Raw genomic sequence first — 68,419 nt, 5'->3', positions numbered from 1 at the left:
ATCAGCCTGACAGGCAGCCTCAGTGAGGCCCCAGAGGGTCCCCAGCTCTGGAGCACCAAGCCGAGGCTGGGCTGGGCTGGCCGGGCCCCTGGCCCTTTCTTAAGTGCCTTGCCCATGAGCCGGCCTCCCTCACTCCCTCTCTGCTGCTCCATGCTCCTGACACCTCTTTTCTGGAAGGGAGAGACTGGCCAAGTAGGGCCATCTTCCTGGGTGTGTGGCTTGTGCAGTCACACAGGGCCTCGTACTTTGAAGGACCTTGTGTTTGGTTTAATGCCCTGTTGTCAGTGTCTTTAAATTACTAATAATTTTACAAGGAGTCCCACATTTTCATTTTGCACGAGGCCCCATAAATTATGTAGCTGGTGTTGCTGTCAAGGGACAGACCCGCTTTAGGAAATGGCCAGAGGGTGGGTCCCCAGAGCAGAGCCCCTGCTTTTAGCCATCACCCGTCCCATCCAGAGGACTGGCCTTATCCCACATCTTCCCCTCCTCACTTTCTCCAGATCCCCCAGCTCCGAAGCCCTGTGGCTCCCATCTCCTCCCTGCGGGGGCTCTGAGCGGGGAATGACTTCTCCAGGCGTCTCTGGGAGGGGATTCTAGGGAGGGTGTCTTTTCTACGGGGAAAGCAAAGGGGTTCTCAAATCCATATGTTTCCCCCCAGACTGGTACACTTTCGTCAAGTGGAAGCATGGAAGCCACAGAACAGATGAGACATGAATTCATTTAAACGATCTGTAGAATTCGTAACAGTCCTCAGTCACCATATTTTGTTTTTATTTTCTCCAGGCAACAGATATTAAAGGTACAACGGCTTTGACCTTATAGGTGTTGGAACATTTTCCTCCATCAATGTGCATCCTTAGATGGTAAAAGGGTAGAAATCCCTGCAGAGCAAATTGGCAAAATGCAGGTAAAACAAAGACGGGTCACTTTTAGAAACCTGTCCTAAGAAAGGCTGTAAGCCTGCGTAATATAGAAGCGTGGGTACAAGTATTTAGCCACACAGCGCTCATTGTGGCATTGTTTACAAAAGCAAAAATAGAGACAGCTAAACAGCCGGTGGTCAGGGGCTGGTGAAATACATGACAGTACATTTCTCCAGGGGGATGCCGGACAGTCAGCAAGATGAAGCTTGTTAAAGACAAGAGAGTGAGTAAAAAATCAGATTTGAATATAGCATACAATGCCAGCTTGGTTTTCTCTCCGTTTGTGTGGAAGAATCGACACCACAATGTTAGTGTTGGAGTCGTTATTTTTCTTCTTTTTTATCCCTGACTCTCCTGGCTCCTGGTGGCCAATCGCCAAGGAGTCAGGGACACTTGACTTTCTGAGGATCTCTTATATCTGTCCCTTGCCGTCACCCCTTCTCACTACCTAAGTCAGACCACCTCTCTCCTGTAAGACTTGCCTTCGCTTCCTGTCTTGCTCCCCACAATTCCATTGAGACCCCTCCATGTATTCTCTAAGGGCAGCCAGAAGGATTTTTCCAAAATGTAAATTGGATCCTATCCCCTTCCCCGTTTAAAACCCTTGACTAGCTCGCTATTACTCTTAAGATGGAGACCAAACCCTTGAACTGGCCGTCAAGACTCTGCATAGCCGGCCTCACTGAGCACCATGCATCCCCATCTCCCTCTGCATTCCAGCCACTTGGGCCTCCTCCCACGCTCTTATACAGAGCAGGCTCTCTTCTGCCACAGGACCTTTGCACATGGCAGTTCCCCCAACTCAGAACCCTCTGCCACCCCTCTCCACCACATTAACACACCCTTTTGCTTTCACCTTAAGAATCACTTCCTCAGTAAAAGCCTTCCCAGGCAGGTCAGGTGCTCCCCATACCTCTTCTAGCACCCTGTAGCTCCTTTCCCTCTCTGCCCTCATGAGTTGCACCTGCAACTGTGGAGTTCTTAGATCCATGCCTATCGCTTTTACTAGACTAAGAACTCCTCAGAGGCAGGCTGTTCTCGTCGACCACCGTGTCCCCAGTGCCCAGCACCTGGCACAGAGTTAAGTGCTCAGATGTTTGTTGAATGAATCAGCGAATCAGTGAGGGAGGGAAGGCTGGCCTGACCACGCGGCCTCCCTTTACTGCTGGCTGGCATGCCTGTCCAGGGAACAGCTTGTCAGTCCTGCTAGTAGCATATGACACATGTGCTCAGGACAGCAGCCCAGAGGGAACTGCCTAGAGGGAGCCATGTGCTGGGAGATGGGGCTGGAATGTCACCTCCTTCCTGAGAGCTGCTCTCTGCATCCATCGGAAATTGCCCCTTGCCCAGCCTCCTTGGAAGGAAGCAGAGGGAGCAAGGGGGCCCCATCTCCTTCTCCACCCCCCTCCTGGTTAGTCCCCTTTGATGTGAAGTTTCCTGGGGAGGCTGGTTTGTGTCACTGTCCAGCTGGGGGAGGGAGACAGATCAGGGCCTCATCTTGACTGGCAAACTGGCCCAGATCTCAGTGCTCCTGTACAGCAAGTGGAGGGGCGCCAGCCTGTCACCAACAACATTTGAAAAGAACTCACCAATCTGCTGGCTACGGTAAGGTTGCCTGGGATTCTGGGGATTCCTCCCAGCTCCAGATTTCATCTCTTCTGGCTCTGGCTCTGGCTCTGTCAGACCTGCCCTTTTCCCAAGAGCAGACCTGGGGGTCTGGGAGGAGTGAGAACTTTGCTGGAGGCACCCCTGGGAGACCAGCATGGGCAAGGATCCCCATCCTTCTAGGTTATGTCAAGGCCCCAAAAAACAGAGACTTCATGGTCTCCAGTTCAAGTCCGGGCATGGCTACATCATCCTGGACAAATTCTTCTACTTACTGGGCCTCAGTTTTTCTGCCTGTGCAATGGGGATTGTGACATCTACTCGAGATTGCTGCAATGAGGTTCAGTAAGCTTGGATGGCGTTTCCCCAGGTGTGGACTCACACCACCATGGCAAGTAGAATGATGGGAGTCACACTCCACAAAATGGCCCTAACCACCACAGGATCGTGCTACACATAAGGGATTCTGTGTTCATTTTTCTTTTCATCCTCTGACAGTTTCAAGAAGGTCTCAGACAGGTGGAAGTGTAGGTTCAGCGTTTCTCTAGCACTTGCTAAACTCCTTCTTAACAAAAGCCTTGGAGCTAGCTTTCTAGGCAGGCAATGTTAGCCAGCACACATTTAATGCATTTGTTTTAGTTTTCAAGGTATTTTATTTATGTAGTTTGCTCTTGAAGCAAATAGGAAAATATGAGGTGATTTAAAGAAAGGCATTGAGCAAATAAGAGCACAGCAGACACTTGAATCTGGGAAAAATCGCAAAGTGGCTGGAGTGGCTAAGGGCTTGGAAAATATTGTTCCAGCACAGGCGAAAGTACTTTGGGTGAAAATACTTTGAAAACTGTCAAGATGTACAAACAGGAGTGTGGGCGAGGGACCAGAAGGGTCAACACCAGAGAAGGGCTTTGGGTTTCCTGGGGGTAAATCTTGGGCCTGAGTATATTATAAATGATTCAAAACCCAGTAACGTGTGATAATAGCTCTCCCTCCATTCTATACACCAGGCACTGGGGAGATGCTTCCACCGATGCTATTTTATCTAACTCTCATTGTTCCCATTTTGGGGGGAGGCAATTGAGGCTCCAAATGGTGAAGGGCCTTGCCGCACAGCTGGGATCGACCCCCACGTGCTTCCCTGCCTCTGTCTTGAGTGAGGATTTTCAAGTACCCCCTTCCAGCGGGACGCCTGGGACAGGCACTGAGGCCTGGGCTGCGCTCAGCACGGGAGAGGTAATATATCAGGGTGTAACCCCTCACAGAGCACTGTCCCCACACCCTCCCCCCCAAAAGAGTCCCATTGGAGGGTGGAGGTTATGGGAGGAGTAATCACTTCCTTTAACTTAAAGTAACAGATGTACTTTAACAGATTGTTTTAATTGAAAAATTTACACGTGGCCATTGTAGAAAATTTAGGGAACAGGCAGAAAGAAGGAAATACTGTGTGGATAACTAACCCATTTTGAGTACACCCTACATGCAGGGTCCTGTTCCAGGGGGTCTGAATGTATTTCCTCACAACTCATCACGCCCACTTTACAGATGACAAAACTGAGGCACAGGGAGGCTAGATAAATTGCCCAACTGGTGGAACCAGGGCTTGAACTAGGTGGTTTGATTCCAGAGCCTACGTGCTTAAGCCACTGCCCTTGTCTGCCTGAAGCCCCCCTCTCCTTAGGAGAACAGCCTCTCAGGTGGGCCAGAGGGAAATAGAGGCTCAGAGCTGAATTCACACAGCCGACTCCTCGTCCCTTATTCATTGCCTCAGTTTCCCCAGGCAGCACATCCTGACTAGAGGTACCGACCACCAGGGCTTCATTGTTCCCTCTCAGCTGAGGAGGGCCAGGGGAACCAGAGCAGGAGGGAAGGCAACAGGAATGCTGCACGTGCAGTGCTGGTGCCTGTCCTTGGGTCCTGCGCTGCACAGGTGTTGCCATCAGAAGTCCTAGGCTTAACCATTTGTTGCCCAGAGAATGCCCAGCGTCTACTCCATCACTGTCCATTGCGGCTGCTCAGTCATGCCCCTTACACCTGACAAATCAGCCATGAGCCAAGGCCCAGAGCACCCAAAAGCCCGGAGTGTGCTCAGGTGAGAAGCAAAGCCAGTCTCCCGACCTAGAATGTGTGTTGGCTACCGAATGAAAATGTAAGGAAATGAAATCAGCCTGCCTAGTGGTGCTGAGCGGCCCCACTGCTCAGCAGACTTGAGCCTCAAGGACCTGATAAAGCAAATGCAGCCACAGACCAGGAAACTACCCCAACCTCGTCCCGAGCCTCAGGCCCAGCATCAATGCTGGACTAAAACTGGGGCTGGGAACCCCATCCGTGAGCTGGAGAGCCAAGCCCGGTTGGCACCATCCTCATTTAACCTCCCCTAATCCGTGCTGGAAGATGGATGGGCCATTCACCTGTAAATCTGGGGACATCCCTCATCCCACCCATGATTTTAAAAGGAGGGCGTTGAGGTTCTGGGAGGGGAAATGATTTGCCAATGGCCTCACAGCCAGAGGTCGCCAGTCTCCACTGAAGGCTTTCCTGGTAACCCACAGCACCCCAACCTTCCCTACCCCCACCTACACCCAGGTGTTGAATGAGTACCTACTGTGTGCAACTTCTGAGTTCAGATTTGGAAACTGGATCTTAGGAAGACTTTTCAGAGTATTTTGCACATACTTGATTTTAGGTAGCACATGAATGAAACAGTTCCATACTTCAAGATGTGACATATATGTACGTATAAAATATGTTATATTGTGGGTGTGTGTGTGTGTATGTGTATGGAATCACACAATATGTCAATGTGTACTCTTTTTTTTTCTGGTTTCATTCACTGTCAGTATAATTATTTTGAGATTCATCCACGTTGTTGCATATATAATATTTCTTTGCTTTAATTGCTGTTGTATTTTACTGTAGGTACATATCTGTACAATTAGTAAAAATGCAAACTAATAGTATATAGTGAGAGAAATCAAAGCAACAATGGCCTGGGGACTGATGAGGGTGGGGGAGGGGTAGAGGAGGAATAAGAGGGAGGGAAGAAACTGGAATGATGGATATATTTACTATCTGAGTTGTGCTGATAGGTGTACCTATGTCAAAACTCATCACACATTTTAAATATGTGCAGTTTATTGTATGTCAATCACACTTCAATAAAGCTTTACTATATACATTTTATATATATGTCAACTACACTTCCATAAAGCTTTTATATATAATGTATTATATATAGTACACATAGTAATATACATAATACATTATATGTATTATAATATATATATAATGGCACAATCCAGCCTGTGATTTGAACAATACTATTGTTTAGTTCAAGGGCAGAGCAGGGAAGGTGTTTATGTTTATTTTAATTGAGTTGGCTCTTCTGCTTCTGGAAAGATGAGTAGTCCTACTTTTCTCTATACCTCCCACTAAGTGCAACTGAAAACTCTGGAATTTATATGTAAAACAAATACAAGAACACTCTGAAACACTAGACCCCCTCTGACAGCACCCTGGACGGGAGGGAGAGGGGCACCTTATTACTCCCAGGTCAAGTGCAAGTCCAGGTTCCCCATGACACTGCAGCGGGAGAGCCTCCCTACTGGCTGGGGAGGTGGGTGTCATTATAACCTAGGCTCCCCATTCAGTCTTTGCTGGTGTCAGGGAGGGTGGGATCACAGTTTTCTTCTGTGGTTTTTGGCTGGAGTAGATAGTTATTGTCTAAAAGTTTTCTGTCTTGCCAGGATACCACTTTCCTGGTCCTGTGGCTAGAGAGAGTGGACTTTTTTGGGGGCTTTTCTCTCTGGGCCCATTGGTATTTCCAGGTTGCTGGTGTTCTTCAGCTCCAGGTGCGCAATATATGAGGCAAAATGAAAACCCAGGGAACTCATCACTGTGTTTATGCACCAAACAACAGAACTACAAAATATGTGAAACAAAAACTGATAGAACTAAAAAGAGAAAAGGAAAAATCCACAATAATTGTTGAAGACATCAACACCCCTCTCTCCATGATTGATAGAACAACTAGATAAGAAATCAGGAAAGATATAGAACTCAACAACACCATCAGTCAACAGGATCTGATATTTCTAGAATACCCCACTGAAGAAATTGAATGCTTTCCTCCTAAGATCAAGAACAAGGCAAGGATGTCAGCTTTCACTACTCTTATTCAACATAGTACTGAAGGTTCTAGCCAGTGCAATACGGCAAGAAAAGCAAATAAAAGACATACAGATGGGAAAGGGAGAAATAAAATTGTCTCTATATGCAAATGACATGATCATTTATGTAGGAAATTTCAAGGAATTGACCCCAAAAGCCGCAAACTCCTAGAATTAATAATTGAATGCAGCAAGATTACAAAATACAAGATAAACATACAAAAATTTTATTTCTATATACTAGCAATGAACACATGGGTAGAAAAATTTTAAATGCGATACCATTTAAAATCACCAAAAATAAATAAAATGCTTAGGTGTAAATCTAACAAAATGTGTATAGGACTTGTATACTGAAAACAAAATAATGCTGATGAAATAAATCAAAGACCTAAATAAATGGAGAGACATACTGTGTTCTTGGATTGGAAGACTTGACATATTAAAAATGTCAGTTCTCCCCAAACTGATAAACAGGTTGAATGCCATTTCTATCAGAATCCTAGCAAGATTTTCTGTAACTATAGATAAGATTAGTCTAAAATTTATACATCAAGGCAAAGGAGATAAAATAGATAAAACAATTTTGGAAAAGAATAAAGTGAGAGGACTCAGTTTACCTGATTTCAAGACTTATTACATAGCTACAGTAATCAAGCCTATGTGCTATTAGCCGAGGAATAGACATATAGATCAATGGAACAGAACAGAAAACCCACAATGGATCCAGCTAATTTTTGATAAAGTTGCAAAAGCAATTCAATGGAAGAAAGAGAAGAAGCCTTTTCAAAACACGGTGCTGGAACAATTGGACATCCATAGGCCAAAGCAGGGGGGAAAACACCACATCAACCTGAGTCTCATACATTCTACAAAATTTAACTCAAAATGGTCCTCAGACTTAAATGTAAAACATAAAATGATCTAACTTTTAGAGTAAAACATAAGAAAGAGTCTTCATGATCAAGGTCTAAGCAAAGAGTTCTTAGACTTGGCACTGAAAGCGCAATCCATAAAAGGAAAAATAATAATTTGGACTTCATTGAAATTAAATTTTACTTTGTGAAAGACCCTGTTAAGTGGATGAAAAGACAAGCTACAGACTGGGAGAAAATATTTGTAAACCACATATCCACAAAAGGACTAGTATCCAGAATATATAAAGAACTCTCAAAACTGAACAATAAAAAGGCAAATTATCAATTATCAAATTAGAGCATGGGTAAAAGACAGGAGCAAACATTTCACTGAAGAAGATACACAGATGGCAAATAAGCACATGAAAAGATGTTCAACATTAGCCAGCAGGGAAATGTGAATTAAAGCCACAATGAGATATCCCTACACACTTATCAGAATGGCTTGAAAAGAAAAAAAGAAAAGTGATAACAACAACAAATGCTGGCAAGGATGTGAAGAAATGAGGTCATCATACATTGCTGGTGGGAATGTAAAATGATACAGCCACTCTGGAAAACAGAGTGGCAGTTTTTAAACTAAACATACAATTACCATATGACCCAGTAGTTGCACTCCTAGGCATTTATCCCAGAGCAATAAAGATTTATGTTCACACAAAAACCTGTACGTGAATGATTATAGCAGCTTTATTCATCACAGTCAAAAACTGGAAACAACCCAGACATCCTTCAGTGTGTGTGCAAAATAAACAAACTGTGGCACATACATTCCATGGAATACTATTTGGCAGTGAAAAGAACAAAGTATTGATACATGCAACAGCTTGGATGGATCTCCAAAGAATTATGCTGAGTAACAAAAAAGCCAGTCCCTGAAGATTATGTACTTATGATTCTAATTTTAAAACGTTCTGGATATGACCAAACTATAGAAATAGAGAACAGATTAGTGGTTGCCAGGCGTTAAGGAGGGGTGAGAGGGGGAGGGAAGTGAGTTTGGCTATAAAAGGGCAACAGGAGGGATCTTGTGTGATGGAAATGCTCTGTATCTTGACTGTTTCAATGTCAAGTGCTCGTTGTGATATTGTACTCAGTTTTGCAAGATGTCACCATTGGGGAAACTGGGTAAAGGCTCATGGATTCTCTCCGTATTATAACTTACAACTGCATGTGAATCTTCAAATATCTCAAAATAAAAAGTTTAATTTGAAAAAATTTGGGTGACAATACTGCAGAGAGTGGATTGGGCAAAAGTTAGGAGAATGAGAGAATGAAGAAGTTTCAGAAACCCCACTCTAGACAAGATGCTTTTTTATTATGAACACTCTTTTGGTGCTTGCTGTTGGCCAAAACTCCTCCAAAGGTTACTGGTGGTGAAAAGACTTTGCTGTGATGGATCAAGTGCTGGGGGCTTTACGAGCTGTGGTTTGAAGCAAAGCAGGTGGGCTCAAATTTGAAAGATGCATGGGGGAGGTCAGAAGGTCAAGACCCAGGCCAGCTTGGCTGGCAGGGACAGGTCAAGCACGGCCACCTCCTCCCCTGGCCGCGTAAGACTGGTTAGCTCAGGCCCACGGCAGAGGCTGCTGGGAGTCCCTGGGACTCCCTTGGTGGCCACCGGCATGACAGTGACCTCTCTGGGAAATATTCAGGGGAAGAGAAACAGCCCCCTAAGAAGTTCCGTGGGCAAGACTAGGCCAGGCTGAGGCCCAGTGTCTAGGAGGCAGGGGCATGGACTCCATGGGTGAGTGCTGTGGTCCTTGGGCCCTAGATAGCTTGGAGGAAGCTTCTCTAGAGTGGGGTTTCCTTTGAGGAAACCTGGACAAGGGTTGGACTGGGAGGCATTTTCATTTTTTAGGATTTCAGCTGTTTAGGTGTGGCCTTTTGTTTAGTTTTGTATATTTGGTGTAAAGCAGCGGTTAGGGTGCATTAGAATCACCTAGGGGCTTGTTAAAACGCAGATTTCTGGGCACTGCTAGAGATTCTTATTTTGCAGGTCTGGGCTGGGGCGGGGAATTTGCATTTCTAACAAGTTTCAAAGTGATGCTGAGGCTGACCCTTCACTTTGCAAACCACTGGTGTAGAAGGGTGCAGACAAGTAGGGTGACACAGTCCCTCCTGTGGGGATGCCCTAGGCAAAGTCCTCATCCCTGCCTGGCACAGCTGGGGCCTGTGGTTTGTGATTCCAGCAGGGCCGTGACAAGACACCTGCGCAGGACTGAGGGGCAGTGAGGAGAGTGTGTGTGCTGGGAGGTGATGGAGGGCAACGGGGATGGCACTTGAGGGCAAAGTCTCAGGGGGAGGTAGGATGGGAGTACGGGTGTTTTGAGGGCGGTGAGGAGGCCAGGGGAGGAAGGAGAGGCTGGCAGACTGCTAGGGGAGCTGACAGGCTAGGAGAGAGGCGCGCACGAAGCTACTGGATTGTGCGGGGGTGGGTGGGTGGGGCGATAAGGAGGTCACTGGGGGTCCTGGCTAGGCTGTGGACGGCCCCGGACGTCCTGCAGGGGATAGGGGAGCAGTGGATGTGTGTATGATTCCTGTAGAAGTTGTCGGGGTGGTGGTTGAGATCTGGGGGCTGGGAGCTGATGTGGTGTTCAGCTTTCAGGGGCTGAGAGGCGAAGTGACATTGGAATCTGGGGCCCAGGGAGGGGCGGTGAGGCTGAGCCGGGGTACCGAGGGCTACCTGAAGGGGCCGCAGAGGCGAGCTGGGGATGGGGACGGGCGTTGGTTGGGGGACGGGGAGGGAAAGGAAGCCGGGACGGAAGTGTGTGTCCCTCGGCTCGGAGGAATACGGCGGGGGCGGGCCGCCGGGGGTTGGGGCGCCGCGCCGGAGGGGCGGGGCGGGGCGGAGTGGCTGGAGCCGGGCTGCTGGGCAGTGCCGCCGAGCCCCAGCCCGAACCGAGCTGGGCGGCTGCACCTTCCTCGCAGTCCCCACCCGGCGCCGGGCGCCGCCGCCGCCGCCCCGCCGCCCCCGCCGGCCGCGCCGTGACGCGGGCATGAGTCTGGCCCGCCGCCCGCCGAGCCAGCGCCCCCAGCAGGGGCCGCGGCGCCCAGGTAACTAGGGGGGCGCGAGGCGGGGAGGGGGCCTTAGGCCGCGCTGGAACTCTCGAGACCCTCGGCGACTCCAGCCTGAGAACTCTCCAAGCCCGTGGGACCTTCCTACCCTGTGGGGGGCCTCAGGGGTCCACCTCCAAAAGCCAGCCCCGGCCCCTGAAAACTACCCCCCGAGCTCCACCTACCCCCAGCTCTCCTCTCCAGGGGAGCCCAGGTCGGGGCCTGACCTCACGCCTACCCAACACTCACTCATCGGAGGAGCCCAGGCCCCTGTACTCCCTGGCCCTGGGCCTGCCATCCCGAAGGGGCATAACCCAGCGCATCACAGCCCCCATCCTCCTCCCACCCTTCCTGCTCCCATGGCCTCTTGCTCTCTCAAACCCCACCCCCAAATTCCAACAGTTTCTCCATCTGCCCCCCTGCTGCCCACCCTACCTGCAAATGGTTCCTACCCTACAACTTAAAGGAGGAGCCAGCTGCCTCCTTTCCTTGATTCTTCTTACCTGGTTCTGGGGTCCTGTCCACTTCCTCTCCCAGAACGCCCAAAGCCCTGCTTCCAGTTAAATGCTTTCTGTCACTGCAGAGGGGCACGAGCGGAGCCTGGGCACCTGGGTAAGGTGGGCAGAGCAGGGCCTCTGTGCAGTCTCCCTGTCCCCAGCAGTGGGTGCGTGACAGTTGCCAGGAGACTTGGATGGAGCGTTTCGGGTGTAGGGGGCTGAGAGTCAAGGGCAGAGACAAGCCTGGCAGGATTCACAGCAGCAGTTCGAGGCCGGGCTTATTTATTTAGTGCAGATTCCTTTCTTGCCCCTTTCAGGGGATGTGGCTCCAGTGCAGGCCATTCCTGTCCCCCACCTGGGATGGGTCTCAGGAGCTGTGCCCCCTCCCGCCCAGTTGCCTGCCCCTCTGAGCCTGGGCACTGGCTACTTCTAGCTCTTCCCTCTCAGTCAGGGCAGCAGAGCTGGGCATGACCTCATCCAACAACCGGGGCCAAGGTGGGGCCACCTGGCCAGGCCTGGACACAGTGTCAGCAGTGCTGTCTCCTCCCCGGATCAGCTTTGAACCAAACTGTGGGTCTGGGGCCCAGGGAGATGGGAACCCACTGCTGCTCACACATCTCTGGAAGTTGAGCTGGGTCTGACCAGGTGGTGGGAGAAGGGATGAGGAGAACAAGTCCTGGAAATAATTATGTTTTCAGTCCCCAAATACCGAGCACCTATGCCACACTAGGCACCGTTCTAGGTGCTGGGATGGAGCCATTAACTAGACAGACACGACCTAGCCATCAGGAAGCTGACATTCTAGGGCGCTGTAGGAGACAGGGAGTGGCCGAGTAGCAAATCAGCAGATGAAGAGGCAAACCCTATAGTGATATGTGGGGACAGTGAAACTGGGTGTTGCGATAGAGGCTGACTGGGGAGCTCCTTTGGCCAGCGTGGTCTGGGAAGACCTCTCTGAAGTGACGGTCTTGGAGCTGAAACCTGAATGATGCAGTAGAATGAACCTTGGACCATCTGAGGGAACGGAGTTTTAGGCAGGGAAGAGCAAGTGCAGTGATCCTGCGTGGGTAGGAGTTAGGCATGTTGAAGAACAGAAAGAAGACCAACCCCGGGGTAGATGAGGCTGGACGGGTGGGCAGGCATCCTGGAGAGAGCGGAGTGGCATTGGTGTGGAGACAGTACCACTTTCCTAACTGGAGGGCTGTTCAGATGTCCTCTCCTCCCGCCAGTCTTCTCTGCCCAGTTGGTTTTTTTTTTTAAATAATTAATTTACTTATTATTTATTTTTGGGTGCATTGGGTCTTCGTTGCTGTGTGCGGCTTTCTCTAGTTGCGTTGAGCGGGGGCTACTCTTCGTTGCGGTGCACGGGCTTCTCATTGCGGTGGCTTCTCATTGTGGAGCTCGGGCTCTAGAGCACAGGCTCAGTAATTATGGCTCATGGGCTTATTTGCTCCACAGCATGTAGGATCTTCCCGGACCAGGGCTCGAACCAGTGTAGCCAGCATTAGCAGGCGGATTCTTAACCACTGTGCCACCAGGGAACTCCCCCCCACCCCCCGTTGGTTTTTGATCTGTCTTTGCCACCCATCTTGGGACCTGCAGTGTTTCACGTGGTGGTTGCTTGTGGGGATTTGCATGGGTGGAGGTCAGGGGTGGGGCCGTCTGGGGAGGGGATGACCTCCTCCTGGCCCCTGATAATAATCACACAGGGGTAGAGAGGACCAGGCAGTTGATGGGAAATGTCCCTCATGCCGGAGAGAGTCCCGCCAATGGGATCTTTGCGGGGGGTGGAGACAGCGAGCCGTCAGTGAGACGGTGTCCAAGTGTCCAGGTAGGGCTGTCCCTGAAGCCCTGATAAGATCCGATCTGTCATGGGGTGGGGAGGCCCAGCCAGGCAGGCAGCCGCTCCCGCTCAGTCATTGCTTGCCAACAGCAGCAGGTAGCGTTTGTTCTGGAGCCAAAGCCTCCAGGCAGAATCAAGGTGCAGGGAGGGGTGCTTAGACGGCTGCCGCATGGGGCAGGTGAGCAGGGGGCCGCTCCCCACCTCTCTGCTGGGCACCAGGGAGTCTCGTGCCCCCTCCGCACAGGACACCTGCCCTTCCTGGGAGAGGGGGGCTCCTCCTCTTTCTGGAGGAGCCAGCGGTGACCTGGTCCAGGGCGGGGACCATCTCTGGTTGAGCAGCTGCTTCGATGCGAGGTTGGGAGGAGGAACGGGGGTGCCTGCTCCCTACCGCAGTGCTGAGGGGGCTGCTGGGCGTCCTGTGTAGCCCCTCTGGGTGCTCAGAGCTGACCTTGCACACCTGAGACCACAGGCCCTCTCCAGTTAGCGGGGCCTTTTCCCCTGCTCTAGGCTCGTGAGGGGCAGAGCTGGTGGGTGTTCAGGAGTGATGGGGAAAGTGGCCCCAGGTGCCGCAGGGCGGGGGCTGCCTTCCCAGTTCCTGGCCTGCTGAGCTCAGCTGCTCTCCATCCCTTGATGCCTCATTGGGTCCGCACAGGCTCAGCCTGGGGCCACTTCTGTTGCTTAACACAGTGCAGTCCCTTTGGGGCATGGGTTGGCTCGGGGTGCCCCCTCTCACCTGTTCCCATCGCCCATCAAATTTGTGAGTCTACCTGTTGGCTCTTCCCCCTCTCTCCCTCCTCCCCGGCTCCCCTTTGCCCTGCCACTTTGGGCCCCAGCGTGGGTCTTGCTCTTGCATATTCATTAGCGACTGAGTAAGATCAGCACCACCTGTGACTCCAGGCCAGTGTGGGCTGCCAGGCCCTTTGACACCCAGGCTTCCCCTGGAAGGTTGCTCTTCCCAGTGGTTTGTCTCTGTGGGTTTATTTCTAGGGCGTGGGGTGTGGGACTGTGGACAGACATGGCACGGGTGCTCCTGAGAGCTTGGTGACGGCAGCCACTCAAGGGGTGCTGCTGAGAAGGTAACTGGTGGAGCCAGGAAGGAGCAGGCCTGCCCTGGGCAGGTGGAAGGTGGGTTAGGGTGCTTTCACAGCCCTCGGCTGGGCAGCAGCTCTCGCAGTAAAAACAGCCCTTGGGGTTTTCAAGGCAGAAAGAAGCTCTGGGTCCAACGTGGGCAGGCAGGTGCCTCATAGATTCATTTCCTCATTTAAAATAGGTGGATTTATCCTCATTTTTTTTTTTTAACTGATGGGGAAATTGAGGCGCTGAGGAGTTAAGTGGCTTACGCAGGACCACCTGCCAGTTCGATTCATGTTCCTGGCTGAGCCACATCTATGGCTGCCTTGGATGAACCCAGGGGCCCCGTGTTTGCTGTAGGTGTGTTCTGAAAGGGGCCTTCCATGCTGTGGACCCTCAGCCAGTAGCCAGCCAGCTGGCATCTTGGAGGGGGCTTTTACGGAGCTGGTCCTCACTGTGGGGACAAGGCAGCCCCAGGCGGTGGAGACAGAGCTGGGAAAACTTACTCTTCTCTGAGTGCCAGCGCCCAGGTATGGCAAGGATGTTGGGGGTCAGTGCTAGGGAGGGGACCCCACGCTAGACCTTATAGGAGGAAAGCAGACCACTTGGGTGTGGAAGGGTCTTGGCCCCCAGGGAGCTGGGAGAGAGCGAGTGGATGGGCAGGGAGGCCACTGAGGGGTGCTGAAGAGGCTCTTGGGGTACAAGGGGCATAGGGAGCACTACCGTCTCTGTCCCTCTGCCTATTTTCGTGTGCTCACTGGGGTAGTCACATCTATTCCTTGTTAGGGACTCGACAGGCCTCCAGAAGATTAATTAATGCCAGGCTGCTGGCTGCTCCAGCAGGATACTTGCCCCAGGGCCCTGTCCTGGCAGCACAGATGCCCAGCTGACCCCAGAAATGCTGCTCCGTCCCCACCCAGCGATCCTGGAGACACGGGGGGCCATGTTGCTGGCACAGCCCTGCCTCTGAGCCTGGATGGCAGAGAAGGCTTAGGTGGTGGCAGGCAGCCAGAGCCATGTGGCGGGGCATTCCACCCCCAGGCCTGCCTCCATCACCCACGCCGGAACTTATTTGTCCCTGGCTGAACCATGGGCTTGCTGTGTGACCTTGGCCGTGCTGCTCATCCCTTCTGGGCAGCTTTCTTTTCCCCAACTGTAAAATGATGTAGAATGGATGTTGGACTGGGTCATCACTGAGACACCTCCCCACTAAGTCTGAGTCTTCGTTATCTGGTAATCTGCCTGATTCTGAGAGCAGCTGACGGCACCCCTTTTCCCGATGCCTATTGACTGCCCCTTGGTGCCCCTCAGTGTGGTCCAGCTTTGTCCTCTGCCCCAAGCCCAGGTGATTGCTAGTTCTCCATGTAATTAACTCCTGCCTGTGCTCAGGATGTGGGGCACCGCAAGTCCTGGCCAGACCCAGTGCCCTCACAGACCAGCCCGACCTTCCCAGCGCCAGGGCGAGGTGACTGCTTCCACAGTGGCCACCTCCAGCCTGCCCAGCACATTCCTCAGGCTTATCTGAGAGCCCGCCCCGCTGGACTCTGCCCTCCCACCCAGGAAGCAGCACCCAGACGAGCTGCTGAAGAGTTCCAGGGGCAGAGAGCAGGGCCTGAGTGGGCTTGAGGTGACGATTCTCAGCCTCTTGCCTGGAGCTGAGGAGAACCAGGTATAGAACGGGGTAGGGTAGAGGGATTGGGGAGTCTGCTGAGACTGACAAGGCAAGTTGTCTAACCTCGGGGAGCATGAGTCCCAGAATCTGTGCCATCTCCCAAGAGCCCCATCTCTGGGAAGGCTTTCCCGCATGGAGGCTCCTGTGCACGGGAGGGGGGCTTGCTCTAACTTTACCCCTAAGTTGTAGCAGGAGATAGGGCCCGACAGCAGCTCGGGGCCACCTCCTTTCCTCTGCCCGCACCTCCACAGCAGGAGCCGGAGCCAGTCCTCCCAGGAAGGGGTTAACCGCCAGCCCCAGCCGTGAGGGAGGGGACTGGGCTGGACCATTTTCCTCGTAGCTGCCTCCACCTCGGTTTTCCTGAATGGTTCTGTCGTCCTGGGGTGGGGAGGGAAGGGAAGGAAGAAGGGCGGGCTGAGGGAGGCAGGGAGGGAGGAGTGTGGGAAGAGGAAGGAAGAAAGAGCGAGACAGCCAGGGGAAGAGAAAGATGTCACTGTGTAATCTCCCTGTCAGTTTTACTTCCAGCAGGCTCCGGGAGAAGGAGCTGCTAGAACAATGCTGAGGCAGCCCCGACGGAGTCTCTCGAACAGGTGATCGGAGGAGCCAGGAAACCGAGGCCACCTGGGCATCCCTCCCCTCGCCTGGGCCGGCCAGAGCCTCAAAGACGGTGCAGAAACCATGGCGACCAATTTCAACGACATCGTCAAGCAGGGCTACGTGAAGATGAAGAGCAGGAAGCTTGGGGTGAGCCTCCTCCAGGGCGCCCTGCCAAGGAACTTGGTCTGGCACCTGGTGGCGTGTCCGGGGTGCGCGGCTGCCCGCCTGTGGCCCGGCATCGTGCATTGCTGGTCTCGAGGCTCCTGGCCAGCGGGCTGCCCAGCATGTGCCTGGGCCCGGCTCTGCCTGCTGCAGCTCCCGCCCCAGCCGGGCTGGCTGGCTGGCATCCCAGCGGCTGGGCCAGCGGTGGCAGCCGATGGGCAGGCGGCTCCCCTGCTATTGTTGAAGTTGTCGCCAGGGCAGCGGCTGGAAATGCCGGGCTGTGTCCGAGCTGAGACTGGCTTCTCACTTCCCCCTGCCATCACCTCCTCGTTTCCTCCCTCCCCTCTCCTGGCCTCTTTGCTTTTAAGTACCTCATCTCCCCTGCTTCCCATTGCTTTCTGTGTAGGGGCGTTTATTTATTTATCTTTGGTGGTTGCTTTTCCAGTTAAAAAAAGCATTTGAGAAGGAGAGTGGTTGGTTGCTGGGGGGAGGGCAGTGGTGGGAGGGGTACAGAAGCCGGCGTTTACGTGGTTTACGAGAGAGGACCTGGCTGGGCCGGATGGCCCGTGGCCCTGGGACAGGCTGCTTCCCTCCCAGGTGTTGGAGGTGGCTGGGGGCTTGGAGGGCCTGTGGAGATAAGGCCCCAGACACACTTCTGCTGGGTGTGCACCCTCTCCCACCCCGTACTGCTGGAAACCCCACAAAAGGCATGAGCAGGGGCCCCGGGGACCAATTTAATAATCTTGATGAGATTGTCCCGAGAGTGGCCTTTATTCCCGGACCCTCCTCCCTCCTCCAGTGAGGGGTCTCCCCGGGAGAAAGGAAACCCTGGTGACTGAGGTGGCCCAAGTCTTGTGTTTTACCTGGGTCCCCTGCCCTTCCGTTCCCCCCTCCCCCATGGCCTTGATGGGGTGGGGGGATCCCACCGCTCAAGGCTTCCTGGCTCAGCTGAGTGGGGTGGGGGAGGAGCAGGGCTCTGATACTCAGCTTCCCTGCCTGCGAACCAGACAGAGCAGGACTGGCCTTGGAAGAGGGCGGTTCCTGCACCTCCTTCCCCTCCTGTGCCCTCACCCCCAGGGCCCCTGCGGGAAGCTCTTCTGTCCGGCCGGCGGCCGCTTAGCTGGTGGGCATGTTTGGGATCTTAACTGGATTTGGACTGTATCCCAACCTGGGCCGTGGTGGCCATCGGCCACCTTGTTCTTGCCCTGAGAGAAGGATGGAGCCCACTTTGCGCACAGAACAAGGAGAAGAACTAAGGCTGAGGTGGGGAGGCAAGGGGGTGGGGGCCCAGGTTCTAGTGTGGCGACTCGTTCCTGAGGGCCCAGACCTGTCAGGTCCCCAGGGGCCAGCTGGGCTGCGGCCCTGTCCAGAGCAGAGCTTCCCAGGAAGGCAAGCCACTTGGGGTGGCCGCTTGGGCTCAGAACCAGGCCTGTTCCAGGGGCAGGCCTGGGAACCCATGGTGGGCACAGTCATGGGGAGGGTTTAGGGGCTGGGGCGTGGCCAGGCCCAGTCTGGAATCGCCCGCACTCAGGGAAGTTGCCTTCCCCCTGCAGACCCGCTGTGAGGGGCTGCGGCCACCCAGCTGCTCTTGCGCTGCTCTTGTCCCGGGGCAGCCATTCTTGCCTCAGCCACAGAGGTGAGGGGGGAAGGGCTGGAAGAGATCAGGAGCAGATCGTCCTACCTGCCAGGGCTTTCCTCCCAAGGCAGAGCTCTGGCAGAGTGTTTCTGAAGCGCTGATCAAAGACCTATGAGAAGTGGGGAAGGAGGGCTCTTGAGCGCAGTGGCTCCCTGGGGCTCTGTGTGTGCGTGCTGTGTGTGCGTGTGTGTGCGTGTGTGTGTGTGTGTGTGTGTGTGTGTGTCCTGTAACCAGGCAACCGGAGTGCTCAGGCCCCCAGGACTTCTTCCCCTGCCTCTGCAGACGGCATGGAGCCCATCCCGGCAGGGCATATCTGGGTCGGCAGCATTCGTGCATTCATTCATCCATCCATCCATCCATTCATTCACGGTCCCTTCATATGATCATTCACTTGTTAGCAGAGGTCTGTTAACGAGGCGACTGGGATGTGAGGATTCTGAGAATAAAATATAGTCTCTGCCCTAAAGGAGCTCCCCAGCTGAGAGCTGAGGCCTGCTGGGATTTAGGTGGATAGACCAGGGGCTGAGCCAGGGTCATGGGGGCAGGGACAGACGTGTCTCCTAGTCTCAGGGGCCAGAAATAGCCTGGTTGTGAGTAGCTTCTTGGGATGGGGACTGCCTGAGCCCACTGCACCCTGGGATCCTGCCTGCTGAGGACCTGGTACCCACACAGCAGGGCAGAGAAGGAGAGGGGGCTTGAGTCTGTGGCCCAGAGGCCCCTTCGCCTCCTCTGCTCTAGGCCCCTCAGTCTCCCCACTGTTTGCCAGTGAGAGGAGCACTGGAGATTCCTGGGGAATGGCTCTGCCAGGCTTCTGGAGTGCTTGCTGAAAGAGTAGGTACATCCCAGCCAGGCTTTGGGCTGGAAGAGAGCCTAAGGTGGGAGGGAGGGGGCCATGGGAGGAAGAGTCAGCAGCCCAGGCAGGTGGCTAGGGCCACCCCTTTGGGGGGGGGTTGTCTGACAAGCCAGTTTGCCCCTTAGCCCCGGAGAGTGGTTGGCTTCCTGCTCCCTGGCTCTTGCCTCTTGGATGGAGTCCGTGAAGCTACAGAGAATTTGGGTGGATTTAGGTACGGGCAGCGGTTGGGACAAGGAAGGAACCTTGCCCGGGAAGGCACCGTGCTCTGGGGTAACCCCAGGTTCTTGGTTCTGCCCCTTGACCTCTGAGAGCCTCTGGTTTCCCAGCTGGAACAGGGAACTAACCCTGATTCCCTACACTCCAGGGTTGGTCAGAGAATGAAAAGAGAGGGTCAGTGAAAGGTCCTAGAGACAAGAGGGGGTGTTACCCACATCAAGAGCCCTCCCCCGGCTCTAAGAACAAGGGCCACGGTGCTGTGCTGGCTGGGACCGGGCCAGGGCCTAATCCCTGTCCCCGCAGCACTGCCTCTGTCGTGGCGGGTGCTCCTGGGGCCCTGGGCAGAACCTTAGTGCAGCGGGCTCCCAGGACAGCCCTGGTTCTAGGCAGCCTGTTTTAAATACCAGCTCCACCATTCATTAGCTGTTACTCAATTTTTGGGTGCCTCATTCCCTGTCTATAAAGTGGAGATGGTAAGAGAAGCGACCTCAAGAGTGACCCTGAGATTAAATGTGAAGAGTGCTAATAACAAAAAGTACAAATAGGAAGCACTCAATAAATGTCGGCTACTTACGTTAAACCCAGAGCTGAGCTCATAGGAAACAGTAACTCAGGAGCACCCTTTATGGAACAGCCTTTCAGAGCCAGCCACGAAATGACTGACTTTTCAATTCCGGGAGGGGCCTCTTCCCCAGGGCAGGGTGTCATGCTGGTGTCAGCTGTCCCCAGGTCTCCTGGGCCTGAGCTCCCTGGAAGGCTGTGCGGCCCTGCCCGCTGTGGTAGGCAGGGGTAACTCCAGGGTCACCGGCTGCCTTGGGAGTGGTCCGGGGTCTGATCCCCCTGCCATCTTGTCCCACAGATCTACCGGAGGTGCTGGCTGGTGTTCCGGAAATCCTCCAGCAAGGGGCCCCAGCGGCTGGAGAAGTATCCAGATGAGAAGTCAGTGTGCCTCCGAGGCTGCCCCAAGGTTAGGGGGCCTGGGCCCTAGCTCTCCCAACCTGTAAGCAGTGATGATTTGTTCAGAGTCCTGAGGGCCAAGAGGACCCTCCTGGGGGTGGCAGAGCCGTGGGGGATGCAGAGGGAGGTGCTTCAACCTGGCCGAGTTCCTTGTGGATGCTGTTCCAGGTGACAGAGATCAGCAATGTCAAGTGTGTCACACGGCTCCCCAAGGAGACCAAGAGACAGGCAGTGGCCATCATATTCACCGACGACTCAGCACGCACCTTCACCTGCGACTCAGGTGAGGGGATGCGGCTGCAGGCTGTGGGCTGCTCTGCCTGGGTATGATGTGTGTGGGTGGAGGGCGCCTTTGAGGGAGCAGCCCCAGGATGAGGTGGGGCAGGCACGCAGAACCCGCTGGCCTTGCCCTCTCTGCCTGGTGGGGTGGGATAACTCCGGCTGAAGCAGGTGGGGTGGGTTGCTGCGGGCCCCTGAGCTGGCGGCACGATGAGGGACTGTCTTCTCCAGAGCTGGAGGCAGAGGAGTGGTACAAGACTCTCTCTGTGGAGTGCCTGGGGTCGAGGCTCAACGACATCAGTCTGGGAGAGCCGGACCTCCTGGCCCCAGGAGTGCAGTGTGAGCAGACAGGTGAGGCCTGGCGCTGGCACGGGCTGGGGGTGAGAGGGAGACTCCCCCCCGGCCCCCCACAAAGCTCCAGGCCCACTTGTCCACTCCCATCCAGATCGCTTCAACGTCTTCCTGCTACCCTGCCCCAACCTGGATGTGTATGGCGAGTGCAAGCTGCAGATCACCCACGAAAACATCTACCTCTGGGACGTACACAACCCCCGCGTGAAGCTCGTCTCGTGGCCCCTCTGCTCACTGCGCCGCTATGGCCGGGATGCCACACGCTTTACCTTCGAGGCTGGCCGGTAGGACCCACTCGCCTCCCCGCCGTCCAACCGTGGTCATGATGGTAGCTGCCATTCACTTGTTCCGGGCACTGTGCTGGAAGCTTAAGTTATTTATCAGCATAGCATGCTGAAGGGGAACCCATTTTACAGATGAAGAAATTGAGACTCACAGCAGGTAGGTCAAGTGAAGCTGTTTACCAAGTCAGACGGCTCGGGCCCTAATCAGATGCTGGCACTGGCATTGACTAGCTCTGTGATTGTGGACCTGAGTCTCAGTTTCCTCCTCTGTCAAATAGGGGATAATAAAAGTACCTAACCTCATAGATTGGGTTATGGTAAGGACTGGGTATAGCTTGAACCCTGGGGCAGCTTGCCTAGACTCAAATTCTGTATAATCCACCGTGTAACTTTCGTTGTTACCTTCTGAATGCCTCAGTTTCCTCATCTGTAAAATGGCTTGAGAAAAATTATAATAAAGAGGAAACTGTAGTAGCACACAGACCAGAGTGGGGGTGGTGGGGAAAATGGAATGGATTAATCCTTGTAAAGCATTTAGACCCCCACCTGGCACATGGAAAATGTTCAGCATGTTTGAGCTGGGTGGTCAGACCCTCGGATGACAGCCCTGCCTGTTCCCAGACGAGAGCCTGACTGTGCGTGTGCACACACACGGGGGCACACCCACCGCCTGGCTCTCGGTGCTACTTGTGTCCCCAGGATGTGTGACGCCGGGGAAGGGCTCTACACCTTCCAGACGCAGGAGGGGGAACAGATTTACCAGCGGGTCCACAGTGCCACCCTGGCCATCGCCGAGCAGCACAAGAGGGTCCTGCTGGAGATGGAGAAGAACGTGAGGGTGAGGCAGTGCGTGTCTCGGTCCAGGGTAGGGGGAGGCTGGTGGGCGGGCGGGCCGGGGGCCGGGAGAGTGGCAGCTGTCTCCAGCTGGTGTGTCCGGGAGAGGCAGGCAGGGTCTTGGGCTGGCTGCTCTGGGCTTGGCCACTGACCCTTCTCTGCCCCACAGCTGCTGAACAAGGGCACGGAACATTACTCATACCCCTGCACGCCCACTACCATGCTGCCCCGCAGTGCCTACTGGCACCACATCACGGGTTCCCAGAACATCGCTGAGGCCTCCAGCTATGCCGGTGAGTCACTGCTGGGCCCCACCCCCACCAGCCAGGAGGCTCTGTGGAGGACAAGGCATGTTGGGCAGGGGCCTTCTGTCCCGGGCCCAAGGCCTCAGCCTGCCTCTGTGTCCACAGGTGAGGGGTATGGGACGGCCCAGGCCAGCTCAGAAACGGACCTCCTCAACAGATTCATCCTGCTAAAGCCAAAGCCCAGCCAGGGGGACAGCAGTGAGGCCAAGGCCCCTTCCCAGTGACGGCAGAGCTGGCACGCACAGATGACCACTGGGGCTGCCTGCAGCGTACCGTGGATGGCATGGAGGGGCTGTGGGCCAAGAGCCTGGGGAAAGGGAGCAAGTGGTCCCTTCTTTGCCCCTGAGGGTGAGACTGGACCAAGGCAAAGGGCTGGCCATGCCACCTGAGCATGTGTGAGGGGCTGGAGCTACCATGGGACTATATACTGTTAATGATTTTAATATACATGGCTTATGATGTATTCTATATTAATAAGATTCCCCCTCCGACCCTCCCTGCCACCACATACACATTTTTTAATCCCATGACCAGGCCACAGTCAAGGCTATTTTGAATGTGAGGGCAGCAGTTTCCCTGTCCCCCATGGTACCAGCCCTCCTGCTGCCAGGACCTGAGCTGCCAGGGCCAGAGGAGGGAGACACTAAACACTCCCGGTTGCTGCGCTGGCTGCTGGCTTTTCCCAAGCAGCCCAGGAGTGGAGACAGCAGGTGGCTTCTCAGTCCCTCTGGGCCTAGAGTGGCACAGGAAGGATCCGAACTTACACTGTGCCACTTGGTAGCCTTGCACTTGGAGTTTTCAGCAGAGGTGACATCTGGTTGACACCTCAGGTGAAAAATCTGGCTTGAAAATGGTTTCTGCCCAGACTCCTTCATGCTTAGCAGGCTGAGGAGACGCCCTGGGGGTGGGGGTGCTGGTAACCTCGGCCCGGGGAGGACAGCCAGTCCCGGGCACTTTCCTGCCCCCGGGCCAGGCCAGCCGAGCAGGACTGCGGGGGTCAGCGCCCTGCTGCCCGCTCTCAGTGACCGGCGTGGGCAGTGCTCCCACAGAGGGAGCCCCTCTGCCCTGTCTGGCCTCCCTCCGGCAGCCGATGTGCTCAGAAGCCAAGACAACCCCCCCCCCCCCCATTTCCTCCTCCATATGGTGCTGGGCTCCCTGCTGAAATGCAATTAAAGCAACTGATTTTCTAGTGCTGGTATTTACTGACGACCGTGCAGAAGGGCTATCTTTTTACTCACATCAAACCTTTGGTTGCGTGTGTGTTGGGTTGTTTTTAATATTTTAGGGTTCTGATTTGAGGGAACAGACCTTCTTGTAAATAACCATTATTCAAGTCGTGGCAGGAGGATGATAAAGCAAGAGGCCCCCTCCGACAGAGCACCGGAGCCCGGGAGGTGGCCACAGCCCGCTCAGCTCTGACCCTGACCCAGGGAATGACCACCTAGAGGAAGAAGCTAGCCTGAAGGGAGCCCAAAGGCCACGGAGGGGGGGCAGAGCTGGCTGGCTTGGCTAGTGGCACGATGACGCATGAAGGCGATTACGTACGTTTTGCTCTTTATTGCCGAAAATAAAAACTTTAAAAGACAACTACTGTTAATAAATAACCCTTCCTTTTTGTACTAGATCTCTGGTTTTCTCCAGGCTTCCCCTGCCAGGCTGCCCCTGGCCACTGTTGGTGACGTTCAAAACTCATGGGTAGAGAACAAAATACAAGGCTTACTGGCGGGAAGAGGGGGATAGCCTGGGCCTAACACTACTCTCACAGGATTCTCAAATTAGGGACATCTGGGAATTTGAGTGAAGAACCAGTAGGCTGGCCGGGGCAGGGACTGGAAGGGCTGGCAGGAGCCTGAGTGAGGGTTCTAGATTCAGCGCTAACACAGAAGCCTAAGGTACAACAGTGAACATTCCAACTTGTGAACAGGAAGGATTTGAAGTAAAGAACTGAAATACCCAAAAGATGAGCCTTCAGCTCAGTGGTTCTCAACAGGGGAACGCCGTGGCCCCCTGAGGCACACTGAGATACAAGGCAGAAGGGATGTTCCCGGCAGCACTACTGCCCATCAGCAGGCAGGGCCGGGGATGCTAAATGTCTAGGAAGGGACCGTCCTGCCTCCAACAGCAGTGCTGGCCCTGGTAATCTGTGACTGCGCAAGGCTGGGATGGACCTGCCCTTCCCGGCTGCTACCTTTCTAATTGGTACTGAAGCCTTGCCAGGAAGCTTGAGCAACAGCTGTCCAGTCCCCAGGAGCCAAAATCTGGAGTCTCAGGAGAGACCTAAAATTCAACTGCTGTGCTGCTGAAACAGGTGAGCTGCAGCTAGTTTATGGTCAGGACATCACTCTGGATCTCGTGGCTTAACTGGGTCTGTAAATCACTCAGCTTCTTCTTTAATCCAGACAGGGCTGACAGGACAATGGTTTCAGGGCGCAGAGAGCCACAGGACTCCACGTTGTAGTAAAACCTGAGAGGCAAGAGTCTGGTGAGAGCCCTCCATGAGGCAGGCAGGCCGGCCTGAGCCATGGCCACAGGCCCGCCTCCCTCCTGGGTCCTGACTCCTTTCTCCCCATGAACTCGACCTTGCCCCAGGGTTGACCTCCATCCAACCTCTTACAAACAGTGGTCCCAGGGCACTTTGCAGGACCTCGAGGAGGCCACGGCTAACAAAAAAATATCTCAAAACACCTGTGTATGGATGTATCCTACACTGAGGGGAAAGAGAAAGGTAAGCATGCAGTCACCTGCTCCACCATTTTCATGTTCGTCACTAGAAGGCTCTGGTCAGTTTTGGGCCCTAGGTTTGATCCTAGGTTTATCTTTCTTTGGGAGCTGAAAAATCAGACTAGGAACAGTCTGGATAACTGGAGGGCCCCCCTTCCCCCCAGCGACCAAAAGGGGGATGATAATCTGCCTGGATGTGCACATACCGTGGGTTCAGCAGTTACCAGCCCCTCCTCAGCTGAGGGGAACTGGGATGGGCGGGAAAGGGTCTCCCTAACTCAGAGGCTGCATCAGAACTGTACGTCCTTACACACGTTACCTTCAAGTGCCAGACCAGGCTCTTACCTCTCCGGCTTGCCGTTGGGGTCGTACGGCGCCTGCGACTCATCCTCGTCCAGCTCTGAGTACTCACTCTTTGGCCTGAGGTCAAACACAGAGCAGCCCAGGTTGCTACTGCCGCTTTGAGGGCACCCGTGTCTCATAGTGAGGCTGCCCCATCTCGGTCACCAGGAGCCATTTCCACACCCGCCCACCCTGCCTGCCTTCACTCCCAGCAGGAACATACCACTCCTCCGGCTTGGGGTACACCGTGTGCCTCAGGGCATTGTCGGGATCGTATTCAAAAGCCACGCCTGCAGTCGGGTTCCACTTGGCGTGTTCTTTGCCAAAGCCCTTTTTGGCATAAGCTCGAAGCCTCAGCTCCTGGCCCTTTCTCAGCTTGACGATGAGAATGTCTGTGGGGAGATGTGAGTCAGTCGAGGGCCAGCAGAGGCACGGCTCTCCGCGGTCTGACCTGCAGCGCCACTGGAGGGCCGGGCAGCGCGAGACTGGGTCTGGTCTCCGCCCCTCGGGCCCTTACCATCCTGCTCCACATAGTCGTTGGGGTCATTATCTCGGCTCCGGGATGTCACCTGTAGGGGCCCAGACGGAGGCACTTATTAGCTGCTGCGCATCTCCCCACGCACCCCTTCTGCCACCCACCTCCCGGCACCTCCAGACCACAACCTGCCGAGCCGAGGAAAGGATACCTGAGGAGGTGGTGGTAGAAGTGCCTACTAGGACCCCGTCTGTGCTGGTTACTGGCCTCTAACCCCTACCTCATGGCTTTGTGACAACCTCCCCAGTCAAAACAGTGCCATGGGGGCTTCCCTGGTGGCGCAGTGGTTGAGAATCTGCCTGCTAATGCAGGGGACACGGGTTCGAGCCCTGGGCTGGGAGGATCCCACATGCCGCGGAGCAACTAGGCCCGTGAGCCACAACTACTGAGCCTGCGCATCTGGAGCCTGTGCTCCGCAACGAGAGGCCGCGATAGTGAAAGGCCCGCGCACTGCGATGAAGAGTGGCCCCCGCTTGCCACAGCTAGAGAAAGCCCTCACACAGAAACGAAGACCCAACACAGCAAAAATAAATAAATTAATAAACTCCTACCCCCAACATCTAAAAAAAAAAAAAAACAGTGCCATGGCCTTTAAAAGGGTCCTTAGGGGACAGGGCCCACAGCACCAATGCTTCTGCCCACGCTGGCAAGAGTCCAGAATTATTAGCACTTCTAGGCATCAGGCTTAGGTTAATGCAGAGGGTAACCCAGGGAAAATCGGTGTCTTATAAGAATACACCCCAATCTGGCCCACTTGGAGCCAGAAGAGCAAAGGTCCTGAGTAGGGAGGGCGTTCCTGACCGGAATGACCCGGGGGCTGTTGGAGATGAGGTCTCGAGACGTGACGTGACGCGTCTGGTCTTCGTTGCACCGCACGTCGAGGGTGAACTCCACCGAGCACTCGGGGCAGAACTCTTCACACGTACAGTCCTGAGGCAGGAAGAGAGGCAGGAGTGAGTCTGCGGAGAGATGGCGAATCCTGGCTTGGCTCCCCACGTCTAATACCCTGTTCCTTAAGGTTCTTCATCTGGGAGAGGGTGGATCACAGCCTCCAGGCTCTCGTGGGCTGTGTCCAGCTGCACACCACTCTCAGGCTGCTCAAGGGCAGGTGCGTCCCAGCTCAGAGACCACCTATACGCTGGCATCCACATGTCCTTCCCACCCCTCGCTGCCAGGCCACCACTGGGAGACACACTAACATCTCACCCTGCCCTCAGAGTGCTCTTTCTCAGAGAACCAAGGCGGTAAGAAGGAAGAGGCTTTCACACTGCATAGTTCAGCATCCCCTGAGCTAAGTGGACTAGCCTGGGAATGCAATTACCATTTAAAATAAAATAATCCAGGGAACAATAGAAAAAAGTACATTTTAAATTCCAGACTACTGACCTTTTCTTAAAAAATTTCATACGGAAATTTTTTCACAAAAGCAGAGAAGAGTGTAAGAGACTGCCACAATGTAAGCATCACTTGGCTTCAATAATTCTCAAGTTTGCCATTCTTTAAACTGATTCTTGAAACACTCCCCTATTAGAGATTAGCTGCTACCGTTTAACTTCAGGCAAGAAGAGAGTTACTAGAATGTAATCAAGCAAACTGTTCTCCCCCTCAGGCCAGTGAGGAAAATCCAACCTATTTTCGATGTTTTCAAGACAAGGAGGAAGATCTAGGGGCCATACCTGGATAGTCTGCAATCACACACAGGTGAGACGGGAAGGCATCCTAGACCCTTGAGACTGAATCACTCACAAATATGAAATTAAAGAATCAAAATGTAATGGAAGACAAAAATATGAAAAGGTACTTAACCTCAAAAAAAAAATGAAAAGAGAGGGGTCTGTTCAAGAGATCAAGAGACTAAAGAGGTGTAACAACTGAATGCAATGCATGAATGACAGACGCACAAACAAAAAACAATTAAGGGGAATTCCCTGGCGGTCCAGTGCTTAGGACTCCTCGCTTTCACTGCCACGGGAGCGGGTTCAATCCCTGGTCAGGGAACTAAGATCCTGCAAGCCGCGTGGTGCAGCCAAGACAAAAAAACAGTTAAGGACATTTTGAGGATAACTAGGAAAATCTGAATTTTGACTGTAGATAGATGGTACAAATCACGGCTAATTTTCCTAGGCATGATAAGTGTTGCTATGTAGGAAAATATCCTTATTTTTAGGACATGCATGCTGATGTAGCTACGGGGAGAAATGTCATGATTTCTGCAACATTCTTTCAGATGGTTCAGCAAAAATCACATCTATATGAAACACAAAGCAAATATAGCAAAATATCAACAACTGGATATTACAGGTGAAAAGACAGTGAGTATTTATTCTACTTTTCACTTTTCTGAAGATTTTCAGAAAAAAAACAAACAATTCCATACCATCTTTGTTCAGTAAATGCAATACTAGAAACAAACTTAATGGAAGGAACTGTTAGGTCATGGGGGATGCGTATCTTTATATAAGATACTGACTAACTGGTCTTCAACTGGTTGTACAACTGTCTTCACCAATACATGTGATGATTTATTTCTTAAAAACAGACTCTGGGGACTTCCCTGGTGGCACAGTGGCTGGGAGTCCGCCTGCCAATGCAGGGGACATGGGTTCGATCCCTGGTCTGGGAGGATCCCCCATGCCGCGGAGCGACCAAGCCCATGCACCACAACAAAGAGTAGCCCCGGCTCACTGCAACTACAGAAAGCCCGCACGCAGCAGCGAAGACCCACTGCAGCCAACAATAAAAATAAAAATAATTAAAAAAAAAAAAAACCAGACTCTGGAGATGTGAAGCAAAATGGTGAAATGTTAAAATGTGACAACCGGTTTGGCAGGAGCATGCCTATTTGTTATATTAGCTCCACACGTTGCTGTGTGCTTGAATAGTTCTTTTAAAAAACACATATAAATTTACAAAATACATCAAATTAGCCACCATAAAAATGACGTGCCCTCGGGAATATTAGAAAATGGGCTGATTCAGGATCACCTAAAGCCATCAAGGAGGAACAGTCTCAAGCTGTTACTTAATGCAGCTCTGGTGAAAGGATGCAGGTAACCTAATCCTGTCCTACACTCTCCCTAGTTCTAAGCCTGTTAACGTGTCATGGAAGTGCAAACCTGGCCCTAGAGGAAGGGAGCCGTGTTTAACTAGCAGAACTTACGGGGTGAGGCATAAAGCTGCAGACACCAGCACCCTAGTCACTCAGGTGCTGCTCGGTGGGACAGCTCTCACTCCCTCTGCTCCTTGTCCTCACTCCCTAACCTTCTGTCGCCTTCCTTTAGCCTCCTAGGCCCCTGTCCCTGGGAAGAGATGCTCTGGAAAGCAGAGTCTGAAGAGGAACAGCCCCACATGTTCCATATAAATGGGCATCCAGGAGTATGCCCCCTCTTATGTGGCTGGCTAATGAGACTCCCCGATGCCCCTTGAGACTAATCGATCTGAGGTCCCATCAGAACCAAAGACCAATCAATGCCTGCTTTGGGCTCTAGACAACATCTCCACATTGTCTTTCTAAAAGCTGAAAGCAAGATGTCGGGAAAAATCCCTGTAAGAACTAAGGTTCCCTGCCTCCCCCCACTTCCGACCTTCCACCCAAGCACACAGCATACCCGGGAGTACTGCAGCTTGTCCACAATGTCATCACTTGTGAGGGGAATTAATCCTGGAAGACAGAAAAGCACATTAAAGAAGGCCAAGGGGCCAAGCCAAAAGGAGAACCCCGAAGTCCCCCTGGGAGTGAGGAGGCTTCCTCCTCTGACACCGGAACAGCCCCCTCCCTTTAACTCTCCAAACCCAGCACTCACCAAGCCTGTGAGCAATGAACTCGTCGTGAAGGACTGAGGAATTGGCATCAATCTGAACCCAGTCAATTGCTAAAGAATGAAGGAAGCAGAAAAGGAGACACGTAGTTTAGCCACCACATTCATCTAAAGACAAGAGGAATCGTTCTCCAGATTTAAAAATCATCTAATGCTTATGAAATTGCAGAGGCCTGGCCAGGCTGCCAGAGACTCAGATTCCACAGCTCTGGAGTGGGGACCAGGAAGCTGCGTTTTAACAAGAACCACACACACCCTACTTCCCTGCTCAGGTGGATCTGATGCAGAGAGTTCCCTGTACCACCCAAAAAACACTGACTTATTAGAGAATACCACGGGAGTGGGAACATGTTTCTTTGAGCTGAGTATTTCTGTGGGAAGCACTTAAATCTGCTATTCATGCCAACACCAAATCCAAGAGCACCTGAAAGTCAGACAAACCTCACAGAAGTAACACAGACTTATGGTCCACATCTCATTTTATGATATAGTGACCAGATTACTCAGATTACTCAATTTAATACTTTATTATCACTCAACCAACTAATGCTTACAGAATCCTTTAATGAGCGAGGCATACTAAGTATACAACCCAATCCCTACCAGCAATGAGCTAGTAGGATGGTAAGAACTGTACCTGTCACACACACCTGACTTAAACACACATTCACTCATTCATTCATAAATAAACATCTGCACATAAACAATTAAATTCATTAATCAAATGGCACTGGAGCCCAACTGCCCAATGAGGGGCATGGACACTAGGTATGGAGGTCAGAAGAGGACCAGACATGACCTAGCCCCAACCTGCTTTGTCCTATGCTTCCTATTGCTTCCTCAACCCAAGCCAAACAAGGACCATGAGCCAAGCTTTCCTGCCTCTGCGTCTTTCCTCCCACCGGCACGCCCTTAACCTCTCCCGTGCAGCTGAAAATCCTCTGAGCCTCCTATAAAGCAAGCCTTGCCTGCCCTCCATGATACAGAGACGAACACTCTGTCTCTGTAAGCTCCTCCCTCCCAGAACTCTGACCAGACTTCTCTTAAGACACCTGTCATATTTTGCCTTGTGTTATATTTGTGTGTCTTGTCTCTATCTCATGCTTCAAAAATTCCTTGGGGCAGGGTCTTCAGATGTCTTAACTTCTGTATTCCTAGCTGGGGCCTGGAATGCAGCAGGTGCTCAATATTATTTGTGGGAAAAGTGGCACTTAGAATGTCAGGGCTGCATCCTAAAGCACAAGTCCCTCATATTACTCATGATGGAACTAAGGCCCCGGGACATGGAGTGATTAGGCAGAGAAGGAGGACCAGCCCTCCAAGCTCTGAGTTGAAAAAGTCTCTGGGGGTGGTAATGGTGGAAAAACTATAACGTTCTCTTCTTTACCAATCATTTGGCCTGCTTATTTCCTTAGGAGTTTGCACACTTGATGCAGCAACTATGACTTCCATTTCTTTTTCCTAACTCAAACTCTCTGAGCTGACGCTCAGAAGATATTTGTAGTTTATCTGTAAACGTGTAGAACACCTAGTGCGGAGTGGCTGGAACCAAAGCAGAAACAGATTCTCCCTCTTCTAGGAGCCAAGGGCCCTGTAGCTATGCTTCTCCTTAATTGATCCAAAAGTCTGTCTTGCATTTGGGTTGTCTGTGAATTCATCTTTCCCCTGCAACTTCACTGTGAGCCTTTGGAGGGCAGGAACCCTGTACTTTACAGCTCTGCGTTCCCAGTGCCTAGCTCCACTGCCTGGTGCTTATATGCTCCCTAAATACAGTTGACGGAACAGATTCACATCTACCGGTACTAGACACTCACTGAACACAATGCACAGAGAGTACCTCCTTAATACTTGACATCACCCTGATAATTACTATTAGTGTCCGAACGTTAGAGAGGAAACTGCAGCACACAGTTTAATAACTTGCCCAAATTTCACAGAGACAGTAAGTGAAAACAGGATTCAAACCCAAGTCCACAGACTCCTGAACCCGTGCTCTCCACCAACGCACGTGGAAGAGTGGAACTAAATAGCCCGTGGGAGCCAGGGAGGTGACCAGAGTGGCCCAGGGCCAAGGGCACAGGGACCAATCAAGTCTGCAGCATTACTGTTCTCTCAGCGCCCCTATCCCCGGCCCAAACCAAGGCTGGAGGCAGGAGCGCCAAGATATGGGGGGAGACCTGGTGGCCCTGGTAACGAGGCGGGGGTCGCTTACCTATTATGGGCACCTCAGCGATGAAGACCCTCCGGATAGAATTTGCCACCCTGAGGAATGAAAACCAAGCGGCGTGTGGGCACCGCAGCCTCGACAGGCCGGCCCCGCGACCCACGGTTCCCAAAGCAAAAGCCCTGGCCCGGGGGGCCAGTTCTGGAAAGATGACCCCCGCCCCACCTAGGCTGGGGCCCGCGGCTCTCCAGAGCCGCCAGCCTCTTCCCTCAGCAGCCTTACGCCAGGTCCGTATTCTCGATTATGAACTTGACATTCTCGTCGGTGAGCTCCGTGATCCGCACAGTAGGCTGGTTGGCATACGGCATCGCGATCCACCACTCGCTCGGCCTCCAGCGTCGGCTGTACTGCGCCTGCGCCAACGCCGCCACCGGAAGTCGGTCGGCGCGGCCTTGCCGCTTCGGCGGAGAGGCGCTCAGAACGCCACCTGCTGCTCGGAGGCCCAACGTTTTTTCCACCCCCGCCCCCTTCTCTAAAGGGCACCAGGTTCAACCATTTGGAGGGCGATTTGGCAAAACATGCACACGCGCTTGACTCAACAATAACACTTCTAGGAATTCATACTGCAGAAGTACTTGCAGCTGTAAGCAAAGATACATCTACAAGGACGTTCACTGCAGCAGTCTGTAGCAGAAGATAAAACTACTTGCCCATTGACAGAGACCTGGTTAAATATACAAACATAGGAATACAGTAACGTTTTTTAAAAGAATGAAGTCTATACATTTATGGAAGAATAAAAGTACAGTCTGTCCTCCGTATCCAAGGGTTTTGAATCCGTGTATTCAACCAACTGATGATCAAAAAAAAAATTTTCCATAAAGTTCCAAAAAAGCAAATTTGCTGTAGGCCCAGCAACTATTTATATAGCATTTACATTGTATTTACAACTATTTACATAGCATTAAACATTGTATTAGGTATTCTAAGTAATCTAGAAATAATTTAAATTATATGGGAGGACATGTGTAGGTCATATGCAAATACTACACCATTTCACATAAGGGACTTGAGCATTCACAGGTTTTGGTGGGGAGCAGGTGTCCTGGAACCAATCCCCATGGATACCGAGGGATGAACGTACACTTTTGCAAAGTATACTTGAACAATAGGTTTATACCCTTTCCCTTCCACCTCCCAAGTCTGGATCATGCACTTCTGAAACTGCAAGAAGATACAATGCTCTTTAATGTATTGATATCATCTATAGTTCTGTGTAGCTGCAGTGAGTAGGTATGAGTTCTTCGTCCCTGCATCTCCATTGCCTGGCAGTGTGCGTCTCATAGGTTGAACATTCAATAAAGAATTACCAAAGTCCCCTAAACAGCCTAGAGAGAGGTTAGAGTGGGCTTCAAAAAGGTGGCAGCAGCTTTTTTTTTTTTTGGCCGAGCCGTGTGGCTTGTGGGATCTTAGTTCCCCAACCAGGGGTCGAACCCATGCTCCCTGCAGTGGAAGCGCAGAGTCCTAACCACTGGACCGCCAGGGAATTCCCAGGTGGCAGCAGCTTATACAGAGAAGCCCTAAAATAGAACTTGGCGGGGGACAACATTTAGGGGGCAGAAGAAGAGTCATCAGAGGAGATGAGGAGGAGTTTGCCTTAGCAAGGAGTGACACCTCCTCCTGAGACAGGGGGGAAGGGCACTGAGGGGGCCCTTGCTACACAGCCTGTGTCATCTCAGTAAATTAAGAAGTCAAGTAGTCTTCTGAGTGTGAGACAGAGCCTATAAAGGAGAGAACAGAGTGAAATCTGGAATAGCTACTGCAGGGAACTTGACAGGATGTCGAGGTAAAAGAATTAGAGAGGTGCAGAAAGGGCCCAGAGGAAGGTACACAAAGAGAGACTGGAAATTCCTACTAGCTTGTTACTCCCCCCATCATTCAGTCTACTTGGGTAGGAGACAGCAAAGCAGAAGACACATGCTGTGGGATGCTGTATGTACCAAAATGTTGAAGCTCTAACCCCTAATGTGAGGATATTTGGAAATGGGGGTCTCTGTGAGGTCATGAGGGTAGGACTCGCATGATGAGATTAGTGCCTTTGTAAGAACAGGGAGAGACATCAGAGCTTGTTCTCTCTCTGCCATGTGAGAATATAGGGAGAAGGCGGTCATCTGCAAAGTCAGGAAGAAAGTTCTAAGAACCAAGTTGGCTGGCACCTTGATCTTGGACTTCCAGCTTCTAGAAGTGTGCCATATTTCATCACAGCAGCCTGAGCAGACTAATGAAACAGTTAACCAGACTGAAAAAGGAAGCCCAGACAGTGTAGAGGCTGAGAGAATTAGTAAAGCTAAAGACTGTGTCACTGAAATAGTTAGTGACAGGAATCAAAGGAGCTAATGGTGAGGGGGAAAAGGCCCCTGCCACCCACATTTTACTGATGGGAAGCCTGGGCCCACAGATGCAGAGCTGTCCTAACTGCCCAGTAGTATCAGGCAGCACCAGGACCAGAACTCAGGTCCCCTGGCTGCTAGTTTCAAGCCTTTTCCACAACACTTGTCTCACTCTGGCATCTTGGATACCTGCCATGGTCTATATGGAAACTACCTACACAACAGGAAATTGCTTCAAACATATTTATTATAATTTTTACAGACTCTAAGTTCATTAATAGTCCTGCAACGCGTGTTGGTGTAACTCGACACAGGGCCTGGAATCACACCTCTGGCCAGGCTGGGCAGCACCGTCCAGCACGCACCTGTCTCAGGTGAGGCAGCTTGCGAGGGCGTTTCCAGTGCAGCATCTCAGGACACCAGAGAAGGAAAGGGCAGCATGGTTCCCTCTGCGTGCACAAGGCTGTGCTGTGCTGTGGATGAGCTGCCACCTGGGGTGGCTTCAGACCCTGACTCTGGCCTGGGAGCCCCAGAGAGCATTTCTAGGCAGGTTAGACATGATCAAGGTGCCTGAGGGACCAGGACAGGGGCGTGCTGGGTTTCTGTGGCTTGAATGCTTGATTGAGCGCTGCATTTTTAATCATACAGCTGCAATGCAGAAAGGCATCAGGAGGCCTGGCCCGGTGTTAGGAACTGAAAAAGTGGCCCAACCCTGGGCTACAACTGTTATCTATCCTCCAGTGCCCTGTGGTTTCCAGGTGGTTGTGGTAGTGTGTAGAGTCCTTCGGTGTTCTCTCGTTAACACCCTGTTTAATGGATGGCACCTCATACGTTTCAAAGCCCTTTAAATATATCCTCAGGTTTTCTTCTGGGCACTCTAGCTTACACCCCTCCTTGCTCACCGGCGCTGGTTTAGACCTGTCAAATTCTTGAGCTGACAAAGGGATGGAAACAGAGAGTGATGAGACCTTGCCCTGACCCTAGGACTCCAATGGGAAAGATTGAGATTTCCAAGGCAGCATGTGTGGCTATGATGCAGAGATCTGACATACCAGGGTCCCGGGAGTGAGCACTGTTTCCTGATGCCAGTGAAAAATAGAAGTGGGGTACTTGGGATCTAGAGATTGGGACTGAACCACTGTCAGTCTTATTATTGGCTTTCCAGTTTAAGGCTACAAAACTACTTGGGGGTCAGTGACACACGTGAGAATGGATGGGCAGGGATGAGCTGGGCAGTACTCACTGTCACCGCTGCGCCCATGAGTCCTTGCACCAGTGCCTCTCCGGTGGACTTTACCTAGAAGGAGTCAGAGTCAGGTTCTCTCAGGCCCCCACCACTAGCTCAAAGGTGAGACACGTAGGACAGATCAGTAGGCCTATTAGCCCCAACAGGTAGAGTCAAGAGGGCTCTGTGTACTGGAGGAAGAGCCTATGGACAACACAATCACAAATGGGCCAAGTGTGGCTTTCAGGGAAGGCCCTGGGGACTGTCAGCTGAAGTCAAAGGGAAGCAAGAGAACAGAGAAGTGACCAGTGTGGCCCAAGGAAGACAGCGTGCCTAGTGAGGAGGCTTCCCAAATGCCTAGCCCCCAGCTACCTGCTTGGCAGCGTGGCCCACGTTCATTGCATCGTTAATTCGGTTTTCCAGGAATTGCCAAGTGTCCTCAAAGTCTGGGGAGGAGTCCTGCAACATCACCAACTCTGTTGTGTTGTAGATTCCAGCCAACACTGCTCGGCGGGTGTACCAGTTAAACTGCAAAGAAACCCATCAGAGAGGTGGGTCACCACTACTGCTGCAGGTTGGGGGAAGTCTAGGTAGTTCCTACCCAAAGCCACTGGTACTCCTGGGCTTCCTCCTGATTTCTTTTCCTCACAGATACACATGGCCCTCTAGACAAGACTGCTGTTCCCAAACTAGGCTGGGTGTCAGAATCACCTGGGAGGTTAAACATGCAAGCTACTGGGCCCAACCTCTTAAGAGTTTAGAGTCAGGAGGTCTGAAATAAGTGCCAGGATCTGGATGTTTAATAAGCACCCCACGTGATTTTGCTACATCCACTCGGCTTTGGAAATGCCAGTGAAAAGCCTAAGTCTCAGAACATCTAAGTTCCAGGGAGGCTCTGTGGTCAGGCAGTTATGACCAAACCTTCGTGTGTTCATCAGTGAAGTGAGGGCTGAGAGAGCATCATGGACAGACTGGAATACCTGGGAAGAGCTGAGAGTTCAAGTCCTTCAGCAGCTTCTGACTGTCCTGCCGAACCACTCTTCACAGCACTAGCTCAGCTGCTTTGTGTTTTATCGCTCTGTTTTCTCAGCTTTCTAATTTCATTTTCCTATCATCTCTGTTGGTGGTATATTCTCACACGATGGAAGTTTATTAAAGCACTTTGTTAGAACTGTGGTGGGAGCATCTTTTTGCCTCCAATCCTGGATTCCACGAAGTACCATCACACATTAATTTCTTTTATGAAGGTATATATATATATATACATTTTTTTTTGAATTTCCTACCAGAAATATGATAGCATTAACAAGTCAGATTCTTTCCTGGTGCCTGTTTAGAGGCTTATTGATCTCTTAGCAAAGCAGGCCAACATGGGCTACAGGGAGAGAGTTTCTTTTTAAAGCAATGAGTGTCTCCATGGCATTCTTTTTTTTTTTTTAATCAGTCTCATAAAAGACACACACTGAGAAAGTCTGCTACAGAATCTAAATCATAGAAGACTGAGGGGGAAATGATTATAAAATGGCAATCCAATCACAAGGCCCTCTGATGCCTTGTCACCATTCTAGGGGGGAAAGGAATACCAATGGTTCATGGCTACAGTGCTGGTCCCTGAATGAAGATGACCTAGATCCCACTGTGGCTTGTTGAGGGACCCTCCTCGTACCCTAGCCTCTCCTTTCCAAGATGGGAATGACACTGTAGTCCCGTGAAGGGATTTGTTATCAAAGAAATTTCACAAACTTCCTGAGGAAATGCTTAATCCAAGCGTTGCCAGTAGCCTGTGGGCCTGCAGAGAGCACTCACGTCAGTGGACTGGTCCCCGGCGTAATGCCACATGTCATCCACCATGCTGGTGAGCAGGCCCAGGCTGGGCGGGATGTTGTGAGGGAGCAGGAGGATGCTGAGCGCCTGTGGAGAGACGGCAGAGGAGTGGAACTGCACACGGGCGGCAGCGGCGGGCTCAGGTGGCGAGTGCCTCACCTCCCCCTGGAGGTACGGAACGGGGCCTGACCAGCCCTCATCCTGAGACTCACCATCTCCACCCACGCGTGTGAGCTCCTGGCATCTAACGCTCCCGACTACAGCTCATGGGAGCCGGGGCAGGTCCGACCCTCGGCTGACCCAGTCAGATTCTCAATCCCTAGCATGTGGACTTGGGAATGCAGACAGCCAGCTCTAGACTGGTGGCTTTGAGTACTGAGAGCACCCCATTCTGTAACATGGAGAAAGAAGCAGGGATAGCTGGGGAGTCTGGGGGTGGAATTCGAGGTGGACTGGGTCAAGCTGGAGATCTGAAACCAAGCATGGGGAGCACGGGCAGGGGACGGGACTTGACTCTGGACTGTACTCCCTCACTCCCGGCCCACAACTGAAAATTACATGCTCAACCGTCTCCCAGCCGGGCAGAGGACACTAGATGATCCGTGGGCCCTCTCAGTGCTGATGTGCTTTGAGTTTCTTAACTGAGAGAATGGCCTGCACTGTGACACACTTTGAAACAGGAAAAAAGGACCTTTAGAAAAGGGGTGTGGGAAGCCCTTGGAATGAATACTCCAATTCTCTAAGCATCACACCGACATACTGAAAGGAAGTCCCAGTTCCCTGAGATCTAGAACGCGACAGGCCTGTTAATGATGATGGCCAGTAAAATCTTCTGACTTTTCTAATCCCCTTCATGGATTCCTCCTCACTGAAGACCTGGTGGCAGACTCGGGCCACTAAGACCCCACCCAGGACGTGGTCTAGGACCCACGCCACCCACGTTTCCAGGAACTGAGACAGATGGCTCAGAGGTCCTCTCTTTGGCTCTCGCAAAACTGAAACCCAGCTCTACCAATTGCACGGTGAATCCCTAGTTTTGTGGAGATTAATGAGCTCACTTCTGAACAGTGTGCCAGACCCTCCAAGTGAAGGTGCTGAGGATCATAATCATGAACACTTTATGCCCTGGGGCCTGGATATGGACTCTGTACCCGAGGCCAATGCTCAATGTACGGGATCAGCATTCTCAGTCTGGTTTCCACAGCGTCCCTCAGGAACTGGTCTGTTTTCCTCTTCCTGGAAGAGGGAAAAGAAAACAGTGTGTCTCTGGATCAAAGGCATGGGCTCGGTGCTACACTGTTTACTCAGCCCTAGTGGGGAGGGCCCCACCAGCTCTTGATGAGACAGGCAGCTGCGTTTCAGTCCCATCAGAGCAGCAGGGCTGCTCAGTGCTACCCTCTTGGCTCTGCTTGGATTGGCCTCCTGGGGACAGCTGGTGGCGCCTAAGCTCCTTGAACCTCAGCTGCCACCCCGAGCAATGATGCCATGGGACTTACTCTGCCTGGCCCAGCTGTACCAGCTTCTGCTCCTCTTCCAGCACACGGGTGAGCCGGGCGTTGCACTGGGTCACAAAATGCAGTATCAGTTCACTGCCATCATTCCCAAACATGTTGGCAGCCGCACTGGAGAGACCCAGAGACTACAAAGGGGGAGAGGGAAAACAGGAAAGTGGCGGGCAGGTGGAGTGGACATTTGCCGCCTGTTCATCACTAGTGCCTCTTCTTCTAGTAACAGCAGCTTGGTTCTCAGTGGGACACCCCACTCTTCATTCTTGTCCGTGTGATCTGGGAAAAGCTGACCACCAAATCCCTCCACACTCCATCAAGCCCTTGGGTGTGATGCAAAGCAGGGGATCCAGACCTAGATAAGTGGAGTTCACAGCAACTAGTTCAGGAATGTGCACGTGACCAAATCCAGCCCTGCGAGGCCGCCTCCACACTTTTGCTAGTACCGACGGGAAAGAAGTACCCTCTTTCCTCTGGGGCTGCTGAGCCATTTTTAGTCCTGCATGGGAAGCCCCCGCTGAGAATGAAGCTCACAGAGAGGAAAGCAAAGCAGATATGCTGTAGAGACACTTCCCAGCAGCAACTATCTAAGCCAGAGGTACTTCCAGACTTTTCTGTCATTAAATGAGCCAAACACTCCCTTTCTTGCTTGAACCAGTTGAGTTTGAGTTCTGACACTTGTAACCTAGAGTTGTAACTATTATAAAAAGGGGCTTGGGAAGAGCGCTCCTAACTCTCTTCCTCACCAACTCACTTAACCTAAGCCTCTTGGAAAGTAGGTCTCTCAGTTGTTTAAAAAAAAAAAAGTCTCACAAACTTTTTTTTTTTTTTTTGCCGCACTGCGGCACGTGGGATCTTAGTTCCCCGACCAGGGATCCAACCCGCGTCCCCTGCATTGGAAACGCGGAGTCTTAACCACTGGACTGCCAGGAGAGTCCCTCACAAACTTTTCCTATTGAGCTGTCAAAGAGTTAACAAAGCCACAGGGATCCTTTACTATTCCTCACATACAGGACTCACTGAGCAGCTACTGGAGGGAGAACCCTGACGGCAGCAGGGACAGAGGGCAGAAAATGAACCAAAAAAACCATTAACTCTAAATTCCCGCCATTGGGAAAGTGCCTCTCTTTTGGTGCGAGCACACAGCCTTTCTGGAGGGCAGTTTGGCAATATTCACCTCAACATCAGAGCCGCAGGAGCATCAGTACTAAGGGTGACTGCGTGCTCCCTGTGTGCCTGGTGCCCGGCTGAGCGCATTATACACACGACCTTGCTGCAGCCCCACGGCAATGCCAGCAGGTGGGCATCACCATCATCCACATTTTACAGAAACCGCGGCTTAAAGCTCTTAACCACCAGGCTATACTGCCTCTAACATGTATGGAACAGGAACCTCGAAAATATACACACTCCCTGGGCCAGTTGTTGAGCTACTGTGTCTCAGCTCCAAACCTGCCCATCCATCCTCAGCTTTGGGATGCAGGGGCTGGGGCTCTGCAAGCCATACTTCTGGCTCCATGTTAGGTCCCCGGATAGGGTCTCTAGAGGGAGACTGCAAGGCTGGAGGAGGAGGAAGGGCCTGGCTCCTCGCGGTTTACTTCCTGTCGGCTAGTGGTCTGTGTGAGCAGCGCCCTCCTTCACCACGGCAGCACTTCTGTCCAGTGGCAGCAGCTGAACCCAGTCTGCAGTATTCTCGTCAGGTGCAGACCTAGTTTCATCGAGCCACCATCCTCTCCCTGCCCTCCCAACCGCTCCGCCACTTCCCCAACCCGAGGTCAAGTGCCAGCCCCCAGGGACCCTTCCTCCAAGGTCAGCGACACCGGCACCCGCTGAGGAGCACCTCCTCCTGAGAGGTGGGAGTTTCACCTTCACAGGGACTCTCCTTCAAGCTCCTAGCTGTATTCATTCCAACTCTTCCCTTTGTTTCCTCAGCCCCGGGGATGAGAGCTCCTCCCTGCAGGTGCTACCTCTACGATACTTTAGTGTTCTTTTTATCCTTTCAGTTACCTGGTTACCAATTTCACATCTAGTTAACAATTCTTTGTGTTAAATTCTCTCTATTGGAGTAACTGGTGGGATTTCTTCTGATTGATGCACTCCCTGAAAGACCAACTGCACTTCTCAGAATTTGTCCTAAAGAAATCAACCAGAAGTGTACTTAAATCTGTCGTACAAATAGGTTTATAATATTAAAAAAAATTGGAAACAACCCAAATGTTTATCCATTGAGTTCAAGTAAATGCAATAGGTATTATGCAGCCATATGAAAGGAGATATGCAGAGTGAAAAAAGCATACGAAAAAGAGTGAAAATTTTAACCATAGAATATTGAGTAGAATCAGATTTTTCCAAACAATCCTGTTACCTTTCTGTCCTCTCCTGGTTCCACACCGTTCTGTAATGATTCTCTCACACCTTCCCTGCTACCTCGGAACCTCTGTCTCCTCCCACTGTCTCCTAACTTCAGGATCAGGAGACAACCACACCTACGTCACAGAGAAAACAGAAGCCATCCCCTGGGAACTCCTTAAAGGTTCTTCTAGAAACTAAGCCTGCAGCTGTCTTCTCCAACTTTGCCCCTAATACACCGAAGGCTAGTCTTTCCACCTGTTTTCCGGATTTCATAATCCTTGCCTTCAAGGAACCTCACGTTTTTCATTTTGCCACTTTCTCTTGTATCTTCTCCATCATGGGTGTTTCTGTGCCCTCCTGCCAGGACTCAAACATGCTCATCAAACTTCCATCCCACCTCCCCTGCTTAGTATACGAGCTCCCTTCTCCCCCCGCAGCCCAACGCCTCTGCACTTCCTCACCTCTACTCACCCCTCAACCCACCCGTTATTTCGGACCTGTACTCCCTTCAAATGGCTTCCACTGCAGTCACCAATGTCTGGTTGCCTCATCCACATTCTCCTGCTTTGCCTCCAGTGCAGGCTCCTCTACCTCAGTCTTCTTTGCCACCCCACCCTGTTCCACCCCACCCTTAAATGTCAGTGGTTCCTGAGGACCCAGACTCCTCTCTCTTTTCACATGGCACTCTAGGCACATTCAGCCACCCCAGGCAATCTCACTCACTTCCATGGTTTAATGACCACATACATATGTGGATTATGCCCCAACATATACTCTAGTCCAGACAGCTCCTCCAGTTTCAGGCCTGTATGCTTGAGGTCCCCCATTGGCCGACCCAAAGACCCCTCATATTCAACAAAGCTCAAGACTGTACCCATGGGCCTTCCTCAAACCTGGCTCTTCAGTGGCCTTAATCTAAGAGAACGGCACCACCACATACCCACGCATGCAAACCGGCAGGCAGCTCTGGTGGCATTTTGTCACTCCCTCCTATGTCATTCTCTCACCAAACCTACCCACTTGTCTCCATGTTCACTGCCACTGCTCTAGGTCAGAAAGCCCTCATCTCTCCTGGATGACGAGCGGCAGCTCCCAGTGACCCTCTGACTCCAATACTTTTTCATCCAGCAGCCAAAGTGATGGTTTTGAAATGTTAAATTGAATTCTATATCTCCAATTATTCTTACAATAAAAGAAAGCCTAACTCTTCAACATGACCTTTGGACCTTGCCCGATGTGGCCTCAACTGACCCTTCCCCAGCATCACTCAGCTCAGATCTCTTCCTGACTCTCGGCATAGTGGTTTTCTTCGGTTCCTCTAACGTGCAGGCATCTTTCCACTCTGCGCATGCTGTGTCTCTGTCTGGACTTGTCCATGCCCCACCCCACCAAATCAGGTAAAGCCTTCTCATTCCTCAGCTCTCAGTTCCAAAGCCTTTCCTCACCACGTTCTCACCCCGAGTTAGATTCTGTCCCTCCACTGCATGTCACAAGAGCACCTTTTCCTGATAGCCCTGACCACATTTTATAAATATGTATTTGTATATATGTGATTAATGTCACCAGACTGGAAGCTCAACAAGGGCAGAACTTTGCCCATCCTGACTACTATGATGTCCCTAGGACCTAGCACACTCTCTGTTCAATAAATATTTAAAGAGGGAATGATTAATAATCAAAGGGTTTTTTTCTAATTGGAAAGATCAAAATGTTGATTTTTGTTATCACAGACAATTTTTAAGTTCTTTTTTTTGCGGTACGCAGGCCTCTCACTGTTGTGGCCTCTCCTGTTGCGGAGCACAGGCTCCGGACGCGCAGGCTCAGCGGCCATGGCTCACGGGCCCAGCCACTCCGCGGCATGTGGGATCTTCCCGGACCAGGGCACGAATCCGTGTCCCCTGCATCGGCAGGCAGACTCTCAACCACTGCACCACCAGGGAAGCCCCTGGCAGTTTTGATCATAGGCAATTCTTGCCTAATGAGCTGCCTTTAGAACCTAACTGCCAAGAACCAACTCCACGGTATATTCTTTTGATATTAAAAAATAATTTAAAAACAAAAGCATTTCTACCCTATTGGGGAAAAACAAACAACACAAAACCAGAAAATCTTATAGCAGTGAGGAGCTCTGGGGCTCTGAGCTGGGCTGGAAGAAAGCCCTCTGCTCTGGCTGCTGTGATTCCCTCCTGGCTGATGTTGGTCAGGCTGCCCCGCCCGCACCCAGACACACCTTGGCTCCTTCTGCAATGGCCTCTGCTGTCCACCCGTGGGCGGGCACATACTCCAGGGCCGCCGTCAGGATGCGCTGCTGCAGCTGCTCCTCACTCTCGTAGTCCTCCTCCTCCTCACCGCCCTGGTCTGTGTACCTGAGACCCAAATGCAAGAGAGACATGGGGATGGAGCCCGGCACACCTCACCTCACCTCACCGCCTGCTGCCTGGCATGCAACATGTGCCTGGCCAGAAACCACAGGCTCTGTGCCTCCTCTCAGCACATGTTGAGAGGACATTTACTTATGTGTCGGTATCAGTGTTTGAATGCCAACAGAGCAAAAATCATACCATCCTTCGCCTCCCATAGAGTCACTGAGAGAAGGGAACCATGAGCGAGGAGGTCAGGTGATAGGAAGGTGCATGATGTCACAGCACCCTGGATTTCCCAGTTTATAGCCTTACCACATTGTTTCTTTACCTGGATTTGTTCCAAACTGTAACTCCATTGAGGACAGGGACAACGGTTACATTATTCACAGGGCCTGGCACACAGTAGATCGTCAAACAATATTTGTCGAATTGAAATGAAAACTACTTTCATTGGGAGACCAGAAAAATGACTGGGAGACCAGAAAAATGACTGGGAACACTCTAATTTCAGAGCTAGAGGAACTTCTCAGCGGCAGGATTAAGTAAAGACGAAACATCTAACGGAGATGTAAATTATTATTTCCTTTCTGGAGGGCAATCTGGCCTCACGTGTGTAACGAAATGTAAAATGTGCATATCCTTTGACTCAGTGCTCCCGCTGCTGAGAGAATCATCTACTTTATCACATTATTTTTCATACCAGTGATGGAAATCTAAATATCCATCAGTAAAAGATAGGTCAAATAAATTTTGGTACTGCCATTTGCTGGAATACTATGCAACCATTAAAATAATATAGATTGTGAAATGACATTATAAACGTACTATTGAGTGAACAAACAGGTTCTGGAACAGCATGTATAGTGTACAGTGTAATTAATCATTTATAATATATACAGGGTTATATACGAAAAACGTTAGAGAAAAGGATATTCACAAAAATGTCAGAGTTATTTCTGGGTTTGCGATTTCTGATAATTTTTTTACTTTTGTGAACTTCTTTGTATTATTTAGAATGTACAGGCACCGTTTTCATAAAACAAACAAACAAACAACAGGTTCCTTTCAAAGATAAGGTTGAAAATGATGAAAGGTGTGAAGGGAACAGAGAGGCTAGAGGAAGGAGAAGCACAGATTCACCCAAGCACGCAAAGTGGTCAGAAATGGGTGGACTGGGGTTCTACTGCCTACCTGGGGGGTGAACGAGAAGACTCCTGATTGGGTTCTTCTGTGCCCTGTGTCTCAGAATGTTGCTGAGAAAAAGAGGGGGGAGGTTGCTGCTTCTGCTGATCTGAAGACCTCAGCTGTGTAGCTGAAGCATGGAAGGCACGTGGCACCAGGGCTGGTCGGCAGCGGGACACTGAAACAAACTGAGCTGGTCAGCCAGAGACACTCACCAGAGAAGACCCTTTGAGACCCAGAGTGGTACGAGGGATGGGGAGGAAGAAAAGCGCAGGAAAACAAGAACCAAGTGTTGGATCCCAGACAAAATTCTCGGGTAAACTGGGAACCTTTCGACATGATGTGGTGGCAAAAGCAGGAACCAGGAAACGGAAGACCTGTCTTCTAGGCATGTTTCCATCATTTATTAGCCGTCTGTTAATGGGCAAACCATTTCACCCCAATGAGCATGATTTAAAATACGCAAATTAAGAGAAAGAATCTCTACTTACTCAACGGGAGTGTTGTGAGGCCCAAACAAAAACATGAAAGTGACTTGAAAACATTATATATTTATATATCATGGCAAGAGCACTGGACTATAAATTAGAAGGGCTGAGTATTGACTCCCTAGTGGTTATGTGGTGTCTCTATCTGTTTTCTCATCTGCAATATTGCAACACCCATTTACTTTAGGAAAGGGCTTTTGAAAAGTACAGTACTGTATTTCCTAAGCAAAGGCTCATACTACTTTTTTCTTTCCCAGCATTTTACTACAAAAAAAAATTCAAACATACAAGCAAGTGGAAAGAATTGTGGCATGAACACCTGTATATCCATCACACTCTTCATACATCAAGCCATCTTATTTATTTTTTTGGCCACACCACACGGCTTGTGGGACCTTAGTTCCCCAACCATGGATTGAACCTTGGCCTTGGCAGTGAAAGCACCGAGTCCTAACCACTGGACAGCCAGGGAATTCCCCAATCCATCTTATTTTTTGATGCATTTGTTGCAGACTTCAGAATTCTTTATCTTTAAACATTTCAACATGCACATCATTAACTAGAGTTCAATATTTATTGAATATTTACTGTTATTTTATTGAGGTGATATTTACATTCAATGAAATGCACAAATCTTAAATGGGCCAATTCTGAGTTTTGACCAATGTATACACCTGCCTAACTTGAACCCCTATCTAGAGATTAACATCACCCCAGAAAGTTCCCTCTTATTCCTTCCCAGTTATTCCCCACCCACACTATTCTGAATTTTTCATTCTAGTCTTGCCTGTCCTACAATTTCATCTAAATAGAATCATACTGTGTATCCTGTGTATGTATAAGACTTCTTCTGCTTAGAATACTTTTTAGATTGATTCATATTTCTGTGAAAATCAGGAAGTTGTTACTTTTTACTGCTGAGTAGAATTCCACTAAGAAACACTATTCTATTGAACACCTGGGCTCTTAGCTATTATAAAGGTGCTACGAATATACTTGTTCAAACCTTTTTGTGGACATTTTGCTTTCATTTCTGTTGAGTGAGTAAATACCTCGAAGTCGATTTTCTGGGTCATAGGCATTACTTTTACTGAACATATTTAGTTTGGAGCTTTGTATAAAAACAACACTCATTTTTAAAAAAAATCTATGGACCAACTCAGGAAAAAATGATTTTTAAAAGAAACAGCACCTATGTGTGAAAATATCAATTATTTTAGCATATGTACAGAAAAAACCGGACCAAATATTCATAAAACTTCGAAAAGGACCTGGGAGGTCCCAAAGCAATATTGCAGAACCACTGCAGTCCACGAGAAGATTTTAGGTGAAATACAGGAGAATATTATTTCATTAGTTATATATTTATGCTAATATGTTAATTCATACGTTCTATTTGTGGAAGGTGACATTGGTTTTCCATTTATGGTAGTGATATAAAGTTTCCTCTTTTAAGTAAACGTCTACATTTTTACGAAATCAGACGTATAAACAAAACTACTGACTATATGGTGGCAAAGGTGGTACGAGGATACTGAAGAATTGCTTAAGAGGTGGGGAAATGACCGACTTGGGAAAAAGTAGACTAGGCGCTCTCTGTGTCTGTGTTTCCCGGGATCAGGGCCCAGGGACTTGGCAATGGAGTTAAGAGACTGGGTACAAGTGTGCCAGTCTGCAACCGACCGAGCTGTGTGACCTTGGGCACCCACAGCCCTCTCTCAGGCTGCGTCAACTCCATGAAATGGGAGTGACAGGCCCTTCCCTGATGCTCTTGCTCCTCACAGGTCGAGAATGGAGTCAGAAGCCAGCCAGGCGGCCACTTCAAGCCCGAGGAGCCGGCGCGAGCCGCTATGCCCTTCACCTCACCTTGCTCTCGAGCCGCCACGAGGCTTCTTCCGCCCCTCACCCAGCCCAGATCAGCTTCGCGCCCCCTCCCCTTCCCTCCCCGCTCCCGGGATCGGCCGCCCTCTCACCGGGGAGGCACCGCAGCTGCAGGAGCCTCCACCCCGCCCGGCCGAGCGCGCCAGACACCCTCGCTGCCATCTTGGAAGCGGGCACGCTGCCTACGGCGACGCGCTGTGTAGCACCGAGTCAACTGCATGGCCACTTCCGCCCTCCCCGCGCAGCGGGAGCTTCGTCCTCTCGCGAGAGGCGCGAGGTGCGGAGCCGGCCGATGCTGAGAAGCCGGGAGCGATCCCCGGGCGGCAGGTGAGCGATCACCAGGTGGTCCGAGAGCCCGATCTTCCCCAACGCCCCCGTTCCGGCCCACCCTCTGCCCCGCGTCCTCTCATTTCCCATCCCCAGCCTCGTCCTTCGGCGGAAACGTGGCTATGGCCACCTCCCTGAGGACCACAGCGGGCTTTCGCCCTGGGGAAGCCGGTGTGTGGGGTCGGGCCCGCCCTGCCTCGTCCCGGTCTCCTGGCGTGGTGGCTGCCTTATCTCCCGCGCTGCCGGACCCGGCCTGAGGCCCCGGGGGACAGCGCTGAGCTGGGGTCCGGGAGACCGGAGTCTGAGATCCGGTTCTGCTAGTAGCCAGCTGTTGTGACCTTGAGTCTCAGTCCCTCTTCGCAAACATCAGGGAAGCTGAAGTTTCCGTCTTTGGGGGTACCTGGACCCCCCAGGTTGTAATTTTGAACCTTTGCCTTCCCTGAACCTCCAAAGTGTTGAGTTGATATAATTGAGTATTCCCAAACTTGCCGGATTGGAAAAACCATCAGGACGCTTGTTAATAAATCGGATACCGAGGTCTTTCTCCTGGAGAGTTGATTCAGTACGTCTGGATGTAGCCCTGGAATCTTATTTTAACAAATGCCCCCGGGTGATTTGGACGATCTGCAAGTTTGGGAAAGGCTGGTGGCCTTTATTCTGGCATTGAGTGCCAAGCGCTGCGTGACTCAGGGAGGTCATGGACTAGCCACTGAGCAGATATGTAAATGCGGAGCGCCTCACTGGGAAACCTATCACCAGGGGAGGCTTCATAATAGTCGGAAGAAGTAAATGGTTTGGGGATGCGGGATAACCAACAGCTGGAGCTAAGTATGCCATTCTGTAAGTTTCGTGCAGTGAGACCCTTGTCTTTGTGTTTTTGCACACTCCTTATCAACCTTTTCAGAACCTCTTACTCTCCCCTGCGTGAGTGTGGGGGAAGCCTCCCCCTAAGCCAAAACTACTCCCCAAATGTTAAAACTTCAGATCCATATTTCTGGATTTCAGTAAAGCACTACTGATCTCTCCATGAGGTTTTGTTTTCTGAATTCTGTCCACTCATCTTCGAATGAATCTTTCCTGTGGAAAATCTAGCACTTGGATATCCTTCCTGAAACCCTTAAGTTTGACACACACCTAATTGCCTGGAGACAAAGTCTTCTATTTCTTTTCCTTTGAGTTTACTGTTTCCTTGCAGATTGTCACCTTTTTTTCTGTGTGTGTGTGTGTGTGTGTGTGTGTGTGTGTGTGTGCAAGTGTGCACGCTTCGGTCAGTTCATTTTAATTAAATTTTTCTTTCTGTTAACTGTCAGTATTCTTAGAATTTTTTATGCATTTGACTTAAAAGGATTTGATCCTTGGTTTGAACTGATACCCAAACTTCCATCTTATTTTTTTTCTTTTGGCCCTCTTCATCCTTAAAAGGAGCCAAATGCCTCAGGATTTGATGTTTACTGGGTGCCTTAAAAATAAACAAGTGCATCTCCAGAAGTTGTTCTCAGACATCTGCTTTCACTGCCTGCCCACAACATTTTAGAAGGGCTGTGGGCATGTGTGTGCAGCAGTCAGAGTTGGAGAGATGCTTAACAAGTCCAGTGACGTGACAATGACTTTTGTTCCACCTCTTTTTATTTATGAAACTGGGCTCTGAGTCACACTTCTAAGTATGTTGACTTAGGTGCCAGTCATTTTTTCCTTGTTTTTTTAGAAAAGACGTTGACAACAACATAAAACTCTGATGATGAATAGTATCACACTTTGGCTTTTACATATTTAAAAGAACACTGTGTCCCATTTTATTTGGAAAATGCTGACTAAAAGTGGTGGCTGTGTCTTTTTGAGAGTTAATGTTTAATAAATGTATTTTATGAGCTCCCTGTTGCCCTAGAAGATTAGTTTGGGGGGATATGGAAAACAGGGCACTTTCCATTCTTCTAATTTACGGACACAATCCCACTGGAGTACTGTATAAGATGCCATAAAGTGCAGCTCTTATGTTGTATAATTTTAACAATAAAAAAGGAGCTTCACATTTCTCCCTGGGGTGTCCTCCCAGCAGGTATGGCTGAGGAGGAAGAACAAGATTTTATGGGACTGTTTGAAGCAAAGGCAAATAAACTGGCCACAGAGAAGTGGAGGCTCAGAGTTCTCTTAGAACATTATTTTATTGAGCTCTGTGTGCCAGGTCCTGCTGAGTATATTGCATATTTTTATCGTCTCATTTACTTCTTGCAGCAGCCTTGCAAAATATAAGATTATTCTCCCTACTTTATTAATGAGAAAAGAGGCTAATCTCTGATCCATTGTCATGTAGCTAATAAATAGAAGATCTAGTGATAGGTAGAACCCCAGTTCATCCGTATTCGAAACCTGTGCTCTCTGAAACTGCCTGATAAATTGGGAGATTGGGATTGACATATATACACTAATATGTATAAAATGGATAACTAATAAGAACCTGCTGTATAAAAAAATAAAATTCAAAAAAATAAAAATGAAAGAATAAAACCCTGTCTCCATTAAGGTTGCTGAAAAGGTCTCGACATCTGGCTTTTTGTGTTTCTCTAGTTAATGAGTAGCCTTTGGCCCCTCGGTTCTTCCATGAAGATTTTTCTGTGAGTACAGTGCAAGGTTGTAGTAGTGGGAAGGGAACTTCTCATCTCTTTCTATTGTCCCAAGGGAGAGCCTGTTCCAACATCATTCTAGAAGGAGATCATTTATTTCTTATAACTTTGTACCCAGCAATCCATATTCCTATCTTCCCCAGCTGGTTCTTAAATGTGAGATTGATCCAAAGTTGTTCACTTGAAAGATTTGTAAGGGTTCTTCCTCAATATCATGTTACAGTTGAAAGCTTAAAGTTTCAGTTCTTGATTGTGTGCTTTTTAGGGATTTAAAAACCACAATTCAATGACTAAGGAATCCTGTTTATCTGATAACACTTGGCATCCTTTTACCACGGCATGCGGTCAGGTCAGGATAATAAAGAGGACATTCCACAAGGAAGGAACCAGAAAAAGCATGATAGAGTGAAAATGCCAAGATTTTTCATACAACAAGGAAGGATTCACTTTGGGGAGGTGGGAGATACAGGTGGTGCCAGATTACGGAGCACCTGAATCCAGAAGACTGAAGAATTTTGATTTTGCTCTAGAAAATAAAAGCCTTAGGAAATGGGCAGCAAAATCAAAGTACTACAGTATTTAAGGATGACTGGCTGACCTAGGCATGTTTTGTAGGCTGAGGAGCAAGTCATTTGAAGGGAACTTTTTTTTTTTTTAAGATTCTGCACTCAGATTGCTTCACATGTCTTTTTTCTTTTTTCTTTAAGATTTATTTATTTATTTGGCTGCGCTGGGTCTTTAGTTGCAGCACGTGGGATCTTCGTTGCAGCATGCGGGATCTTTAGTTGTGGCATACGGAGACTTCAGTTGTGGCATGCAGGATCTAGTTCCCTGACCAGGGATCAGACCAGGCCCCCTGCATTGGGAGCACAGAGTCTGAACTGCTGGACCACCAGGGAAGTCCCTGAAGGGAACATTTTTAAAGAAGGAAGAGTGTGTAGGCCTGACTTAAACTTGGTCCCGGAGTGTCTGTGGTGGCATAATTGTCACTGGGTTAGCCACCTCTGCAGAATACAGAAGTATTCGGCTTAAGACCCATCTATGTGTGATCCCTCTCCCACAGCTTTGGTCTCATGTCATTTGGTAGAGCTGTCTGAAGTCGGGGACTTGGAATCATTAATGTTTAAGAAAGAAATGGGGAACTGAGTAGACTGCTATCTCCTGACCTGATTGCATCGTGAGGACATCCTATACTCATCTGAGTATCAAGTCAAAGGGAAAGTTGACCCCGGCAGGAGGAAATTTCCATAAGTTAAAAGCATGGGTTTTACAGTCATATAGACTTGGATTCAGATCCCAGCTTTTACTTTTTCCACACAACACTTACTAGTTGTGTGACCTGGGCAAAGTCAACAGCCTGTTTCCTGACTTTAAAATGGGAGTAATATCTAGTTTAAGGTTGTACTGAGGTTCAGTTGAGATAATGTAGGTAAAATGCTTTGAAGAGTCTGGCTAATATTAATTGTTAGAGATAGTAGATACTATTGATCAATGCAGAGTCAGTAGAATTGAATTTTCATATCTTGATGAATGGGAAAATATCATTATTCAGTTTGCTAAATTTACATATGTTGTCTCTTTTTTAAAAAAAACACTAAGCTTGTGGTTGGGTTATATCAGCCAATTTATTTGCCTCCCTTGCTGAGTCATACTTCTGCCTAATTAATGTCCTGTGTGTTTTACATTCTGTTCAAGCTGACATTATTTTGTCTCATACCAAAGAGAAAATAGTATTTGTGCCTTCAACCTCCTTACTTGACTGCCCAGTCAGGATTCTCACCAAGGAAGCCACCTGCCATATTTGGGAATGTTGGGGTTATGAAACCTTGGGATAATGGGTTTATTTATTCACACTCTGGTATCTACAGTGAGTTTTTCTAATGTGGTCAGCATTCCCTGGTGGGAGGTCGGAATTAGGTTGCAATTCTAATCACATTTGGTGGTACCCCATGGATTGAATTGCGTTTTGTCTCTTCTCACTCTTGACTCTCCTTTGGCCCATAGCTTTTAGGTCCACAGCACTGCAGGAATGGCAGATTTTGGGATCTCAGCTGGCCAGTTTGTGGCAGTGGTCTGGGATAAGTCATCTCCGGTGGAGGCTCTAAAAGATCTGGTGGATAAGCTTCAAGCCTTAACTGGTGATGAGGGCCGAGTGTCTGTGGAAAACATCAACCAGCTGTTGCAGTGTAAGTACCTACCCAGGTTGTCTTACAGGGAGGGCAGTTTTGATGGCAGTGCTCCATTTCTTGTCGTTCCTTGATAGCTGGGGTTTTTGTTGTTGTTGTTCTTTTAAATAAATTTATTTATTTATTTTTGGCTGTGCTAGGTCTTCGTTGCTGCGCGCAGGCTTTCTCTAGTTGCTGTGAGCGGGGGCTACTCTTCATTGCGATGCACGTGCTTCTCATTGTGGTGGATTCTCTTATCGCGGAGCACGGGCTCTAGGCACACGGGCTTCAGTAGTTGTGGCTTGCGGGCTCTAGAGCGCAGGCTCAGTAATTGTGGCGCACGGGCTTAGCTGCTCCGCGGCATGTGGGATCTTCCTGGACCAGGGCTCAAACCCATGTCCCCTGCATTGGCAGGCAGAGTCTTAACCACTGCACCACCAGGGAAGCCCAATAGCTGGGGTTTTTTTTTGGGGGGGTGGCACATGATAGTAGTTTTTTCAGTTGAGATACAGTGGACTTAGGAGTATAGTTGATGATTTGTATAAGTAAGTTCTTATTTCTTATTAGATGTTCCACATTTTTTTAAAAAGCTTGGTTTTCGTCCACCTCCCTTTTTTACTTTTTCCCCTGAGCATACAAAAGGAGATGAAATTAGTAAGACTGAGGGAGAGCAGGGCAGCAGTGTCCTGGCCCCTCTTGCTAGTAACGGTGGTATAATAGCATTTGCTGAACAGGTAGGTGTTTATTCTACTAGGCCACACGTGTAGCCTTTGTGGGGACTTGGGAGAGATTGGGAGATTCTGGGGCCAAGGTGATTGTTGATTAGAGTCTTCCTTCTTTTCAGCTGCCCACAAAGAATCTAGCTTTGACATTATTTTGTCGGGTGTAATTCCTGGAAGCACCACTCTGCACAGTGCTGAGATTTTGGCTGAGATGGCCCGGATCCTTCGGCCTAGTGGATGTCTTTTTCTGAAAGAGCCGGTAGAGACAGCTGTAGGTAAGGAAGTTTTCACTTGAAAGACTAGAGTTTAACAGGGTTGACTCTTTAGGTGTGTTTACTGCATCTCTCTGAGGAGGCGGTATAATGTGGAGATCAACAGTCCTATACAGAACCTTATCCTTAGGGATAAGGGATGAATTATTGTAAAACTCTGAACCAACACATCTGAATAAATTGTGATATTTGACCCATTAGGTAGTAAAATAGAAGGAAGCTGCTCATCTGAAAATGGCTGGATCCTTCAACAGGTGAATGCTTAAACTGGTGCATCCACACCATGGAAAACTATGCAGCAGTAAAAAAAGAACAAACTATTGCCACATGCAACAACTTGGATGAATCTCAGAGGAATCATGCTGAGTGAAAGAAATCCAATCTCAAAAGCTTAGAGGCTGTATAATTCTGTTCATGTAACATTCTTGAAATAACAAAGTTATAGTGACAGAGAACAGGTTGGCCATCGTCGGGGTTAGGAATGGGAGGGAGGGGGTACGTGAGGCTGTAAAGGGGGTGGTGTGAGGGTTCCTTGTGGTGATGAAGACTATGCACACACACAAACAAGTGTATGTAAAACTGGTGAAATCTGGATAAGCTCTGTGGACTGTCAGTGACAACTTCCTGGTCTTCATATTATATGATAGTTGTATAAGATATTATCGTGGAGAGAAGAGGTGAAGGGTCCTTGAGACCTCCCTGAACAGTTTTTTTTTTTAAACTTCCTGGGCATCTATAGTTATTTCAAACTAAAAAGTTAAAAAAATAGTGACTAGAAGTCTGAGAGTGATGAGCTAAGTATTGATTCATGTGAAAGTAAAGATAGAATCCGAGAAACAAAAACCTCTTTTTTGCTCAGTGGTAAAGCTGTCAGAATCATTCTAGATTTTTAGCATTTTTAACTAGACTTTCTATCAAAATATGATGACTTATTTCATCAAATAATAGAAATAAAAGTATTTTGAAATGTGTAAAGGCATTTATGTGGAAATATAAGCTTGTGACGTTAATAGCTGCTATAGCCTTCTTTGCTGGGATGTAAACCTTGGATGACTAAACACAGTGTCTGTCAGAACTATACAGATATACTTGTATACTTTACAGTTTCTCAGCCTCTTGGTCATTATCCAACAGCCCCTGGAAGGTTAGGTATTTCAAAGAAACAGAGAGTGATATGAAGCAATAATCATGGAATTATTATATGACACTTAAGAGCATCAGTAAGAGCACTTTGACCAACCAAAAGGAGTTGTCCAATTAAAATATTACCACTAAAATATATATACATGTACATTGAACAGAATAGGTTATTATTCTTTTAACGCCTGCTGACCTGACTAGGAGAGAGCCTTTACTATTTTTCCTGCTTTGACCTATAAAGCTATTAACTGGGGTTTTCCTCTTAGCAGTTAACAATAGCAAAGTGAAGACGGCATCTAAGCTGTGTTCAGCCCTGACTCTTTCTGGTCTTGTGGAAGTAAAAGAGGTATGTTTGTAGACGACCTTCTTTGCTGGGAATTTAAGCCTTGGGTGACTAAGCCCAGTATCTCTTTTGTCAGACGATACGGAGAGAATCTGGGAGAAATAACAACCCTGAAGGTGAGGTGATCAGTGTCACTCAACTAGGAAACAAGTTGAGAAGGGCTTTGCATGTGAGAAACCTGATGCCTCGAAGGACGAAACCTCTGAAATCAATCTCCTCTGAAGAGACTCAGCTTGGGCCCATGTGGGTTGGGACATATTTTAGTCTCAGTACTAGTGGTGACCACTGAGGCAGGGAGAGAGCGACACACCTCTTAGTGGACACGAATCTTAGGCCCAAGTGAAGGACAGTTGCCTGTATTTCCCTCAGCTTTTGGGTGGGAGGCTAGAACACGTTGGAGGGGGAAATCCTTTTCTGACAATTCATTAGAAATATTAACATTAAATAGAGGTATTTATGGTTCTACATTCTTCTCCAACCCTGAAATTTTCTTGTGTGAGAGGTGTTAATACCACGATAGCTGTTATACCATTGATCTGTACATGACCTAGGGCCTCAGTTTCTTCACGCCTACCCTTTCTTATTTTTCTTTTTAGTTAAAGTTCTTCCATTTTTTATTCCAAAATATGGGATGTTCATAAAAATTCAGTTAAGACTGAAGAATATAAAGTGACATCTCAGGCCTTGCTTACACTTTCCTCCCCAGCGGGAGCCACCAATACATTTCTTGGTGTGGCTGTTCGGACTTCTTTTTATGTATTTACAAGTGTGTTTTGTGTGTGTGTGTATACACATTTTTTAATGTAAATAAGGTCGTATGTATACAGTGTTCAGTCACTAGCTCTTTTCCCCACCTTTAGCTGTCTTCGATATTATCCACCTCAGTGCATTGACCCACTTTCTTACTAATGATGGAACAGCATTCAGTGCTTTAGATGGACTGTGGTTTATGTAGCAGTTCCATAATTGTCGGACATAGAGGTGGCACCCCCAGCTTCTTCCCGATCTTTCCTGTCTGCTGCTTCTTCCCAAGGAACATAGAAAGCATTTCCCTCCCGCTGTGGTTCTCTTTCTCTACTGCGTATTTCATTTCTAGCATCTTTACTGTGGGCATGCTCCCCCACCACAGGCTTCGATTCCATTCAACAGCCTCTTCAACATGTCCGATTCATCTTGATAATCATAATCATTACAATCTCCACAATGCCTCGCACAGTGCCTTGTACCTAATAGATATTTGATAAAACTCTCCAAGGGGCAGGCTCAACATAAACATGCAGACAGAAGTTACACTCCAGGGTCCTGATCAGTGAGAAACTGAACGTGAAGCACGAGGCAATGTCTGTGATCTCCTGCTGTCATGTACTTACTACAGATGTGAGCATTTGACACGTGTGAGGGGGACATAGTACACCATCATACTGTAGAAGAAGTGTGGCCTAATCCTCTGATATCTTGACTTTCAGCTGCAGCGCGAGTTCTTGAGCCCCGAGGAGATTCAGTCTGTCCAAGAACACCTGGGTTACCACAGTGACAGCCTGCTCTCTGTGCAGATCACAGGAAAAAAGCCCAATTTTGAAGTGGGTTCTTCTAGTCAACTTAAGCTTTCTACTACCAAGAAGTCTTCCGGTGAGACTGGCCTAGGGACATTGTTCTGTCTGGGTGGGCCTGAAAAGCCCTATTAAAAACTGAGCCAGAGATCTGAATGAGGTGGTGATATCTTTAGAGGATCATTCCCTTCCTTAATTTCCCTCATTTCCAAATGGAAGAATGCTTAAGTACTGTTGTTCTGGGCATATTCGGATCCAAAACTGAAACGATGCATAGATATTACCTAGTTCAGCCCCTTCTTCTGCACCAGAGGACACTGAGGTCTCCAGATTCTAGAGGTCAGACTCCCATATCTTCATTAGTTAATGAAGTCTTTCCACACCCCAGAATTATGACATGTACCCTCAGAAGACCTCACAGCGACGGTCATGGCAAATAAGAGTGTGCTGTTCCTCTTCCCATGTGCCTTTGCTCTGTGCCACTGAAGTCAGCTTTTCTTTGAGGATCTTAAGACACTTATAAAAATATCTCCTCTCAGAAGATTGCACTCCACCCTTTGTCACCATTCTCACCCTTCCTATCACTATTTTTTAATGCCTGAGTTGAGAAAAATTGTCCTAGCTGTGAGGTATGCAAAAATTTACAGGTACATTCACACTGCTGTTTTGACTGTCCAGCCTAAATCTTCAAGAAATCCTTTAGCGTCCTAACCTTTGGAGTCACAGTTGCAGAATGGGTAGGAGCAGCTTAGGTGACCTGCCCTGTGGGAGATCTGAGCATCCAGTTGTGACGGTGATCTCTGGGGGGTGCACTTACCCCCCAAGGCCCATTCGTGGACTGGCCCACACTGAACCCTCAGCTATTTCAGGCCCAGACAGAGAATCAGGAGGTGTGATTTGCTACTGATTTGTTGTTACGCCGCCGCCATCAGCTCTCGAGCCCATTTTCTTGTCTGTAACAGGTCTACATGAGACCGGAGCTTTGCTATTTATAATGCTTTTTGGCACAGTTTCTTGTTTAATATTCAAATCTCCTGCAGTGGGTACAGGGAATCCTATTAGCCCCATGTTCTAGGGATGGGAACATCCCTAGATGAAGGAGGAGAAAGCAATATGGAGTGGGAGTTAAAAGCGTTAGGTAGACTCTGTCTGTACTCGTGTATTTGTGGCTGTGTGTAACTGGCCTAAGTATCTAAACCTCTTTCCTCATTTATAAAATTAGGATGACGAGAACTTTCCTCATAAGGTGATGAGCAGGACTAAATTAGATCATGTATGTAAAATGTTTAATGTAGTATCTGGCACAAAGCAAGTGCTTAACAAATGATGGCTTTTATTGCCATAAAGTGATGGGTCCCTCTCATGCCTTTATAAGTGGTAGAGCTGGGCCTTGAACCCAGGTCTTTTGACCACCGGTCCAGTGTGTTCCCTGCACAGCCTCAGTAGAAAGCACTTACATGTGCTTGGAGTTTGTTTCCAGCTGCTTTTCTGGAGCTTGTTTTCTTTCATTGGTTGGATTCAGGGAAGCCTGCTGTGGACCCTGCAGCTGCCAAGCTCTGGACCCTCTCGGCCAATGATATGGAGGATGAGAGCGTGGTGAGTCAGCACTGTGGTCACCTGATTGTTTTCTTTCAGGCCCCACTTTGGGTGGGAATGTTGTTGTTTGGAGTGGCCTCTCTGGGTTTGTAGGTGTGAAAGCATTTAAAGCCCAGCCTTGTGGCTGTGCCTGCCATTGGCATTTTTTGACTCAGAAGGAAACTCCACATTAGTAGCATTTTAAATTTATTTTTTAGCATCTTTCCCCCCACAGATTTTCTTGTTCTCACTTCATGTGATATATTAAAGACTCTTGTGGGCATGCATAAACCTGAAAAGAGTTTGTCAGCTAAAATATTTTTTGGCTCCTTCGTCTGGGCAAGTCACCACATGCTCACTGTCTTAACAGTAATGCTCTTCCATCTCAGATCAATGCTTTCTGTAATAAAGTTCTTCATTCCTACAACTATTGAAGTTAGAGTGGTAAGCAAACTAGGCGACGGTTTGTGCCCTCACAGAGCTTATAGATTAACTGTCTACACGTTTATCGAAGAATTACACAAGTGTATAAATCATTATCTGCCTTTTCCTCTGGAATTATGTAGAAAATACTCCATTCCCTTTTCTCACACGACAGCCCTGTATGTATTCACATAAATATAACGCTTCTCTCTTTTTTCTTCCTGCCCCCCTCCCTCCCTGCCCTCCACACACATATTCTCTGCACATCGTAAATGAGTTCCCAGCCCCCTCACAGCCTAACACAGCTTCTGTGCGCATAGTGTACTCACTATGTGGTCAGCTTGAGCGTGATGATCAAGCCCAGGTAGGATGATGGGTGCCTTCTACATAGATGGGCGAACTGCTGCTGTGGACTGTGACCACTTCACCTGTTCATTAGCAGAGACCATGACTGTGTCATTAATGGCTTCAAACATTCTCCAGGATCTCATTGACTCAGATGAACTGCTGGATCCAGAAGATATGAAGAAGCCAGACCCAGCTTCCTTGCGGGCTGCTTCCTGCGGGGAAGGGAAAAAGAGGAAGGCCTGCAAGAACTGGTAAGCCTTGGGGTGAGGAGGGGCTGCCAGGCTGTTTCCAGCGGCTTCTGATTATCAAGGAATCTCTGTACTTTACAATTACTAAAACATGTTTTATTGTAAAATGTATCAGACGGTTAGAAGAGTATGCTAAATAAGTACATTTTAAAGAACAGTAAAATGAACACCCATGTACTGCTCACCCAGCTTAAGAACGAGGAAGATGACCTGTTCCTTAGAAGTCGCCTCTGCGTGCTCCCTCAGCTGCATCTCCCTCCCTCTCCTTACAGGAGGCTACCATTCTCCCAAATTTGTGCTAATCTTTCCTGGCTTTTTCGATAGTTTACTGTCTATGTGTGAATCTCCAAATAATACATCATTGAATGGTGGAGCCCAAACCTGACTAGGCCAGGAAAGGTCAATACTCCATATCTGTGAAGGCTCCCAGGGAAAAGGTCTGTCAAGGATTTGGAGTTTCTGGGTGGTAGTAGGTCCCACTCATCAGCTGCTAACTTTCCCCCAGCACCTGTGGCCTCGCGGAAGAACTGGAAAAAGAGAAGTTGAGGGACCCGATAAGCTCCCTGCCCAAGTCGGCTTGTGGAAACGTGAGTATCTGGTTGATTACTCAGTATTCACAAAGGCCTAAACTAAACACAGACCAGCTCGAGCTCTACAGAGTTCACTGCCCAAGTATTTTAATAATAGGTGAACATGCGAGAACGTGTCTCTAGGTAGTAATGGGAAGAGGGGTTATTTCCTGAGAGTGGGTAGCACACTCATGCCCCTAGGGGAGGCACTTGTCATTTCTTATTTTTGGCCCCTTTCTTTCTGCTTCACATCGGGCCTGATGCTACTCAGCCATTTGCTGAGTGGGGCTATGGTTTGAACTGCTGAGAATATAGAAGTATGTCCACCTAAGGAACTTCTCTAGACTTTTGTCTTTCATGAAATCAGAGACCTTAAAGACTCTTAATATTTGGATCCCAGTTGGACCTACAAATGTACCCAGTCATTCTCTTCAGGCCGCTGTGGCCATACTGTGAAATTTGGGATCCCTTTCTTCTGGCCTGTATCTCGGGAGAGCTGACACTTGGCTTCCCTGTATGATGGTCTCTTCTTTCAACAGTGTTACCTGGGCGATGCTTTCCGCTGCGCCAGCTGCCCCTACCTTGGGATGCCGGCCTTCAGACCTGGGGAGAAGGTGCTCCTGAGCGACAGCAGCCTCAATGATGCCTAGCGGGGGGCCCGGCCTGGGACACACCTGCTCCTCCGCCAGCTCCTGCCCCTCCCATCCCACCACGTGGTTCCTCCCGTCTCCTCTCGATTGGCTCACTCCGGCTTAGGTCCACTGCGGAGAGGGTGCTCATTGGACAGAGTGGAGCTGGCTGGGCGCAGTGGTGTGGAGTGCTGCTGCAGATCAACACCACGGTATCCCGGGGCCCTGTTACCCTGAGTGGGGACCTCCTTCACCCAGTGTTAGGTAAACGGGGCGCATCCCAAATAGGCCCCTCTCCCCAGGTCAAAATGCTGACATTTCGTAACACTCGCCGAGCCCGCCATCCTTGAGTATTAACACTGTGACAGGGAGGGCCCCGCCCCATTCCAAGCTCCGCAGTAGTGCCACGGCTTATCTTCCAGAGTTGGTGGTTTATTCACCGTGCAATTTTCTTGGTGACAAGAGGCAAGTGCGTCATGACCTCAGAGCACCGAGCGAATCACTCCTTGGTTGCTGTGATCACATCCAGTGTCCCTCCGCCCCCTCCAGTCCTGCCCCCATCCCTGTTTTACTGTGTTGCATCTGTGCCCTATTGTCATTTCTGTTAATCTCCAGGTATTAAACTTACCTGCTAATGTATATTCGCTGTGAAGAGGGGATATGTCTCTGTGTGTGTGTGTACGCGTAATGTCTGACACAGCCATCCAAGCTCACCTGGGACCACAAAACTCTTTTCTGGAGAGACTGAGTCACACCACATGGGGCCAGTCCTACACTTACAGATCAGGGCCTCTCTCCATCTACTTTAGAAGGGTCCAGGTTGGTGAGCATTTAGAGAGAAGCAGGACAGAAGTCTGACCCAACAATAAATCTCTGAGGAGACCCTTTGTTCTTCTTGTTCTCCACCAACACAGACTTGGAATTGATCTTGCCAAATAGCGAGAGAGATCATGTGAATTTAAGAGACCTGGGTTTTTCTATTTTGACAATAAAGAAAAGTGTTCATTGGCATTTGTCCTTGAAACTTGACTTGATCCTCCAAGTTTGCTTTTGCTTATCCTGGTCCCTGCTGGTGGATTTTAGTTATGGGTGTGGCTTGACTCTGAAGCCCCATGGTAGGCTGAGTTCTAAGATGACACCCCAATGCCTCACACTTCTGTGTAATGCCCTGCCCTTGGGTTTGAGCAGGACCTGTGAGTATGATGGGACATCACTACTGTGATTAGATTACCTTGTGTGGCAGACATGAAGGGATTTGCAGATGTAGTTAAAAGTCCCTCATGGAACCCTCGAACACTGTTGGCAGGGATATAAATTGGTGCAGCCACTGTGGAAAACAGTGTGGAGGTTTCTCAAAAAACTAAAAATATAATTACCATATGACCCAGCAATTCTACTCCTGGGTATATATCCAAAAAACCAAAAACACTAATTCAAAAAGATACATGCACCCCAGTGTTCATAGTAGCTCTCTTTACAATTGCCAAGAAACAGAAGCAACCTAAGTGTCCCTCAACAGATGACTGGGTAAAGAAGATGTGGTATATATATATAATGGAATACTACTCATCCATAAAAAAGAATGAAACGGTGTCATTTGCAGCAACATGGATGAACTTGGAGGGCATTATCCTAAGTGAAATAAGTCAGAGAAACACAGATACTGTATGATATCACTTATATATGATATCTAAAAAATACAGCAAACTTAGTGAATATAACAAAAAAGAAGCATACACACATATAGAGAAAAGCTAGTGGTTACCAGTTGTGGGGGGGCAATATAGGAGCAGGGGAGTAAGAGGTACAAACCATTAGGTATAAAATAAGCTGCAAAGGGGGCTTCCCTGGTGGCTCAGTGGTTGAGAGTCTGCTTGCCGATGCAGGGGACGGGTTCTTGCCCCGGTCCGGGAAGATCCCACATGCCGCAGAGCGGCTGGGCCCGTGAGCCATGGCCACTGAGCCTGCGTGTCCAGAGCCTGTGCTCCACAACAGGAGAGGCCACAACAGTGAGAGGCCCGCGTACTGCAAAAAAAAAAAAAAGCTGCAAGGATATATTGTACAACATGAGGAGTATAGCCAATATTTTATAATAACTAGAAATAGAGTATAGCCTTGAAAAATTGTGACTCACTATACTGTACACCTGTAACATTTTGTATAGTGACTATACTTCAATAAAAATAATAATTAGGGGAAAAAAAATCCGTCATGGACCTTCAGCCTTTTTTTTTTTTTTTTTTTTTTGCGGTATGCAGGCCTCTCACTGTTGTGGCCTCCCCCGTTGCGGAGCACAGGCTCCGGACGCGCAGGCTCCGGACGCGCAGGCTCAGCGGCCATGGCTCACGGGCCCAGCCGCTCCGCGGCATATGGGATCCTCCCAGACCGGGGCACGAACCCGTATCCCCTGCATCGGCAGGCGGACTCTCAACCACTTGCGCCCCCAGGGAGGCCCCCTTCAGCCTTTTAAAAGGGAGATTATCCTGAGTGGGCCTGACCTAGTCAGTTGATCCTTTGTAAGAACTGTAGGACAAGGTTCTCTTGCTGGCCTTGAGTTGCCGTGGTGCGAGAGGTCCCACAGGCAAGGCACTGCAACCTCTGGGACCCGGGAGCAGACCCCACTGACTGTCAACGAGAAAACAGGCCCTTGGGCCTACAATCACGTGAGAACAGAAATCTGAACTGAATAACCACGTGAGCTTGGAAGAGGGCCCGGGCTCCAGATGAGACACAGCTGGTGGGAGCCTACCTGAGGGCCCAGCCTCACTGCACCTGGACTCCTCACCCACAGAGTCTGAGACCAGAAATGTGTGTGGTGTTAAGCCGCTAGATTTGGAGTGGTTTGTTACACAGCAGTAGGAAACCGTTCCAGCCCCCCGACTAGGCTTAATGGTAACAGATATTTATCGAGTCGAGCTGCCAGACGGGATGCCCTTAGTTGCTTCTGCTGCAGTTGCCAAGGTGTCCTCCACCTGCAGGTTGAGGGCAGGAGATCCTGAGCCAAAGAGCTTCCTGGGCTGGGTTTAGCAGAGCCCTGGGCAAGTTCCACAAGCTCTTGCTGAACTGATTCTTGTTCTGTGTCCCCGCCGCTGCTGGCAAAGTGGGTGACACTACCTCCTGTCTGCTGCACCTGGCAGTTAAGGGTCCCAGGCTGGCAGCTGCTGGGTCGCTCCACATGAGGGCTCAGAGCGGGGCTGGCCAGCTCAGAGTCGGGGCCAGCATGCGGCAGAGCGGCCTGGCCAGCCAGCAGCGCACACGTGGCCTTGGTGCCCAGCTGCCACTCAGCACAGCAAGACCACGGGAGGGACACGGGTCCTCACACCTGCTGACTTTGGAAGACAGCAGCTCTGAGGGGAGGTTTTGGAGCCCAAACCGTCTCAGATACCATTGAAAACAACCTCAATTTACATGTGGGGACACGGTGAAACCCAGAGAGTGACCTGCCTCCACCAATCACCTGACGACCTTTAAAGGTACAGGTGGCTGAGGTCCTTAGGTGGGCCTAGGTGGGGCTTGGGAATCTTAATTTTTTGGTCACCTCTCTAAGGTCATTTCCAAAACCTGACAGCAAGCAGTTGGGACATCCCCTTTTCTCTGAAGTCACTCCAAAGCACCAGGTGGAGTGGGCAGCCGAGCAAACCACACCTTCCTCGGGTTTAGCCGAAACGGAACCACAGGATAGTTGGAAGGGGGCCAAATTCGGGGGCTTTGGAGCTGGCATGTGGGAGGAAGACAAGGAGGACAAGTGAGAACACAAACCTGCTCCAAGCCGAGGGCTTCTCTTGAGTTGTAAAATCAAGCAGGGGGTTCCATGTACCCAGAGAAGCAGCAGGGCTGAAGAAAGCATCCCACAGAGCAGCCGGGGGCAGAACTCTGGTTGTTGGGCGGGAGATCAGAGGCTTGGCTTTGTGATCATCCTACAGCCACCTGCTTCTTGTGGGGTGGGGGGCGGAGGGAAAGCTAGTATTGATGAGGGCATGACCCGGCAGGCACTCTTCCACAAGGCCGCTGGGATTGGTTTGGACAATTACCCCCTAGAGTGTCAGTTTCAATGCTGGCCATGTATTAGAATCACCTGGATAGCTTTCCCCTCCCAAAAAAACAACAGAAACACCATTGCCTGGGATCCCTCCTTCCCAAAGACCAATTAAGTCAATCTTTTGGAATAGGGCTGCAGGTGTCAGCATTTTGGCAAAGCTTTCCCAGGTAAGTGCCTCCAAAGTTGAGAGCCGCTGCCCTGGAGAAATTCTTCGACGCATGCACCAGAATACAAGCTAAAAAATGTTTAAAGCAGCAGTGTTTGTAATAGCAAGAATCTGGAAATAATCCAAGTGGCCATTACCAAGAGGATGGGTGAAGGAGTTGGTCGTCACGGGTGGGGGGAAATGATGAGTTGTAGCTGTCTGTGCACATCAGCGAGGAAGAATCTCAGAGAACAGGGAGCCACAAAAGCTAGTCACGGGAGAGCATGTGTATGAGATATGTTACATTTACATAAAGTTCAAGAGTTTAAAAACATACAAGATGCATCAATATATTGTTAGGGATATACGCATACATGCATATGTAGTATGTATATACACACACGTGACAAATGAAAGAAAATCAAAGAGAATGATAAACACTAAATTCAGGAACGTAGATGTCTCCAGAGGCTGATGGGAGGAGGACAACAGGGAGGTGGAGGGGGATGGGGACTTCAGAGCAGCAGGAAGGTTCTATTTAGTAAGCTGGATGGTGGGTATACAGGTGTTTATTTTTTATTGGTTTGTCTACCTTACATATACATTATGTATTTTGTATTGATAAGAAATTTATTTTTAAAAAACCAGGGAGGGACTTCCCTGGTGGTGCAGTGGTTAAGAATCTGCCTGCCAATGCAGGGGACACGGGTTTGAGCCCTGGTCCGGGAAGATCCCACATGCCACGGAGCAACTAAGCCCATGCACCACAACTACTGAGCCAGCGCTCTAGAGCCCAGAAGCCACAACTACTGAGCCCACGTGCCACAACTATTGAAGCCCGCGTGCCTAGAGCCCGTGCTCTGCAACAAGGAAGCCACCGCAATGAGAAGCCCATGCACTGCAACGAAGAGTAGTCCCCGCTCGCCGCAACTAGAGAAAGCCTGAGTGCAGCAACAAAGACCCAATGCAGCCAAAAAATAAATAAAATAAATAAATAAAGTTATATATAAAAAAAAAAAAAACAGGGAAATCCACACATAAAACTCTGGGTCTTAAGGAAAATGCCCACTAGCCTGGAACAAAGTCCCGTGCCTCCCCGACAGGAACCTCCAGGAAATATTTGGCCCGGTTAACATCTCATTCAAAATTATAAAACTGGAACCAACACAAATGATAATAATAATAACAACAGTAACAGCAACAGAGAACATCGCCACTGAGCAGATAAATATTGCCTGTGACCAAAATTTTTACTACAAATGTATAAAATATATCAAAGAGATACAAGAGCTCAAGGAAAGGATTAATGAGGCAGAGAGAGAGAGAGCCGTGATGGAAACGTGAACTGGCAGAGTCGAGGCAAGAAGTGAAAACGAATAACATCCCAGATATGAAGTCAATATTGGAAATAACACTAGGAGAATGGACAGGGCTAAAAACAGGGAAGGAATAAAAGAACCACCCGTATGAAATGGGAATAAAGAGGGAGACGGGATCAGTGGGAAAATGATTAGGCACAGAAGGTAGAAGAAACACCAATAAGGAATCAGAATGAATTACTTAAAGACATAATTCAAGACCTTTTCCAGAAATAAAGCAAGAGTTGATCCACAGAGTGATGAAAAAAAAAGAAGATACAGAACATTCAATACTAAACGTAATAGTTTTGTTTGATAGCATTTCTAGTCCCAGAACCCACGCATGCAGAGGGCTGAGCATCGCAAGGGGGCCTTGTTAATGCTTAGGGTCTCTTACCGTGAAAGCCGTGTGATACTCTCTGTAAACGAGCAGAACAAACATGTTTGTTTGGAGTCCAGAACTGTTTCTAGTTTGTGCTTGTTTGTGTTATCCTCTCCTCTCCCTCAGTCTTTCTCTGCTTCCTTGCTGTCCCGTCGCAGTGACAGACTTGCGGGGTAGGGACAGTGCAGCTCTGCAGGCAGCCCTTCACCCTGCTTGCTACACAGTGGGGACTGAACGCTCCACTCCAACTTTAGTGGCCTGAGACCTCGCCTTCTTTTGTCACTTCTGGGTGGTCAACTTGTGGTCTGGTCACCACCATCCAGCATAAGAGGACTTTACCTCTGCAAAGCCTGATCTGGAAGCTGCATTTAGACTCAGCTGGGCTCAGAAGTGCTCAGAAGCCCCTCCCTCCCTTCCTTTTCTCTTTCTCTCTTTTTTTTTAACAATTAATTAAACTTTTCTTTCTTTTATATTATGACAGATTTCAGTTACAGAGAACTACAGATACAATACAACAGACAACCGGGTTTACCATATTTTGATCCAGATCACTCTATTTAATACGTGAAATGTCACAGCTGTGTCATTCCTTTCCCCTCCCTGCCCTCCTCAGAGGTGTTCTCCATCCTGAGGTCATATATCACACCTGTGCCTACGTTTATATTGTTACTCTGCAGAAAAGAGGTTATATGAAATGTGTCCTTTTTTTTTTTTTTGAGGTGAAATTTGCTTAACATAAAATTAACCATTTTAAAGTGAAAAATTCAGTGGCATTCAGTGCACTCACAAGGTTCTGCAACCACTGATTCTGTCTAGTTCCAAACATTTTCATCACCCCCAGAGGAAACCGTGTACCCTTTTAGCAGGCTGCCCTATGCCCCTGCCTCTGGTGACAGCCGATCTGCATTCTGTCTCTATGGATTTGCCTATTCTGAGCATTCCATGTAAATGGAATCACACAATATGCGACCTTTTGCGTCTGGCTTCTCTCAGCATGTTCAAAGCTCATCCACATTGTAGCAAGTACCAGTACTTCACTCTTTTCTATGGTAGAATAATATTCTGTTGTGTGGATATACACTATTTATCCATCCATCACTGATGGACATTTGGGCTGTTTCCACCTTTGGCTTTGGTGAATAGCGCTGCTATAAACCTGTGTGTCCAGGTGCTGAGCACGTCCTTTTAAGGCTTACTTCTCAACAAGGCCCCAGCCCCTTTGCTTGTCTGAGTGTCTCATCCCTGCAGTGTGCGTGGTGGTTTTGGAGGAAGGGTCATGGCAATTCAATTATGGGGAAACTGCAGGTTTTTGAAGACCCTGCTCCCCTAAGGGCAATGTGAGAGGCAGGACGGCAGCAGACTAAGCCCCATTCTCTTGACTGGCTACACCCTAAAGCAGGTTAGAGAAGGGCTCAATTTCATCATTCCATGGAGAAACAGGCCCAGGAAGGTGAAGCGATCGTGTCAAAAACCCACAGCCAGTCAGTGGCAAAGCCGAGACAGAACAGGTCCCTGACCCTCTTCTGTTAAAATGTACCCATGGTGCACCCACTATGGAAGACAGTATGGAGGCTCCTCGGAAAACTGAAAATAGAATTACCATATGATCCAGCAATCCTACTCCTGGGCATGTATCTGGAAAAAACTATAATTCAAAAAGGTACATGCACCCCTGTGTTCATAGCAGCACTATTTACAATAGCTAAGACATGGAAACAACCTAAATGTCCATCGACAGATGAATAGGTAAAGAAGATGTGGTACATATATACAGTGGAATACTACTCAGCCACAAAAAAGAATGAAATAAGGGGTTTCCCTGGTGGCACAGTGGTTAAGAATCCGCCTGCCACTGCAGGGGACATGGGTTCAAGCCCTGGTCTGGGAAGATCCCACATGCCACGGAGCAGCTAAGCCCGTGCGTCACAACTACTGAGCCTGCGCTCTAGAGCCCGCAAGCCACAACTACTGAGCCCGCATGCCACATCTATTGAAACCCGTGCACCTAGAGCCTGTGCTCTGCAACAAGAGAAGCCACCGCAATGAGAAGCCCGCGCACCGCAACGAAGAGTAGCCCCCGCTCGCCGCAACTAGAGAAAGCCCGTGTGCGCAACGAAGACCCAACACAGCCAAAATTAAATAAATTAATTTTTAAAAAAAGGAATGAAATAAGGCCATTTGCAGCAACATGGATGCAGCTAGATAGAGATTATCATACTAAGTGAAGTAAGCCAGACAAATACCACATGATGTCACTTATATGTGGAATCTAAAATATGACAAAAATGAACCTATCTACGAAGCAGAAACAGGCATAGAGAACAGACTTGTGGTTGCCAAGGGAGAGGGGGCATGGGGGAGGGATGGATTGCAAGTTTGGGGTTACTAGATGCAAACTATTACATAAAGAATGGATGGACAACAAGGTCCTACTGTATAGCACAGGGAACTATATTCAATGTCCTGGGATAAACCATAATGGAAAAGCATATAAAAAAGAATGGGGCTTCCCTGGTGGCGCAGTGGTTGAGAGTCCACCTGCCAATGCAGA

General features: G+C 49.6%; 4 protein-coding genes across 8 annotated transcripts; 2 read left to right on the top strand and 2 right to left on the bottom strand.

The window, feature by feature from the left end:
- Positions 1-10,581: 10,581 nt before the first annotated feature.
- Positions 10,582-23,809, top strand: DOK4 (docking protein 4). 3 transcript variants are annotated; one of them, XM_060083930.1, is made up of 10 exons: positions 10,596-10,665; positions 15,637-15,745; positions 16,262-16,492; positions 20,072-20,179; positions 20,338-20,452; positions 20,680-20,799; positions 20,894-21,083; positions 21,783-21,921; positions 22,087-22,210; positions 22,328-23,809. In XM_060083930.1, exons 3-10 carry the CDS (start codon positions 16,427-16,429, stop codon positions 22,444-22,446), a joined length of 981 nt encoding a protein of 326 aa, XP_059939913.1. In that variant the 5' UTR covers positions 10,596-10,665; positions 15,637-15,745; positions 16,262-16,426; the 3' UTR covers positions 22,447-23,809. The 3 variants fall into 3 exon arrangements, with proteins under 3 accessions (XP_059939912.1, XP_059939913.1, XP_059939911.1); XM_060083928.1 differs by having other exon boundaries at positions 22,087-23,809; XM_060083929.1 differs by lacking the exon at positions 15,637-15,745 and having other exon boundaries at positions 10,582-10,665; positions 22,087-23,809.
- On the bottom strand, positions 23,750-32,206 carry POLR2C (RNA polymerase II subunit C). Its single transcript, XM_060083931.1, has 9 exons — positions 32,085-32,206; positions 31,851-31,900; positions 29,624-29,692; positions 29,429-29,481; positions 26,622-26,750; positions 25,803-25,854; positions 25,509-25,677; positions 25,289-25,363; positions 23,750-24,686 (listed from the first exon to the last, which is right to left on the bottom strand). The coding sequence occupies exons 1-9, from the start codon at positions 32,168-32,170 to the stop codon at positions 24,542-24,544; spliced, it is 828 nt and encodes a 275-aa protein (XP_059939914.1). The 5' UTR covers positions 32,171-32,206; the 3' UTR covers positions 23,750-24,541.
- Positions 32,207-34,429: 2,223 nt separating this feature from the next.
- Positions 34,430-47,234, bottom strand: COQ9 (coenzyme Q9). Of its 2 annotated transcripts, none has more exons than XM_060084172.1 (9): positions 47,105-47,234; positions 44,653-44,821; positions 43,329-43,464; positions 38,738-38,802; positions 38,393-38,477; positions 37,224-37,328; positions 35,790-35,945; positions 35,436-35,489; positions 34,430-35,126 (listed from the first exon to the last, which is right to left on the bottom strand). In XM_060084172.1, the coding sequence occupies exons 1-9, from the start codon at positions 47,172-47,174 to the stop codon at positions 35,091-35,093; spliced, it is 876 nt and encodes a 291-aa protein (XP_059940155.1). In that variant the 5' UTR covers positions 47,175-47,234; the 3' UTR covers positions 34,430-35,090. The 2 variants fall into 2 exon arrangements, with proteins under 2 accessions (XP_059940155.1, XP_059940154.1); XM_060084171.1 differs by having other exon boundaries at positions 38,738-38,880; positions 47,105-47,233.
- On the top strand, positions 47,235-60,583 carry CIAPIN1 (cytokine induced apoptosis inhibitor 1). Of its 2 annotated transcripts, none has more exons than XM_060084174.1 (9): positions 47,235-47,339; positions 51,965-52,146; positions 52,970-53,122; positions 54,529-54,605; positions 56,069-56,231; positions 57,675-57,748; positions 58,634-58,749; positions 59,252-59,333; positions 59,855-60,583. In XM_060084174.1, exons 2-9 carry the CDS (start codon positions 51,990-51,992, stop codon positions 59,963-59,965), a joined length of 933 nt encoding a protein of 310 aa, XP_059940157.1. In that variant the 5' UTR covers positions 47,235-47,339; positions 51,965-51,989; the 3' UTR covers positions 59,966-60,583. The 2 variants fall into 2 exon arrangements, with proteins under 2 accessions (XP_059940157.1, XP_059940156.1); XM_060084173.1 differs by having other exon boundaries at positions 54,526-54,605.
- The last annotated feature ends 7,836 nt before the right edge of the window (positions 60,584-68,419 follow it).

Source organism: Mesoplodon densirostris, chromosome 19 (genome assembly GCF_025265405.1).
Source record: "Mesoplodon densirostris isolate mMesDen1 chromosome 19, mMesDen1 primary haplotype, whole genome shotgun sequence".
NCBI classification, from domain to species: domain Eukaryota; kingdom Metazoa; phylum Chordata; class Mammalia; order Artiodactyla; family Ziphiidae; genus Mesoplodon; species Mesoplodon densirostris.
Note: the sequence above shows the minus strand (reverse complement) of the source record. Positions and strands in the feature narration are given on the sequence as shown.

What these genes read in the sequence shown, in the direction of transcription:
- DOK4 (XM_060083929.1), top strand. Translation starts at nt 16,427, where the DNA reads ATGGCGACCAATTTCAACGACATCGTCAAGCAGGGCTACGTGAAGATG. An exon ending in TGAAGAGCAGGAAGCTTGGG is followed by an intron (nt 16,493 to 20,071) that starts GTGAGCCTCCTC and finishes CTTGTCCCACAG; the next exon opens with ATCTACCGGAGGTGCTGGCT. An exon ending in CACCTTCACCTGCGACTCAG is followed by an intron (nt 20,453 to 20,679) that starts GTGAGGGGATGC and finishes TGTCTTCTCCAG; the next exon opens with AGCTGGAGGCAGAGGAGTGG.
- POLR2C (XM_060083931.1), bottom strand. Translation starts at nt 32,170, where the DNA reads ATGCCGTATGCCAACCAGCCTACTGTGCGGATCACGGAGCTCACCGAC. An exon ending in CGCTGAGGTGCCCATAATAG is followed by an intron (nt 29,693 to 31,850) that starts GTAAGCGACCCC and finishes TTCATTCTTTAG; the next exon opens with CAATTGACTGGGTTCAGATT. An exon ending in ACAAGCTGCAGTACTCCCGG is followed by an intron (nt 26,751 to 29,428) that starts GTATGCTGTGTG and finishes TTCCTGCCTCAG; the next exon opens with GACTGTACGTGTGAAGAGTT.
- COQ9 (XM_060084171.1), bottom strand. Translation starts at nt 47,174, where the DNA reads ATGGCAGCGAGGGTGTCTGGCGCGCTCGGCCGGGCGGGGTGGAGGCTC. An exon ending in CCGGGGACCAGTCCACTGAC is followed by an intron (nt 35,946 to 37,223) that starts GTGAGTGCTCTC and finishes GTTTCTTTGCAG; the next exon opens with TTTAACTGGTACACCCGCCG. An exon ending in TGGGCCACGCTGCCAAGCAG is followed by an intron (nt 35,490 to 35,789) that starts GTAGCTGGGGGC and finishes GACTCCTTCTAG; the next exon opens with GTAAAGTCCACCGGAGAGGC.
- CIAPIN1 (XM_060084173.1), top strand. Translation starts at nt 51,990, where the DNA reads ATGGCAGATTTTGGGATCTCAGCTGGCCAGTTTGTGGCAGTGGTCTGG. An exon ending in GTCTTGTGGAAGTAAAAGAG is followed by an intron (nt 54,606 to 56,068) that starts GTATGTTTGTAG and finishes CTTGACTTTCAG; the next exon opens with CTGCAGCGCGAGTTCTTGAG. An exon ending in TACTACCAAGAAGTCTTCCG is followed by an intron (nt 56,232 to 57,674) that starts GTGAGACTGGCC and finishes GGTTGGATTCAG; the next exon opens with GGAAGCCTGCTGTGGACCCT.